This window comes from Metopolophium dirhodum, chromosome 1 (genome assembly GCF_019925205.1).
Source record: "Metopolophium dirhodum isolate CAU chromosome 1, ASM1992520v1, whole genome shotgun sequence".
In the NCBI taxonomy this organism is placed as follows: Eukaryota; Metazoa; Arthropoda; class Insecta; order Hemiptera; family Aphididae; genus Metopolophium; species Metopolophium dirhodum.
Genome location: NC_083560.1, coordinates 118,090,601 through 118,162,689, shown reverse-complemented (window position 1 = coordinate 118,162,689; position 72,089 = coordinate 118,090,601). Strand labels below are relative to the sequence as shown.

At 31.4% G+C, this 72,089-nt stretch overlaps 2 protein-coding genes and 1 long non-coding RNA gene across 13 annotated transcripts; 2 read left to right on the top strand and 1 right to left on the bottom strand.

The window, feature by feature from the left end:
* Positions 1–1,473: 1,473 nt before the first annotated feature.
* LOC132934817 (uncharacterized) lies at positions 1,474–32,617 on the top strand. Of its 11 annotated transcripts, none has more exons than XM_061001194.1 (13): positions 14,795–15,106; positions 18,221–18,752; positions 19,462–19,691; positions 20,535–20,840; positions 20,943–21,047; positions 21,594–21,866; positions 22,414–22,822; positions 27,715–28,124; positions 28,957–29,821; positions 29,913–30,173; positions 30,251–31,166; positions 31,254–31,355; positions 32,347–32,617. In XM_061001194.1, exons 2-11 carry the CDS (start codon positions 18,527–18,529, stop codon positions 30,337–30,339), a joined length of 3,174 nt encoding a protein of 1,057 aa, XP_060857177.1. In that variant the 5' UTR covers positions 14,795–15,106; positions 18,221–18,526; the 3' UTR covers positions 30,340–31,166; positions 31,254–31,355; positions 32,347–32,617. The 11 variants fall into 11 exon arrangements, with proteins under 11 accessions (XP_060857170.1, XP_060857177.1, XP_060857176.1 ...); XM_061001193.1 differs by having other exon boundaries at positions 30,251–31,185; positions 31,257–31,355; XM_061001188.1 differs by having other exon boundaries at positions 30,251–31,185.
* Positions 32,618–34,376: 1,759 nt separating this feature from the next.
* On the top strand, positions 34,377–40,985 carry LOC132934013 (uncharacterized). The gene is made up of 3 exons (XR_009662971.1): positions 34,377–36,292; positions 36,670–37,662; positions 37,740–40,985. It is a non-coding gene; the product is annotated as an uncharacterized LOC132934013 (long non-coding RNA).
* A 753-nt stretch (positions 40,986–41,738) lies between these two features.
* Positions 41,739–71,498, bottom strand: LOC132934012 (uncharacterized). Its single transcript, XM_061000306.1, is given in 8 exon segments — positions 41,739–42,329; positions 43,021–43,378; positions 44,137–44,772; positions 49,827–50,330; positions 50,332–50,376; positions 54,043–54,282; positions 56,848–57,043; positions 71,151–71,498. Coding segments are annotated over 6 exon segments (1,815 nt in total). The 5' UTR covers positions 56,917–57,043; positions 71,151–71,498; the 3' UTR covers positions 41,739–42,329; positions 43,021–43,057.
* Between the last annotated feature and the right edge of the window lie 591 nt (positions 71,499–72,089).

Below are 72,089 nucleotides of genomic sequence, written 5' to 3'. Positions count from 1 at the left end.
GGCTAAAATATTATTTTCATCTGAAAATAATTATTAAAAACTGTTGATCAGTTTTCGTACGTATCATTCTTCAACCTCGTATCATTTTTAATGATTTTGTTTCTACAAATGAATCTGAAGTTATTTCATTATTATTTCAGATATAGTACTAGAGCTTAAATTATGTTAATATATCATAATAATATGCCAACAGTCAGTTAATTCTGTTGATATAACTGAAGTTTCTTGAAAAAACATAATTGTTTCTATTATATATAACCTATACTTTATAGTCTATAGTGATATAGTAGGTATTATTATATTTAATCAATTTAAATGTCAGTTCTATAGTTTTAATAGTAAATTATATTATTATAATATTCTGTATAATAATTTGATCAATTTAATCGGAAAATGCGTGTGTTACCTATATTATACAAAATAGCAGTATAATAATATAACGCGTATTGTTACAATCTTCTTTGAAAATGTTGCTGCATATTGTACCTATAATAAATAATATTATATATTTATATACATAAAGTAGGTATACCAACATGACGTATTATGTTAAGATTTACGCTTGTGTTGGATCACAGTGCATTCCATCAATGTCGAAGAACAAACTGTCGAACAAACATGATCGAAAGTCATTCGTACTTTCGTATATTATAGCGTACTGTATAGCTGTGGCAATATCCCAATATTGCCCATCACATTGATGTATTATAAATTGTATTATCATGCCGTACCATATAACCGGGTTTAACCGGGCTTAACCGTATATATTGGCAATGTGTCAGCACAACATTATTGATGGGTGTTTTGTCTGTACTTATATTATACTATTACGTGTTGAACACGAATTTTCGGAACGAAAAGGATGGAAAGGACGAAAGGGACTTATGCTCAGCGGTGCGGGATGAGTAGACGGTGGCACGTGGCCGACCGCTCGACCGTTCGCCAGGCCGCGGCTCGTGTAAGTGTGGGGCGGCTTCACGCTAGGTGGGCGGAGATGGTGGGCGTCGCGCTCGGGAGCCAATCGTGACCTCAGCGTAGCGCAAGGGGGACGTCTGCGAGCTTTTGCCCGGGTCACGCGCTTGCGCACTGTGGTAAAACATCGCCTCTTATTCGCTACAGGCCCGTTTTATTATTATTACTCAGGGGGTGAACATTGCACGCATGCGTATTGAAAGTCATAGGTATTCGTCCTGCAGAGGGTTTGGGGTGGTGTGAGCGCTGGTTGGTTTGTGGACCCTAAAATTTGTCAAACGGCCGTCGGGCAGAGGTGTGTGGAGGTGTGCGCGGTAATTTGTCGCAGGCGGCCGGCGGGTAGCTCAGAGTGCGGTTGGAGGGTGTGGGGTACGTGCAGCGCGTCTTCGGCGGTGGATGACGGTGGCGAGGGCGGTCTTTTTCGGAGTTGCCCGGGCCTGCAGAAACGGTATTTAAAGAGCTCGCTCGCCCGGCTAACGTCAGTCCGTCGCCGTCGTTTCTTACTCGCTGTAGTTCTCTGCACTGTTTCTCATCGGCGGCGGCGGCACAACTTTCGATTGCAACACTTACACCTACGATTCGGTACCGGCGGTTAGCCGCCTACTGACGATCAATTCGAGGACGACAACGACTACAGCCAAAGGTCGTGGGCAACTTCCGCTGGTCCTAGTGGGCAACTTCCGCTGGTCCTAGTGGGCAACTTCCGCTGGTCCAAGTGGGCAACTTCCGCTGGTCCTAGTGGGCAACTTCCGCAGGTCCTAGGACCGCTTCTGCTACGCCGTCTGCCTGCCGTCAACCAGTCGCCTATTGGTAATATTATATTTTTATTTTATATTATATTATAACATGTTGTCCCTTATTGCAATATACTATATAGATATCATTAATCTTAAATATAATATGATGTCGTTAATTTAATTCCGGATGTTATTTATAGGTATTTTTATAATTTACATTTGAATACTTGTTTGTTATTTGGTACTTTTCAATAATATTATAAACTTCTGACATTTTGGTAATAATTATATTTTCTTATTTTATTTAAAATTCTTCAAATTTTAACTAAGTAGGTATATTTAATGATTTATAATAATAAAAATAAATATATTGTTTATGTGCTACTAATATTTTTTTCCTTTATTAAATTTTAATAATACATTATATTTTATTTTTTACTTAGAACTTTTTTCAATTTTTACATATTCAGGGTTCTTTTTATCATTGTTTGTTCTAATTTCAATATTTATATAGTATATTGCATTTTGACTTTAGGCACCTATAGTATAATACTTAGATTAAGATTAGATATAATATTAGCTATTAAATAGTACCTAAGTATATTTTTTAGTGTAGGTACCTGAAGAATGATATTTTTACTTTTTAGTTGGTAATAAAATTGGTATAACTAATAAAAATTCCTTTGACAAGAATTTGTATAAAGCAAAAATAATAGTAAAGAATATGAAATTATTAACTGTATGACATTATGTACCGGTAGTTATATTTAAAAAAAAATATTACATTTATATATTATATATTGTTTTGATCAAAATATAAAAATAGTTTAGTTACTCCGCTAATTAATTATGAATTCATATATAGGTAATTAATTTTAAAAAAAAAACTAAATACATTTTTAATAAATTTATCGGCTGTAAATGTGTTTAAGTAATAAAATATAATAAATTAACTAACTGGGATTTTTCTTAAATTTTAGTAATTTCACTTTTATTCACCTATAATCTATATTATTTCAGCATCTGAAATGCTTCAAATTTATTATCACACTAATAGTAGGGTAACCTATCACATAATATACAATTTCTCACCGTATATTTAATTGTATACAATAATATATTATGTACCTAAATATAATTATACTTACTTATCCATATATTTTCTCCGCAGTAATTAGGTACATATTTTCGTATACTAAATACAATTTTCGATAATTCCCTACCTACTTATTTAGTTATCTGAAATCTGCGCCTATTTTACTTCACAAAACTAGAGTTACAGTTACCCGAACTTATTAATTTTAATAATAATATATTAATATAACGTCCGTGAGTATTATATGATATAATAAAAATAGTTGGTCATAGCAGGACATTGAATTAACTGTAAATTGTAATAATTGTACAATAATGCCTACCTTATTGAAATATAATTACTATAAGCGTTAATAATTATTAAATAATCTGGAATACCTATAGTATATAATAAATTATTAATGCGTTGTAATATTTTATCATAACATAATATTGTACCATTATGTCGTTACCCATTATCGTGAATCGATGTAGTCAAGCGCGTTTCTTTGTTTGATTATATTTTAATTGTCATAATATATATAGGGGTCTATAATATATAGGTAGGTACTTAATACTTTCACTTTTCCTAGTGACAAAGGGGGGAAGCATGTGCTTGGTACACACAACTGTTGAAACAAATGATTATATTTACCCGTAGTAGTGCGGAGAGGGTTGGGAGAGAGGGGAGTACGTGGAATTGGTGTAAGATCAGGCATTACACAGAATGGAGGGCGTGGCGGTGGAGCTTAGTGTGAAGGGGTGGAAAGTTGAAAGGGATTGACTGAGTGGAGAGTGGAGAGCTTGAGGCTTGGGTGGGCCGCCACCGTGGGAGTTCACGTCTCGCACCCTACAGACTTACCCCTCCACTCCCACCTTCGAATTATCAAGCCTTTATCTACAATAGTGTATTTTGCGATTACGTTGTGCCCACTTTTTACCCAGTTTCGGTATGGATCTCTTCCAGTACAGTCTCGCGATATTACTTCTTAATTTCTATACCATGACATTAATATTATTATATTAAGATATCACACCCGAATGTGTATAGTCTCCGTCATACAAATATATAACATAGCAAAAACTGTTTTTCGCTGGACATCTTTACTCTCTCTGTATTCATAGTAGAATTATCAATTTCACAACGCATAGGGAAAAACTTTATCCGTTTCGTGGATTTTTATTTTAAAGATCGAGAACATTATGTTATTTTTCATTTAATTATTAAAAATCAAAGCTATAAATAAAACATGAAAACACTACGAGACAGATAAAGTACCACCCTATGCGTTGTGAAATGTTGGTAATTCAACTATAAATACAGAAGGAGTACAGCGTTGTTCCGCGCAAAACAGTTTTTGTTATGTTGTACATCTGTAAGATGGTGACAACACATGCGGGTGCTTAATCACCTTTAATAGTTTCATATTTTCTATATGATTAACTGCTTCCGTCGTTTGGATTTATAATAATATTAATACTATAATATTACTATCACAGCCGGTCTACTCTATATACGACTACAATATGGTGGACTGGGTCAATATCGTGTTCATCTTCATGTCATGTGTTAGCTGTATCTATAACTTCGACTCCTACTACGACAACGCCTTTGACATTTCAACTAATGGGGTATCAAATGAGGAATCGCAAATGCCACTTGGCCCACTTATGCCATACCTATATTGGTGTTGGGAAAACAGTTTTTTCTCTAAGGTTTTAATGGCGGGGGTGAAGATTTTCGAAATTGTGTTCCTCTTGTACGTTTTTCGAGGGGTTTTGATGGTGATATTCGACGTTTTGGAACAACCACTCCACCAGTTACAACAACAGCAATGACAAGGCTGGTAAACACTTTTAGTCCACCGTCGTCATACAGCTGGTAAAATTATTTATATTTATTATAATAAGTTTTAACATTTTTAATATTACTTATACGGACTGTTATGATTACCAAACAGGTTGTAGGCATACATCTATCGTCTATCGTCTATTGAAATTGAAAACATATACATCGACATCACTAAATTATTTATTTTGACACTAAAAAGTTTAAAAAATCGTTTTTCGTTATTATGCTTTATCGCGCGTACCTATTATATTACTGATAAAATTGTCATAATTGTTTTTCCTCATACTAATATGTTTTATTACTGCATCGTTAACCTATGTTTAATTCTCATACTGAATTTAATTCAAACATTTTAATTTTGAACCTCTATGTTACAAAAGTACAATACTGTTATATTAATATATATTTATATATTATATTATAGGCACAATAATTATAGTATTATCCTATAGCCTATTGGCATTTATAATTGTTTTACATGCATTATATATTTATAAGCTTGCACGATAAACCAATATGGATTTTACGATATACATATGTATAATAATATAATTTAATATATTGTTGTATCGTCTTTCATTTATAATCGGTTGTATTAAAAGAGTTACCTTACTCACTCGCGCCTACTTATATATAATATATTTTCTATGAATTATAATATATAATGGCTATCGACTTTATCGACTAGGTTAGTAGTGTATATAATGAAAGGTCTATAAAATCTGGTGGTGAATTCCGTAATATTAAAATGGTTCAACCATTATAGTTATGATTTTATACGTTGTCTTGAGTTAAAACTTGTATAAAACATATTCTTTGCTGTTATCGCAGATAATTTACTTAACGAATAAAATATGTTAATCCTATACAATCGATCTTCTAATTGTATGCGTGTGTCTGTTCATACATATTGCATATTATAATATATATATATAATATTATATACATCTTACAATGGTTTAATATGTTAGTTGTGTAATAATATTACCTACAAGTCAAATAAAAAATATTTTCTCTTTGGAAGCTTAATAAGCTGGTGTATATAAGCGATAAACTTATTATAGTACCTAAATATACCTGTTCTACCGTGTTCAATAATACTCCCAACCTAATCGATTTCCGCCCTACTCGGTTTCTCGTGGTGTATTATTCGGCGAGGTTACTGTTTATGTGGTAAGGTCGTCCGTGGACAGTAGAGTGGTGAAAGAAGAAGTGAAGGTCGTACAGCAGGTTGGGGGGAGGTCCCTGGGCAACTGTTGCGTTTTGTCACGACTCCGCTTTATTATAATAGTCGGAGCGATCGAGGGATCGTGACCGTGTTCGAAGGGGGGAATCGGGATGAATTCGAAAGGATAGTGGGGAAACGCGTAAAAACTAGAGGGGCGGGCGTGACCGCTAGAGGGCGTTCGCGGTGAGTCTTCAATATCGATCGAGCACCGGCGCCACAGTGCCACACAGTCGCGCCGTTTCACTTTCATTCGTATTGTCGTCTCTGTCATTCAAGCGCCTTCTGCACGAACGTTCCACCACTAAACCCCTTGCTCACTTGTCGCTCACACGTACACGGCACACACCTTGTTCGACCTTTCGTCACCGACGCCACGCGTTAACCGGTCCCACCACCGACAGAAGCGCCACGGCCGCACCGAAGCCACTGTATTCACTCAGGTACTGATTCAACATCACACAGTCGTATAATATATTAATATAGTCACGTCCACGAGGGCACCGTAGATATTTGTGTAGATTCGCTCCAGTTTGATTTATTTTACCGTCCATACAATTTGTGTTAGAGGTAGGTGTGTGGTATAGTTATTGTCAATTGCCAGTCGATTAGGAATCAAAGTTATCAACTGTGATATCTTAACCCAAGAACCATGGATAACCGTCGAACGATCATTATTCGTCCATCCGTCTTGACAATAATCTGGTATCACTTTCCATACGCGCTGCCGACCTTAACGTTATTTGCATATATCGAACTACAACTCTACCTTAACGACGAATTCTGGAAGCTATTGAGTCAGTCAAATCACACGAGCACTTTTCCATTGATCAACAGAAGTCAGGCCCACGATATCCAACTGACGCCAGTGATTCAAAACGTTTTGTTCATAATTTCACTGCTAATCACAGTTGCCGTATTGCATACGGTCTTGTTCTGCTTATCGATCTTCGAAATTCATCGCACTGATATCTTTGAAACGGATTCAGAATCTGACTCTGACGAAATATATCATAGTGACAGTTATCACTCCGAAGATGAAGAAGAATATGACGGGGATGACGAATCGAATTACTTTCTAGCCTTTTTCTTTGATGGCATATTCAATGTCTTATTCCGTGATGACGATTACAACTACAGCGATGAAGAAGACAGCCACAGTGATGAAGAAGACGGCCATATAAATGAAGACTTCTACCGCCACAGCCACGACGTACTCGGTGTCGGTGTCATTAACCAAAGGTTGGCAAGTTAATGAAAGTAATATTATCTAATCAACTAAAATATACCTATTCATTCAAAATTATTATATCAAGAAAATAACAGAAATGTTTATATTATTATAGTATTAGGTTGTTTTTATTTGTATTTTATATTAATATTTACGTACAAATTACGAAAAAGAACAATTTCAAAAAATGATTAACTTGTTGGATTATTTTTAAATCAACTGAGAAAAGCTAAGTTACTAAGCTAGCAACTGTAAATTAACCTAGTTAAGTTCATAAGTTTAGAAAATTAAGTAACCTATTAAGTTAAAACATTAGGAAAACATATTCGATGTACTATTATATGTTTATTTTCAATACTAAAGACTTGTATAGGTATACGTTATTAACACTGCTCGTTTCATAACAAAATCTATGGTAATATATGTCGAGAAACGGCTTTTGTTTTTTTGTTCAAAAACGCGTTTATTGCATAGTCAATAACTTTTGTCATATTATTCTGTCACAAAGGTATAATAATATGCAAAATCATTAGATTTTCATACTGTATCATGCGTTCGTCTGACTGGTGAAATGGTTTCAAAATATTCAATTTTCATAGTATGAATATATATTATAGTTTCAATAATAACCGTACGCATATTATACGCATAACTGGTGAAATGTCGAAATCCAAACAATACCTAGGCATTTTTATAATAATAGTTATCATAATCACTAAACATTGAATAGGTATACAGTTACATAGTTACCGCAGTGGTAATAATTTGTATACGTTAGGTTTTATTGTAGATGAGATGTGTATTTTTGAATAAACATTCTATGATTTAGGTAGGCATGTACATTTGATAATATTTGTAATTGTTTGTAGCGGAGTGTATAATTATTAACATTAATCAATAATCATTAATCATTATTAATAAAATATAATTAATAACTATGTGTTATAAATACACTATTAGTACTAAACGTGTATGATATTGACTAGTTAATAGAGATTATTGGCAATACGAGGTTTCATAACTGTTATAATAACATTTATTATTTCATAATTGTTCATAACCTTACTCCGGGTACCCAGTCATCAACTTCACGAAGGTATAAATTACCATAAATTATTATGGTAACCTCTCCGCTCGAGTTCCAATTTTGAGATCAATATGATTTAATAATTTATTTATTATTAAGTAGGTACATAATATAATATATACTATATATAGCATTCATAAATTACCTACATAATTACTTTATTTCGTACAGCTAGATACTATAAATACACTATATTAATTATCACTGTGATGTACAAAGAACTTCTAAAATGTTTCGAATTTACCGTTGTTAGTATGTTACCAACCAAAAAAATACCTAGCAAAAACTTTAATATGAATAAATAATAAATATATTTTCTTTAAATAGGTATAACCAACTTGAAAAATATAAACATAAGTAGGTACGAACAATTTAACATTTAATAAAAAAAAAATTTTTAATTATATAGCTCAATCCAATTTAAATAGTTGTTCCTAATATATGACTAATATAATATATATTATGAATCGTATGAATCATAATATATAATATGTCAAACTAAATAATTTCGATACAAAATATCTTAAACATTTTAAAGCTGAAATTCAAAAATAAACTCGTATGTGTAGAAATATATTATACACTAATATTATAGCTAGGTGATATTACATTTATTATACACAATATTTAATGATTGATGACGATCATCGTCACATACCAGCTATAATCTCGACGCTCGTTTTATATTCGTACTCTTAATAATTTGTTTCAATAAAGAAAGCCGGTTAACCACTATTTAAAGAAAACAAACTGATTCGGTTAAGTTGCCATTCAACTAATAATCATTGGTGTCATTCGTGGTTTTGTTAATCGTAAAAACTACTCATCAACCGGGTTAGGTAATCCGTAGTTTCCGTCCCTATTTCAAATTTTATTTGTACGTCTATTAACATATTAATAACTATTTAAAAGTGAACATAATAATAATCGTTTATTCTGATTCGAGTACAGTGCTATAGTACTGCTATAGCCTATATTCTAACGTCATCGTGACCCAGATGTTAACATTTCCACTTACATACTATACCTATTAGGTATTATGAGTATTGTGCGTAGTATAAAATGTATACTACACAATACCCACAAATTTAATGTATAATATATTAATATATACCGATTTTATATTTTCGATTACAATACAAACAGTGACAATATTTCCGGTCGTCGTCCTCACTATTGGTAGCTGTGCTGTTGCCATTGTTTTTTTCTTGAGCATTCAAAAACCGTACCAAAAATGTCACATTCACCCGACCCCCGCAAGATAAACATCTCCTTGCATAATAAAGTAAAAAACAAATCATTTTATGTCGTTTTCTTACGTTTGTATCATTTTTACTTTCCATTGTCGTTCACTGTATTTATCACTTAACAATTTTTACCTGGAACGCAGACCATAATGTTATATCTAGTGAATGAAGTGTCTGCCACCAAAACCTAAACGATAATATACCTACAATAGTTTATAATAGTAATTCAACGTTAAAAATATAAAAAGCTATAAAATAAACCCATAACAAAATGTCATTTTTACCAATGAAATAAAATACTTTAACATATTAGTTCATTCGACCCTAAACTCACTGATATTTAAAAATTATAAAAATATAAAAAACTTAACATCTTTAGGTAACTGTGAACGAAAGTACAATATTAATTTTACACTACGCACAATTATTTAAGCACAATATAATATGTATTATTATGAATGATTAATGTCATCTTTATATATTATGGAGCGTAATATAATAGAACACTGTTTAGTTAGGTTCGATTAAAAACGCCTACGATGGCGTATAATATTATCGTTTCATGACCTTTCTGTACGGGCGTTGAAATTTAATTTTATTACCACATTGTGCCACAGTCCAGAGTCCTATTTGTCTAGATCCAACCAATTATACGTTATCAACATTTATTAATGAATATATACTACAATCATGTCATTCGCGTCATGTAAAGTGTAAACACCTAAAGAAGTATTCTTAAATTTAATTCATGTTTAATAATATGTATGAATTTAGAATTGTAATAAAAAATAATAAAAAAAATTGATATGACTTCACAACAAACTTAGTTTCTTTTCTGTATTTACTCTGAATTAATTTACAATGAATTAAAAGACTATGTGTACTAATATTAACATCCTATTTAAATGTTTTTAAATTTTAATTTACACTGCAGTGTTTAAAATGTCTCAAATGCCATTCTCCACTAATAATTAATATAAAATATTGCTAGGTAATTATATTTAATTCATTGAAATTAATCTAAATATGTTTTGATGTTCTGATTAAGACGGTCAATTAATTTTACAACATAATAATTATTAGTAACTACCATACTTTGAAACAATTAAACAAAACAGTAAATACACACTTATATAACTATATTCATATATTGTTTAACGCTTCCTACCTATACACATTATAGGTGTGAATTTGTGATCATAGCCCATAGGTATTCTATAATCGCTGATACATAAATAATATAAGATTCATTATATTTTTAATAAGTTATTATTTTTGAATGTGGTTTTTACTTTGATGCATCATTTTAAATTTCCTCAGTCATTTTCTTGAACATAAACAATAATTATCTAATAAACCATATTATGTGTCTGGAATTTTTTATTTTTGCACTAAGTTAAGTTAGTTTTTTTAAATGTTTTTTCCTAACTTAACGAGTGAACAATAAAATACTAGTAACTTTTAACTTAACTTAACTTTAATATTTTCAAATAATTCAACTAAACGAGCTAATTAACTTGTTACTTTTTTTTCAAATTAATTTTTACTTAATAAGTTTTTAATTTTTTTTTTTTAAGATAACCGTGTTAACTTCAAATTAATTTTATTTCAAAAGTATATAAATTAAGTTAATTTTCATCAGAAGAATAATGTAAATTTTTGAATGAGGTTTTTTACTTTGATGTATCATTTTAAATTTCCTCAGTAATTTTCTTGAGCATAAAGAAAAACTATCTAATGAACCATATTATTATGTATCTGGAATTTTTATTTTTGCAAATACATAATAACATGGTTTATCGTTTATTAGATAGTTTTTTTTTCAAAGTTATTTTTCAACTTAACGAGTTAACATACGAGTAACTTTTAACTTAACATGTTCAGTGTAAACACCTAAAGAAGTATTCTTTAATTTACTTGCTGTTTAAAAATATGCATGAATTTAGAATAAATAATTGTAATTAATAACTATATCAAATAAAAAAAAATAAAAAATTGTTATGACTTCACAACAAACTTAAAGTTTCTTTTCTGGATTTACTCTGAGATAATTTAAAATTAATTAAAAAATATGTGCACTAATATTAACATCCTATTTAAATGTTTTTAAATTTAAATTTACACTGCAGTGTTCAAAATATCTTAAATGCCATTCTCCACTAATAATTAATATAAAATATTGCTAGGTAATTATATTTAATTCATTGAAATTAATCTAAATCTGGTTTGATGTTCTGATTAAGACAGTCAACTAATTTTACCACATAATTACCATACTTTGAAACAAAACGGTAAATACACATTAATTCTATAACTATATTCATATATATTTTTGATTATTCAAAAATATTTTCAACTATTTCGTTTTACAATTCCTACCTATACACATATAAGTATTCTATAATCGCTGATACATAAATAATATAAAGCCTACCTATACATAATTTATAGTTTGTATACCTACATATTTTTAAATGTCTGTTTAGTATGCAGAAAACATATATCTTTTTAAGCTTATATTATCATATTTATATTGGTGCTTATATTACCTTATATTATCTCAATTCGCCATACTAATTTTCGTTATGTAAATAAATATTCTGTTTAAAATATTCAACAAACATTATTTCTATATTTTTAAGTATATAATTTTCGTATAGTATCACACAGGCAGAATAATTAATACATTTATTATAAAAAGTCAGCTCCAAAAATTGAATATGAATAAATAGGAATATAAGTATAATATTAGCACTATCAAATATATTTGAAAACTCACATAAATGCATAAATAAACTACGTATAAAATGAATTCAAAATTTAAAAAAAAACTCAAGTGTGTCGAATATCAATATAATGCCTTCATTGAGAAGGAGTTTACTGTATTAAGTACATTGTACGTGTTAAATTTGAAATCAATAATGAATTATTGTAGGTATTAGAAAAAAAAACTGAGAAAAGACGGTCTAGTATGATATTTTTAAAGATATAATTTTACTAAAAATATATATTTTGCAATTATTAGTAGGAACCTAATTAATTTTTTTATTAGTATACGGTGAACTAAGTGTTGCCAAATTAATTTGCATTAATTATAACATGATAATTATTATAATATCAATAACTCTTATTAACTATTATTACCTTCAATTCGTTACCTAATTCAATAAATTACTGTTGAACAGTGTAAATAGATTCGTATCGTATAAATGGCTTGAAATTTATCTAAATGTTTTGAAAAGTTCATTGTGTTTATTACCTAATATATGTATAGTGGCTAAAACTTTCAAGTACTTATGGACAAGGCTGGGCATTAATAAGTTAAATGTTAAAATTAAGTTAAAACATTAAATTGATTTTAATTAAGTTAATTACCTCAAATTAACTCATTATTTTTTTCAAATTAACTTAATAAATTACTTTTTTTTTCAAGATTAACGTGTGAACTTCAAGTTCATTTTATTTAAAAAGTTTCTAAATTCAGTTAGTTTTCATCAGCAAAATAATGCAAATTTTTGAATGAGGTTTTTACTTTGATGCATCATTTTAAATTTCCCCAGTAGTTTTCTTGAGCATAAAGAATAATTATCTAATAAATCATATTATGTGTCTGGAAAATTTTATTTTTGCACTAAGTTAAGTTAGTTTTTTTAAATGTTTTTTCCTAACTTAACGAGTGAACAATAAAATACCAGTAACTTTTAACTTAACTTAACTTTATTATTTTAAAATAACTTAACTTAACGAGTTAAAAGTTAAAATTAAGTTAAATCGTTAAATCAATTTAAATTAAGTTAATTAACTCGTTACTTTAATAAATTACTTTTTTTCAAGATTAACATGTTAACATCAAGTTAATTTTATTTCAAAAGTTTCTAAATTAAGTTAATTTTTGTCAGAAGAATAATACAAATTTTTGAATGAGGTTTTTACTTTGATGCATCATTTTAAATTTCCCCAGTAATTTTCTTGAGCATTAAGAATAATTATCTAATAAACCATATTATGTGTCTGGAATTTTTATTTTTACACTAAGTTAAGTTAGCTTTTTTTAAACGGTTTCCCTAACTTAACGAGTGAACGATAAAATACCAGGAACTTTTAACTTAACTTAACTTTATTTTGAATTTGTAATATTTATAAAAAAAGGTTTATTAGGTTTCTGTAAAACGACTTATTATGAACTTTATAATCAATTTTCAAGCCTTGCCCGTAAAAATTGAAAATGTAATTTTTAACTACAAAATAATTTGCACACTTATGTAATTATTGATGTATTTCCTTGAAATTTGCACTTTAAACACTATTAGGTATGAAATAAAATTGTAAGTTTATATTTTTAGTATTTTTAAATTGCACTTTCAGGGATTATGTAAAAACATTTTGTTGAGATAAAAGTTCATTACATATTTATATAAAGATATCAACACACATGTAAACAAAAAATTCAAAATGTCTAATACTTATTAATTAATACAAACTAGTCCAATGTTTAGTCCATGGAGTAGGGAAAATAATAATTTAAGTATTTTTCAAGTTTCTACGAATAATATTTTTTGAATTACAACAATCTACCTAACAAAAATTGCTGTGAAATCTTTATTTTACGTGTGACTATTCAATTACGTACGTTATAATATTTTGAACTTCAAATGCTCATAAAAAATTAATATAATGGCTCAACGTTAATTTTTTTTTAAATTCCAGTACGAATAACTTATAAGTCATTGTAACTCTCATTCTACAGTTTCTTTATCTCGTTGCCGTTAGATCCATCGATCTCGTGGCTTCCAACCACGGATTTTGAGTACATTTGGATATTAAATATTTCAAATTAATATACATTATTAACATGTACAACTTTTATAAAATGTACTAGTGCACTGCGTAATAAAAATGTCAGGTTTTTCATACTATTCGGGATACAAATAAAATAATAATTTTAAATTTTCAACAATACCTCTCATCGCAAGATTTTTTAGAAACCTCGTATTGCCATAAATCATAATAACCCGGACAGCAATTTTTTGATTAATAATATTATTATAACATTGTAATAACGAATAATATTAGTATAACGTTATTATAATACTATTATAATATTATCATTACAAAATGCTGTCTGGGAACATAATAATAATATAATATTATGATTCCCATAACGGTCGCGCCATCTGTGGAACATCCAAGGCGGTCAAAGACAGCTAGTCGACGGCACATAACAACGATGATAATAATAATAAAATAAATAGTATTATTATTATTATTTGTTATCATGAAATGTCGCGTAACTCGTAAGCTGCACCACCCTCGCGCAGCGGCGGCGGCAGCCCGCCCGATCGATATTTCGCCGCCGCCGCCGCCGTTCGTTTACTCGTTTCTGTTATCATACTATTATTATTTACTGTCTAGCGTCCGTTCGGCGGCAGTTGTAGACGACGTGTCTACTCGACGGTTGTCGGGCGTTGTTTAGCGTTGTACTTGCAAAAATCACGCGATTTACGTAAATAATAATTGAGTTATTGTAATATACGCGTGACTGGTGTAGTGATGATGTTTGTATGTGCGTCGGAAGATAATATCGATATTATTTATTATTTACAAATCACAATATAATAATATAATAATCTTCATTTCTTATTGGCACACACCACGCGGACACCGTACTATCACAACTTTAGGTATGTACCTACGCGAACCGTGTGATGGTCGTTAATCATAATAATTTATATTATGATAATGATAATTATTATAGCTGTCACCCGCGACTGTTTTGTTTTATAATAATAATTCGTTGTAATAAAATATTATTCTATCGATCGGGGGTGTGTTTGTGTGTACGTATAATATTATGTGTATGTGTGCGTGCATGCGTATGTGTGTGACCGGAAGACGGCGGTGAAAATTGAAAGTAAACATCACTCGGCGTACGTTTTTATTCATCACAATAATATTATTCGCGTACATTTTATCTAACAACAATTTTCACCAATTTGATTGCCACATTTAATACTATTATTTCTTCGGTCGTCCGATCGGTATATTCAAAGATATAATATTATTATTATCCGTCTTGTCGTCTGCAGTTTATCGTCCGATACCTGTTCAAAATAATAGACACATTGATGAATATTTTATATTACTTGTTAGGCCTGTGTAAAAAAATCCATTATCTAATTGGCCTATTATATTTTTGCACTAATATCGTATGATGTATCAGGTCACCAAATTGGCAATAAGTATAACAAATGTTATTTTAATCTTATTCCTATACGAGTTTAAATCAAACACTTTATTCAATATAATAGACAAATTGATGAATATTTTATATTACTTGTTAGGCCTATGTAAAAAACCATTATCTAGTTGGCCTATTATATTGTTGCACTAATATCGTATGATGTATCAGGTTACCAAATTGGCAGTAAGTTTAAATAATGTTATTTTAATCTTATTCCTATACGAGTTTAAGTCAAACACTTTGTTTCACATATATTTAAATATTATTTGAACGATAGTCGTTACCTATATACAATGTTTTGCGTCGTTATGCTAATTTATATGATTATGTAACATTTGGCGATTACATTTGTTGAATTTGAACAAATTTTAACTACAATTGTTGGAAATTGTTTATTAATTTTCGTTATCCAATTTCGTCAAATGTTTAACTTCAGATGTGAATACAAATTGTTATTATTTGTTAAAATCTTGGATTTACATTTTTTCATAGGTATATTATATTTGTGTTTTTACTTACTTTGTATCTATATACATTTAAATATTTTTAAGCTTTAGCTATAACATAATAAACTGTATATACGATATTTTAGAAATTATTTAAAATAAATTATTTTAGGCACATTAGTATAAATTGTAATAATTTATACAAATGCGTTAAAAATGACATCGTAAACTACCTTGTTAAGTTTAGATTACTAAAAAAATATGTAAACCAAAAACATTTACTTTTAACATTATTTCTAAACCCATTTTTAATATAATATGTAAAACCCAATACCTAGTACTTAATAATAAAATTATTATTACTATAGGTACCTATAATATGTATAAATAAAAAATAACATATTTGAATAAACTTAATGTAATACTTGCACATTATTTGTATAAAAACATGTTTTCACTCTATTTGTTTAAAACAATGAAAATTTGAAATCATATTTGTTTTGATGATTAGTACGCTGTACGTACGATCTTATTCTATTGAATAAATATTTTTTGGAATTAAAATATACCATTGGTTAAATAGGTATTAAGTTGTTTATTGTGCTAAAATTAAGGCATTGAATATAGTCTGTTAATAGTAAATACAATACAGCAAACAAAACGTCAGTAGGCTATTACAATACTTAGTAATTATACTTGTATATAATACTACTGTAATAACTAATATTATCGACTATCGTATATTCGTATCCATAAACTGGTCTTGTGCATTTCTTATATAGTTTTTTACACTATTATCTAGTATCGGATTTCCAATAGAAATATCATAATTATTGTGCTTATAAATAATTAAATAAAACTATTTACAATATCAATAATTTTTTCTATTAAAATAAAGCATAATTATACATTTTGTAGGATTTTTCAAAATAAATCTTTTCTTAAATAAATTAAATCTGAAAAAAATCGATTATCCACAATCTACAGTTCAGTTTATTTGGAAAAGATGAAAGATAATTCAAAAGGTATATCCACATGAATTCCGACACAGATGATAGTAGGTGCGTATCAATTAACACTTCATATATTTTAAGTAATATTTTCAGTGTTCAATGACGTTATTACATGCACGTTAATAATAATTGTTAATAATATAATATATACTAAATATATGACTCATTATGTAAAGTTATGCCTACATAATCACGATCATTAGATTTAAACTATTGATACCTAAATACAAGACACTGTCAGAATCATTTATATAATCTAACGATTTTTACGCACATGCCATTTGCGTTTTTCAGCACACATGACCTATAATACTATTACTATACTGCACACAAACATAATTTTATAACAATATTATACTTGATTTTTATTTTTTAAGCTTAGACTGCTATGTTATTATTTTGTATCATAAATTGTTTTATGTGTTACAAGTGCTCGTTTTTGAGTAGGTAGCTGTGTTTTTAACAATTATTATTTGGGCTAGGACGTATATATGACATTACCTTCAAATAGATGCATGGAATTTTTAATAGAGTAGGTATTACTTTCAACTAAATGCATATAATTTTTATTCGATTTTTAAATTGTATCACTGATCTAATGACATTTTAAATAATTATCAGAATAATATGACGTGGTATCTAGTGTTTACATTATAATTTATACATTCGTTCAAATATTGTATAAAAATGCCACAAAATATGCAATTTTCATATTTACATGTCGAGTTAAGACAATGCAATAAAATATCCATTATGAATTTATTCTGAATCTATCAAGAAATAACTGACCGAATTTTTAAAAGAACGCTTCAAACAAGAAAAACATATACCTTTAATGCATGTAAATCCTAGCCTTATGTAAAATATTTTATTTTTTTCATCGTTTATCGTGTTTTTTACATTATTATTTTTGTTATTTCAAAGCGAAAGAATGAACCTATTGTACCGAGTTTGGTGGACAAATATTATTACACATTTGTGGTTTATTTTATATTGCATTATGTTTGCATGGTTTACTGGAACTTCGGCTTGGTCGGAGTATCAACCACGAAAATATGAATATTAAATAATCAAAACGTTTTTCCGTAAGCATAGATATTACGGCGACGGAGACGGCGGCGGCGGCAGTAGCAGCAGTGGTAGCGACAACTCGACGCCACAGCCACCACTACCAAGATCCGAGCACGCGACATCCAGACGCCGCCACATCACTGTCCGGGACGACCAACAACAATATCGTCACCATCCGTAATTGCCAATAACAATACCACCACCAATATCACCACCACAACCAACCCCACCACAATCACAACCACTACACTACCACAAATCACCATCACCAACACTAACACCAACACCACCACCATCACCACCTACTGACAAAAAAACACAGACATCGCAATGCAGGCGTCCACGTCGCCAGCATTCGCCCGTCGGCGGCCGTCCGCCTTGCACGTGGATGGCGTTGGCGGTCAGCGTACCACAACCGCTTTTTCGTCCGTTGACCGTTTGCTGGCGGACATCGCGTTCCAGCGGCAGAGGGAACGCCAACGCGTGGCCGCGGGCGGTCGGCAGAGCCGACGACGCCGTGAAGACGGCCAACGTCCAGCTGCAACTTCGGCCACGGGTAAATGTCTTACATATTATATGTATTTTACTAGGTCAGTGGTGGGTTTTCCATAATTCTTTTACTGGTTAACCGTTTTGGTGGGTTCGGTCACGAAACGTGTTCTGAGTGTACTCACCTGACGGTGTCACTATAGTTCCCGGATGGGTGACCACCCGGGTTTTTAGTGACAAATCCTTGCCACACATACGCGTGTCCAAACCAACTACACCCTCCCCCACAGTAACAGGCTAATGACCTGAAGTGTTGAAGTCTTAATTCAGAAAAAAAAAATCGTTATACATAGGTACATGGAAAGTACGAAATGCTGTCGTTATATTGTAGTGTCCTCATCAATTTTAACTTAAAAACAATACAACTAAGTTCTCTTTTTTTCTTTTTTACATTTGATTATCGGTATCAGGGTGTGTGAGCAGACATGCCAAATTGATAATGCAAACATGCATCGATTATCGTTCGTATAATATTCTAGTTACGAGTTACGGTTGTTTGTATTCTTATATAATATTATATTTATTATACAATTATGTGTTGAGGCCTTAAGGAATATAAAAAAATAATAATAATACAAAATTGCAACATTTATACTTTATACACAGTTCGCCACATTTATTTTTACGGGCGCCGCCGGTTCACACGTTTTTAAGTTAATATTTTTGTTTACGTTCATTTATACGTTTTGTAATGCTTCTCATGTTCATTATTTTAGAAGGAGCAGCGACTAAAACTGGAGTAACATCCACCGGATCTGAGCTCGACGACGAGGCGGCCTCGGCGTACTGGTGGACCGACGTATTCCTCCGATACTTTGTGTTCGACGAGGACTGCACGAGGACCGCCACCACAGCCGACTCAGATGATTTGTTGTTTTTCGTGCGGCGCCGGCGAAATAAGCGCAAGTGCATTAAGCGCCGACTGTCCTCACAACGTCGGCGACGGGTAAGGATGCAACGATGCATATTATACATGTACTTAATATCCATAACCTATTAGGGACGTCTTCAGGTCAATTCCATAGGAGAGGGGGGGACATTTTAGTTTTGAATACCGCTTTGATAAACAAAAACTTAACTTTTATATCCTTATAATATAATCTATAGCCTATAGGTTTAATGTTTGTTTCAACGATTTGTATAATCAATGTACAGACAGTTAAGTTGAAATAACAAAACTTATAAAATGTATTTATCTATTAGCAAAAACAGAAAATCTCACGACTTAAGGGGGTGTTCGCCCCCTTTGCCTCCACCCTCAGGGACGCCACTGTAATCCATCCATATCTGTTTTATTATTTCGAATTCCAAAGCAAAATTGTGAAGGTTATAGTTTAGAGACCTTAATATTACCACATTAATATTGGTAAAGTTGTAAATGTGTCGGGATTTATTATGCTCAGTGATAAAATGTTATCTTATCAGACTAAAATAATCACAAGTTCCATAATATTCATTAATCAATCTGTCCTTTAGGTACGTTTTTGATGCTCTGTTTACTCCATCAATTTGATTTTTGAAGTAGGTAGGTACCAATCTCTTGTATCATAGATAGGTTCAGAATTATTGTCATCGAAAAACGACTTTGTGTTCCGTCCAACTCGTTAACTTGATAACGTTTTGTAGTGCTATACGTCTTACACGGCTTTACCACTATATGTATAATAATGGGATCATGGGAATAATACGCTACTTGGTGCGATATCGCCGTTTAATAGAGATCGCCCGCAGTTAGATATATGATGGTAAAATTTTCGATTTTTCTTTACCCACGCACCTTGGCGTATAGGTCACTTACGACACCCGCGCTTACCGAAAACAACAGCACAACCAACAGCAGCAGCAACAACAGCAGCAAAAGCCGACCATGTTGCCGATCGGCGATCCGGCCGTCCTGTGGCGGCACACAGTGTGCCTGAACGCCATCGTCCATCGGCTGCGGTACACGCTCACGGTGGCCGTGTGTGCGCGTGTACCCAGGAAGGCAGCTGCCTCTGCCTGTTTCAGCGGCTTCGACGGATCACGAGAATTCGCATCAGCCGACGGGCAAGAAGACTGCGAATACGACCTGCAGCTGCTGTCGCGCCACGTACACGTGAGTGTTAACTGTCTCTCGGACTTAATGCGTTGTTCTGACGTGGTTCTTATATTTCATAATTAATTTTTGTAATTGTTGTTTTTTTTTCGGCACGAGCAGACAGTGTACGCATCGACTAGTGGTCGGCGTATGGACGCGGCAAAGGGACCTAGAGAGCGGCCGGTGTACCCCGCCTTGTGTTGGGCCGTCGACGATTTCGCAGAGGTAGGTGGTACTATATTATATTATGTTATCCCCATCGAACACTTTAGTGTTATATATCAATGGTTATCACTTATCATGTTAAGTAATATTTTGAAGAGTTTAATTTTGTCACTGATACTAGTGATACCAGATGTCCAGATGTGTATGGTGACGCACAATTGTAAACGTTTAATACTTTATAACTTGCTCATATTTCTGTCTTGAACATAAACTCAGTACTATGTAGAATAGTTAGTACGTATTTCCTAGTTAACTCGGTCGATATGTTTTTGAGATTTTTATATAAATGTTCGATTTATTTCGTTCAAACATTTTTAGAAATATGATACTCTAATAGTATAATAATAGTCTAGTAAAATTTGATTAAATTTATATTAGAAAAAATATATTTAAAATAATTTGAAATTAAAAAAAAACACTAATTAATAATTATGGTGATCTCGTATCTTGTTAATTGCATTTTTTTGCCAATTGCCTAGTAAATTGTACATACTTTTTTAATTGTCACTAACAATATTTAATAATCTCACATCGTCCTTAACGCAGGCTTTCCGCACGGTGGTTGTACGTCCTGGACAGACAGTTTGCGCCGAGCTGGTGGCCGCTTGGCCGGGTCCGGAAACCATCGTCGAGGAATACCTCAATAACGACATCGAAGACGGCAACGAGAACGATGAGTACGATTTGGATGGCAGCGATTGCAATCTGTTCGGTCGTAACAAATCCGGTCCCGTCAAAGTACAACAGAATCTAAACAGAGCGGTTCTGTTTACCGGCGCCGTCCCTTACGCTGCGGTGCGCGCAGCATACGAGTGCAAGGTAATTAGATTATGTCTTACCATTACACCCTATTTTTTGGTGTAAAAACGCCTCTACGTAGTTAGATTTTCGTTGTTCTTAAAATGTCGTTAAAATTGTCTATAAAAACCCTCAAAAACGCCGGTGAAACATTTTCCCAAGTCTTAAACGTGGGATTTATAGTCTCATATCTCATACAGAAGGTGTACCTATCTATATTATCATCACATAATACGTAATGTATGTATTTCAGTATATTTTAAGACTGAACCTCTGTACGATTCGTTGTCATCGCTAAATAATTTACAATACTCGTTGAAAATTCTGAACCTGTTTGAAATACTTTTAGATCGATTAGACTTAACTCATTTCGATATGCAAAATTTAAAATCTTTCTTTCAAATATAAAAACACGTTTCTATCATTGCTTTAAAATTTTTTTCAACACCAGTTTTGCTTATCGATAATTTATGATTTTGATATTGTCTTCAAAATTACTATTGAGTTCAATACTTTGTGATGTAACAACACTCACGTTTGAGACTTAGTGGCCATGTCCTGTTTACAGATGAGCTTGTACCGCGATGCGGAACGTCAACGAAGGAAACGACGGCGGCAACAGCAACGGAAACGGGGCGGCAAGAAATCGTCTCTGGGCGCCGCCCTGTCCGCATCGCTGACGGCTCTGTTCGTCAGTGGCAAAGACTCTGCCCCGTCGTCAGACTGCGGAGACAACGATTATTATTACGGTTCTGCCTCTTCCACCAACGCCACCGTCGCCGATGCCGATCGCGTCGAGTACGTGACGGTGCGTGGTTGTCGGCCGAGTTGTGACAACGACGACAGCGGCGGTGGCGAATTGTCATCGGACGACGAAAATCACGACGGTGACGACTTGGACTTTGGTGACGTCAGCGTCGGCGATGATGACCCCTACGACTACACGAAGGGCCTGGCCCAGATGGCTGTCACGCTCGGTAAGTACAAACGCTTTTTTTTACAAAAAGCTATCAGCGTGTTACGTCAGTGTTTGTGATTATAATTATCATTGTTATCATTATTGTTATCTTGATTGTTTTTTACGTGAACGTCAAAAAAATATGAAAACGAGAATTCGTCCGATACTATTTTAACCCAAAATTCCAGATTCGTAAAGATGGAATCTGATTAAATAATACCAAATACTACCTATTCTAAATCATTTTTTTTTTTGTTCTTTCTAACGTGTCATTCATACTATGGACAGAATACCATATGAACACTAAACACTGTCTTTAGATAATATAATTCTCGTACAGTTACATTTAAATTATAAGAATAGTTTTATAACAATTTTACTGAAAAATAACGTTATGTAAAATATGAACTTTTACTCATAATATTATATAGATACTTTTATTACATATAATATGGTGGATGGTTCATTTTAAATTATTTTTAAAGGGATTCGAATCGGTCTGTTTTTTATACTAAAAAGGCCGGATTTTATTCCATCATACTAAATCGATCTTAATATGGAATATGGATTTTTAAAACCTGTTTGGATTATTTGTCTTAAATGTTTTAGATCCTATGGCCATAGTAGGTAAGGTCATAAAGATTGTGATATTCTCGAACCCAATTATACCCAATTTCTCACTCCACATTTTTTTTAAGGCGCTTTTTGGATTTGTAGTATTTTAGATACATTTTTTTTTTGCATCTCATTTAGTAATTTTTCCAGGCAAATTTTTGTGTATGCCTCTATTTATGCATGACGTTTTCCAGGTTAATATTATACTAGGTACTGTAATGTCATAAAGTAGTTTTCAAGTGGAAGGTTTTTATCCCAATACATACAATGTAATATTTTGCACTCTCTTCAGTAAAAAAAAAAACTTCTATATATACATATTAAACAACACATCAAAATTACAGCACAATACAATGTATGAAATGCGCACGATTGATTTAATCTGGCTAGAATACTTTGTAGTTTTTATATTATTATTTATATACACTTGGAGAATGCAATTCAGTATTTATTATTATAAATATTATTAAATTTAGTGTCTTAACTAACTCAATAGTACTAAATAATAATAAATATTTAAATGGGATTCGTACATACTAACTAGATAGGTAGGTAGCATGCTGTATTTAATAATTGCTAGGTATCTAAAGTACTATACACAGGTACTTTAGATATTTAAAATTATATTTGCATCACTATACACGGTGATTTGTGAAAATTACAAACCACATATTTTGTAAAAGGATTTTGCAACAAAAATAAATCCCAATCCATATCCCAGCTCTAATTATTATGATTAAACTCAAGTCACGCAACTACATACAACACACATACTATTTGCTTGTATTTGTTTATATTATAAATTTACAGTACAAGCCCTTTGTATACATTATAAAACACACAACATACAATATATATTACTTAAAAATATAATACTATATTATACAAGTATATAGGTTGGCACATATAAAATTATGTGATAGACCTGCTGAAATGTAATTTTTATTATTTGTAGGTACCCAAAATATAATTAGATTAATATATCAATATATTTCGTCATTAATTATTATACCATTCACAGCATTTTCATAAATGTTTGGAACAATCGTGGAGCTAATTATTTTCGAGGCCAGCAAAATCACGTTGAAAGATTTGTTTTAGATAATGTAGAAACATTGCTCTAAACTTAGTTCAATATTTGTTTTTTTCATTGTTTGCATAAAAACGATATTTTATAGTTTGTCTTGTGAAGTGGTATGACCGTTTTTGGCATAAGCTTAGGAACTTTACGATACCTCACATGTCGATGTTTGGACTCGTCCTGCTAATCATGTTATTTCTATTAAGGTCATAGTTATGATTCACACTATGATCATGATTTAAATAACGGGAATGGCGGGGTGTACATGCATCCGGACAGCTGTTCTGGTGGCGAGCTTACCATCTTAAACGCACGCATCGACACCGTCATCCCTCTACCATGTGCATGACTCATGATATAAATTTTAAATTATTTACTGTGGAAACTCTTAAAATGTTTGTTTAGGATTTTCCATTTCGACAAGGACTTGTAAAAAGTATTTTTGAAATTAAAAACAGTAATAATATAGTGTATTATGTATTACCCTCTAGAACTGCCACATTATAAGCTTATATTAGTACTGACTTCCAACCACTATACCTATAAAATTATTCCCGTCGGTTGTATTTTACACGATATTATATCTGGACAGTAAAATATTATATTATCTCTGTTAAAGAAGCAATATCTTGTCAGTAAAAAAAACTATTTCGAGATTTGTATTTCAAAATTGACAGAAAAACATGTGTAATATTTTATTAATAATATCACGTGAAACTCATTATTTCCAACGATAGGTAATACATACTTAAAAGTAATTTCTTTTTAATCAGTTTGCACATTTTAACATTTTACATGACGTACCTACCTATTGCCACAATATATAACACTGCGTAAATCAATGTTTTGATAGAAATATCACGTGTTTCCATATTGAATATAAATAATATCATCTTGTATTGTTTTAATAATATTTTATCCTATATTTACATTTATGTAAAAATTGACTTTATTTACTTATGAAGTATTGTCTGTTTACTTAACGGTATAACGGAATCTAGGGGAAAAAAATCCCCAAAGCTCTACCTAACTATTGGATACTGCTGTCAAAAATAATAATTAATAATAAAAAAAATATATAAAACTTGAATGATAATTACTATATTATTATAATATTATACGATATTTATTTATAAACGGGTAGATTATACCCTTTAGTAATAACAGTACAGTAAGTAGAATCTCAATCTGACAAATATAACAGTGAAATTAAATAAGTAATAAAATGTTTTAAATGAGTTAATATTATTAAAACTAATCGTATTCCTGTTTATGAATCAGAGCATCTTAAATGATTTTTTAACTAAATTATTAATATTTAATATACTACAATATTATCAATTTTATAATAATAATGTATAAATAATAACATAATCTAGACGAGAAAAAGTAATACCACTAAAAATTATTTATATTTAGTGGGATGTAATATTAACGACTCCAAGTAACAAGTTAGGCAGATTTAACTATAGAATTAAAGTATCAGTTGAATACCTTTAACAGTCAAACATATTTAATGTTTATTTATTATAATATAATACATTTTGATGTCTGATCGGAAACAGTATAACTACCTACTCGTATAATCGTGCACGAAATCGATCTGCTTATGAAAAGTTAACATTAAGTGGAAACGGTAAATAATATATTGCGTGTCCTCAAAAACACTTACACAGTAATATAATATATAAATATTTAAGTAATTTTAAATAAAAAATAAAAATAAAAATACTTATTTAAAAAAAATGAAAAATGTAACGCTCTTCAGAGTACGTTAGTATTGACCTCTTATAAAACTTAAAGGCAAGATTATTATCTAGGCAATATCATATAGGCTTTTTATTATATTTTAATTTTAAAGTGAGTTAGGTATGAGTATTTTAAGATGTACAGTTATACATAAGTATTTGCTTTGGGGATTTTTTTCGAGGGTGTTTAGGTCCGGGGACGAACGATGACTTCGGGACATATCGAAACTTTCAACCGCCACTGGGTTTGTTTTTAAATGAAATAGACTATAGAGTATAAATGTTTTCCCACGAGGTACCAGACCTTAAAATTAAACCGTATGTAGATTGTAGGTATATCGAGTTTATTAATATGATTTTAGGATATGTACGATAATGTATTTGGTTAATATTCTATACGGGTTTTACCACTCAAAGTCCCACGTGTATATTTTTATAGTAATTTGCGCTGTATTGGTATTTAACATCAGAGTATAGTAACCATAGTAAGGTTTCAAGTACGTGTATATATACTAGGAGCAGTCACTACTGATAGATCACAGTCTATGGAAATAGTGTTCGGTCAAGTCAAAACCTGCACTCCTTACAGAAGACGACACTATGTTTTGTGATCTGACGGTGGCGCTAGGACGACCAGCCGCTATCAGCGGAGCTATAATCCATAGCCCAAAATCCAAATATGTATACCTTAGTAAGTATCTATGTGTAATTTATATTGTAGTTGTAGACTTAGTGTTTCGCCAATGCATGTGTATGTAGGTAAAAGTGTCGTAGCGTATTACAGTAAGTAATAGTGTAATAGTGAAACAAATACAGAAGTGTCACATGATTTAGAGTTGCCTTTGATTATCGTCGTTACTGCTTCTTCTCATAAAAAATGCAGGATTTTATCTTTAATAACAAAATGTTATCCCATACAATACTTTGTCTGTACATAATGTGCACTGTGAACTTCTTCCGCCGTTGCAAATGTTTGACCTAAAAAATTAGTCAAATATTTGATAATATAGAATAGCCACTATGCTCAAAGCAACGGTGCTATAATTTCATGAAATATTTTTGAATTGGTATGAATAGATTATTAGTTGTTTTTATGTTTTAGTCACAAATACGGTTTTAGCAGTTCTTACTCCGTATTTTGATTAGAAACATTTATTTTTAAATTATAACAAACTTATTTGGAAATATTTTAGGACATACCTACCTAATATTTATTTTGTGTGATTATTAAAAGTATTAATATTATATAAATAAATATTTTAGCCTCGTCATAACGCATCGTGTTGAATAAACCGAGCGCAAGCGTTTTGGGTTATATAAAATAGTAAAGTTCCATCAAAAGCTTATTAATACAATAATTATTATGATAATAATAATAATTACATTACATAACTCTTACGAACGGTAGCATTAATACACAACTCTGCTTATCACGTGAATATTTGTATTAAATTAATTATTTAACAGCACCAATACAGCGAATGGAAACGGTCGCCTCGGGTGTGGATGGTAATTCTGAATACCACGTGCACCACCACCATCATCACCATCACAATCTCTATCACCAACAGTACTGTGGTGGTGGAGAAGACGATTACGGTGACACTAGATACGATCAAGACCCTGATTTTACCGCCAGTTCGTGTTATGACCACGCTAATGATAGTTACACCCCAGTGATTGGTTACCAACAACAGCAGCTCGAGTCCTATACTGGAACGGCCACAGCTTCTGAACCTGGAGACTACTATGATTACGGGTGGGACTATGAAACGGCGGCTAGCAGCGAGCAGCAGACACCTCAGACTCCATCCTATTATTATCAACAGCAACAGCAGCAACAACTTGAACGTCAACGACGTCGGGACGGAAGACCGGTAATACATTCTTCGTTGTTCAATAATACATTAAAACTTTTTAAATGGAATCTATTAGGAGGGAGAAACATATTTCATTTTCATAAGTTCCGTTACTTGTTAGTATTGAAAATTCAAAATGATTTATAATTGTATACCGGATTTACTGGGAATATTAAGTATTATCTCTCCATTATAATTAGAGGTCATCTTGGCCAAGTAGTTCCAGTACGATGGTAATAATAAAAATAATAATATTGATACAATATAATCGTTCTTAAAACAGATAGCACTATAAAAACACTTATATTGGTGATATGATTTTGGGACGTGATATATTTACAAGACAATTTATAAAATCATAACCACATATTATAATTAATGATCTATAAAAGCATGAGCCAATATAATATTATCAAAATTGTACAAATATATATTAATTCTTAATTAAGTTCGAGCCTAAACTTGTTTATTTAACCTGCAATGCTATGTGACTAGGCTATACATTTTAAAATAAATCCAATTACTTATTATAGTATAGGTGTTGATTTATTTTAATCATTTTACTAATTCTAAACAATTTTAGTTTTATTTTTCATATTCAAGCGTACATTCATTAACTTATGTGGGTTAGGCTAGCATATTATTTAAAACATTATTGTTGATAAACATTTAAAATATTTAACACCAATTTAGAAATGATAGTTCTTATACTCCAAAATTCTTGTGAAGTGAGAATTAAATTAGGTAATTTTCTATTAAACACTTTTATAATACAGATAATTGACATTAGTTACTGATACTGGAATAGTCTTTTTTCTAAATTTATCTGTTTTAATTATGGAAATAATAGAGACGACTCAGTGACCCATGCTCGACATCTGTTTTCGATCAACTGGATGACGATGACCGCGGTACAGATCAACATCACCAGAACTATCAACAACAGCATGATATCAATAATTATAACAGCATGTATGGAAAGAAAAATAGTCGAAAACAACAGCATGACTACAAAAACCGATTACAACAGCAACCAAATCGCTATGGAAGTATAAGAGGATTATCGTCGGTAGCATTAACGCCAGGAAGATCTGGAAAAATGCAACAGCCACATCGGGCCTGGTCTGAGAGCGATGGGTTGGATCAGTGTGGTGGTAGCCTTGTTAAACAAAATCAAAATCAGCAAAAACCTCAATTGCTACCACCTCCACCTATACCTTATTATTGTGCGGCCGAAGCGGCTGTATCGGGTTTTGTGCAGTACGTGCACAAGAGTCCGGGTGGCTGGTGGACACGAACTAAAAACAAGCGGCGTAGAAGACGTCATAGGAATATGAAACGAAAGCCAAATGGAAAGATCATCACAACCATTGATCGCCGTCGAAGTTCCAGTGCCGGTGGAAATGGCTGCACCATCACCGATGACGAGAATAGTGACGGTTCAGGTTCGGGATCAAACTCTGACCATGGTGAATCAAACTCTGATGAACAAGACAGTGATGGCGAATTTATTGGCGTGCTTGCTGCTGCCGCGGCATTCGGCCAAGACCCTGACCGAGAATGGTCGCAACGGGGTAACGCCGGTGATCCAGTAGCTGATTGGGACAGGTATGACTGTGAAAGTGACTCATCGGCAGAACACGAAGACGATGATATGGTTGAATGGACGACCGAGATTATGGCCACTGATATAAGGCGTAAACCACATCAAAACTGTAAGTATAAAATTATCACTATAAATTACAATAAGAAATTTAAATGATATATACATCGTTAGTTAAAAATGTGTATACTCATATGTTACAGGTTCAATAATATCTACACCAGCGAGGATAGTACACGATAATTACTTACATTTTTGTGATACACAGTCATTGACACCTGTCTTTATGAACCGTCAACTGCATCATCAATCAAAACAGCAACCCGTTGGTCACCAACAGCAATTCCATCGGCAACTACCACTACCGCAATTCCGACCTCAACCACTCGAACCCCCACCACCACCACCTGCATTGAGCGTCGCATTTACTGCGGTGGCCTGTCCATGGTGGACGGTTCTAGAAGGTTAGCTAATTTACATTTGTTAAATACATTTTGTACAGAAAGTAAATTAATTTTTGTTTGTTTGTTTGGTTGAATAGACGTGCTGCACGTGAATGCCAAAACTTCTGGAGAGCCATCGTCATCAAATAAAACAGGCACGACGTTACCTCTCCTCACGTTTGATTAACAACTATAAGCCATATTAAACTATCTTGTATCAAAACTGGATTCGTCGATAAAATAATCAATAAAAAAAATATATTAATTTGGTGAATTCGTTGAAAATTACCAATTGTGCCCTGGTGATGGCGTTAAACTCACTACTTTCTCGACGACCATATATATACATTAAATATGTTTCCATGATGGAAGACAAATGTTGTCCAACTTCTGAAGCAAGCAGAACTTGTGAATAAACATGGACGGCGAGTAATTGGGTATCAATTAAACTTTTACAAAATGTATATAAGTAATATGTATATTATACCGTGTTGATTAAATAATATAATGGACACTCAATGTATCAAATACAAAATAATTAATTAAGAATGATATATATTAGAATTTAAGAAGATATTATTGTGTCAAAATGGATTTCGGCTGCAGTTAAAAAAAAAGTTCACCAAGACTATGATTTCAAAATTATATATCCCAGGCGACTAGACTTGATAAACACACTATATTGATAATGAAAAATATTTTATTGACTCGTGGTTGAAGACTAGTTTCATCCGACTGCCTTAGTGTGACCTACCAAGATGAATAAACATGCATCATTAAATTCATATGCTGATTAGTAACAGTAACTAATCCTCAGCCATCGTTTAAAAATAATAACTTCCATCCCAGTGATCCTTACAATGATTTATTTCATGGTTACAAAAAGTAACATATGACTCCCTGACGAACACCAACTGCATTACCGTCTGAAGACCACTGTTGTTGAAATCACTTGACCAATCATTTCTAGAGGGATGGAGATGAAAACGTTTTCGCGGCTATCCGAAGAATTTTGTGAGCTTACTTAATTTAGGTATTAATAACAATTTATTTTATAATATAATATATACTAATAAATAAATTTATTTTTGGTTTTTTCAGTAGACGGACACTCTAACAGTTTTGAAACCCATTATCTACGAACATGTGTGTAAAACGCTGCTCAAGTTCTGGAATCCACAGACACATAATTTACATTTTAACGTAAATAATTCTACACTCAATACGCATTTCTTCTATTAACTACATCACCAGTCACCACACCACCCATCAACATACACACTGACATATTAAAGACCCTTGCATTACAGCTTAGATCACTTGTTTATTACTACACCGCAGTTACTCGGAAGAACCTTTCATCTACAGCTTGGTTCTGACGTTGGCTATGAAAATGCAAACTGTGCCGAGTATTAAGAGGTTGTGATGCTAATGGTGGCAGAATACATATTGTAGATGACTGATAGGTAAGATTATTACACAAATAGTATAATCCTGTAGAATCTTGAAGATTGTAAATAAGTTAAAATAAAATTTGTCATGATGTTCAAGAGAATGCTACACATTGGTTTTTGACCAAAAATAAAAACCCGTAAAAAAACATTTTTCTTTAATAATATTTCTTGGCAATTTTTCTTTAAGCCTGCCACATTAATTGATTTTTTTGAATTTAAGCTACATTTTTTGACAAAAATTATTGAACTCTTACTAGACACATATTTCCCATAATCACAATCGTATTCATACCATGTGTGTTTATTTGAAATTAACGTATCTTTTTTAAATTTTATCTACACCCTTATATTCACTACTGATCGGTGGTGTAGGTGTTGGTGTTGGTGTTGGTACTCTATATAATCCATGAAAAAACCCCAAGGTTTGTTATCTCAGTAACAAAAAGAAACATGGTAGAAAATGGCTATAAAAAACTTGTGAAACTATCCCAATTTTCAGATACTCAAATTACTATAAGTAAAAAAATATATAAATGCACCATTAAAAAAAAATATTGTTATATAATTTTTAAAATAGGTACCTATGTGGATTAGCTTTAAAATCAGGTCCTCATTATTTAAAATTATTCTTGAATAATTTGTTTTAATATCTGTGATACTTCACTGAGATAACAAACCTTGGACTTTGTTCCTTTAATAATCAGACTAATTTAGTTATTTTCTAAAATGTTGTACTCTAGCTATGCAAACTAGAAATATGAGGACCATCTCTGTACTCGAAAAACATTTAACATTTTTATACAATTATAAATTGTTATATTAGACTAAGTTTTATATGAATAACTACTAATATTGTTTAAAATTGTTTTACTTATACCACAATGGTTTTGTATTTTTATTCGATTTTAGTTTAAAACGTGTTTCTGTAAGTGCTTGCTTACTCATTGATATTGTTAAAAGATGTACTATTTTATTATTATTATTCATTACAATATACTTTATTTGTATTTTATCGTATATACAATTGAGTTTTTTGTTTTTATAAATATTTCTGTCCTATTTAACTTATACAATAGTTCAGAAAAATAAGGTTAATTACATATTAGGTATGTTAAATTGACCAAAGTGTTAATTGGTTTTCCATGTTATTGACATGTGAAGTAAGTATTACAATTGTTTGTGGTATTGAAAATAATAAAATAGTATTGTGAAATGAATTATAGGTACTCGTTTTCTCTCTAAGTACGTTGAATAAATACCTTTTTTTTTAAAATCCTGACAATCTTTAAAAAGTAGTAAAATGTTTAGTACCTATGTTTATTCATTTGCAATAATATTTTTAGTATGATATTAATATCTCAAAAATTATCTAATGTTTAACTTATGATGTTTTTTTTTTTACCAAAAGTAATTATATTGAATGATTTTAGTGAGAATACGAGTATAATTAAGTTTAATGGATGATATTTTCTAGTTTGACAAAATATGTAGATGCAAATCATTGAACAAAAGTAATTTTGGAAAGATACCGTGAGGATGACACACAAGGTACATATTTAATTGACTTAGATAATATTACTACTTCTTAGTTGCTAATATTCATTATTTACTGTTGTTATTTTCGGTTACTTGCACATATATGATCTCGGAGTTCACTGAAAGAAAACTGCAATTGAGCATAGCTGTAATTGAGTAGCTAGTATCAACTACAGATGATGGAAAAGGGTGGTAGCTAAACAACGATACATTCAATATGATAACAAAGGTTCTTAATGATCTTTTTTATGATAATAAGGTAAATTTATAGTAGGTACATAATATATTCAACTGCTACTTATTGACTTTGTTTGTTAACATATTCTATAATTCAATTCATGGAAAGATGACCTTTATCAAACAAATAGACTAGAGAGTGGCGCAGCTTCTTAAGTTGGATTAACTACCGCTGACCATCACTTAACCAAGATTCTTAATGATCTTTTTTATGATAATAAGGTAAATTTATAGTAGTTACATAATATATTTAACCACCACTAATTAAATTTGTTTGTTGACATATTCTACAATTAAATTCATGGAAAGACGACCTTCATCAAACAAATAAACTGAAGAAAGGGGCAGTTTCTTAAGTTGGAGTAACTGTCGCTGACCATCACTTAACCAAGTTTTAGGCTCAATTACAACAACAGAGACTGCTGAGACAAGAAATATGTTTTGATAGTATGTTTATCTACTATTTATACTTTGCCAACAGTAATTTCAATTTGACATTATATAATTAAGTGCACATTAATTTTCATTTAAATAGGTATTTGGTGTATCTCAATAAGACAAACCAAACTACTAATGATGCTAAAACCATTACTAAATATTAATTGTCAATTGCTATGGTAGATCAACAATCAACCTGTTTTCATATTGCAGTCTATGCATAGTTTAAAGCTGTTCAATTAGGTGAGTTATAATAATATTACCATACAGTCTCATTCAATATTATATATTTATATACAAGGCTCACTATGCCACTATATAATTAATTCATTATTTGTTTATGTGTTTGCTTATGTAAGTACACCAATGCCACCGTGGGACGATCATTATAGATGTGTAAATGATGGCCAATAAGAACTCATTTTGAATATCTTCAACCAAAGTTCCACCAGCCACCATAAAGTTATCATCGTCGCTATAATGAGCATCAATGGTAACAATGTTATTACATACTACCTAGTGAAGGTTTTAATAAGTTATACTCGGAAGTTTCCAGATTAGCAAGTATGCCATGACAACGCTTTGGCGGTGAAGGCGTTCAATAAAGTTTCCCATACGACACAATTACGTGTATTTGTTTGAAAAATTATGGTTGTGAGTCTTTAGGATAACTTATTATTTTACATTTCATCAAACCTGCTAAGAATCAGCACTGGTGGATTATGGTATTAATACAAGAGTATTGATGTAATATCATAATCATTATTTTTATTAAAATATACTTTTTGTGTGTTTTTTCCAGCTACTTGAACATCGAGATCTATAAACTTCATATACAATATATTTATATAGGTGCATAGTTACATAAACCATGTGTGTAAATTCACTGCGTACTGTTATTTTATTATACTGGTACCAATATTGCATAGTAAACGTGTATTGTAGCTATTATCACCTCATTATAGGTTTAATATTAAGGGTTCTTCACAAACAAATCATTATTTTGTATTTAATTCCCATATAAAATAATAGTACTAGGTGCTAATTTTTAATACTAACAATTATTTTTTATTTTTTCATTTACAGATACATACATACATTTTGATCCTAATTAACATTCATCGATGAGTGACGGCGACAGCAATAGCATAAGTGTAGTGACATCGAGGATAGTTTAGAACGCTGTGAGGGTGGCAGTGATGGACCCGGCGGCGCGAAGGTCCTGTGGTTGGTGATTGATTTCGTTTGGCCACAGCCCTCGCATCACCGTCGGTAGTACCTATACGATATAGTGTAGGTTTCTAAACATCGCTGTCGCGCGAACGGCATTGGCGAAGACAATGGTTTGACGCGTCTAAGGTCAGTGGCGATTCATTTCGTCACTCGCGCCTTTGCCCATGGCGCGTCTACTAGCGTCCGTATGTGCATTGGTGGTTGAATATCTACCGTCCCCTTGACTGGCCCGTGCTGGTCATGGACGACGGTAGACTTACGTGGCCGAAGAAACTGTTGAAGTCGAATTTCGACCGCTTTAGCTTTATTGCCCGTAAGCGGCATCACGTTAACGAGCTGTCGAATGACCGTGGAACTCTGACCGATATCGGCTTTATGGCTGGTATTGCGACGGCTGCGCGCCGGTGGCAGATAACCGCGTACCTTTGCACTGTTGGCGGCAGCCTAGACGTCCAATGTCGGTTGTAAAACTGTCGTCACCACGGTTAGCGTTTCGCTGATTGAGGATGACGCCGGTCCAGTGTTTCAAAAGCCCAAGGTGAAGATGAATTTCATCCACTTGAGCCTATGATAATGCACTGGCGCCGTCGGACGTCGTTCAAATAGGTTGTTGTAAAAACCGTTGTTGTAGTTGGAGCAAAGCTAGCTGTATGCTGGTGGAGTGATGACCAATGATGGACCAATTGCGTAGAGGGCCGCAAACCTTCGGCCATCGGGGGGCTCGAACGTAGCTATGCACGCGTCAATCAATAGCGCTGCACTCCGACTAGGTGGTTCACCAGCGGTTGTGGGCGCTGAGCCAGGGGTAGAACTTAATTGAGTTGAGAAATTTACTCCCCCCCCCCAATAGAGAAGATGGATATCGTCTTCTCGCTCATCGCGACATATTCGTATCGGTTTCCCTGGTAGTGAGGCGGAATAATTTAACAACCGAGCACACATAAAACCGTATATAAATAAACACTTTTCACAAGCATTTCGACAAATTATTTAAGAATCAAAGTATTTTACTTGGTATTGAGAATAGGATATCCCTCTTCCTAATACTCTCTAAAATACAAAAAGTTAGCATGTAACTTGGCCGAAAAAATAAACAAATATAATTACATCGGGTTCTAAAAATGATAGTGTGTATTTTACCGTTCAGTTCTCGAGGTTCTAGAACAATACAAAACGTTCAAACGGTTCGCGATTATTTTATTATAAAATCCCAGAAGCAATTTCCACACTACTTTTATCAAGGTAAGCTATTATTTTTATTTAATTTTAATATTGCATTATAAAATTATGTGATCTACAGTTAAAAATATTTTGGGTGAAAATTAAACATTATTGCCAATTTATTTATTTATTTAAAGTCTACCTAATCGTATTAAACACGTCTATTAACATTTAATTTAAAAGTTCAAATGTAAACGATTTCAAAATAAAAAAGTGGTCAATATTCTTAAATTATTTTAAATAATATAAATTTATTCACAACAATAATATATATTTTCACGTCTTGGTCATTTTAAATTGTACTTCTATCATTCCATTTTACAATTATTATTATAAATTTTACATTTTTTAAAAACTTACTTTTACTAAGCTAAATGTAATATTTTTTTTTTATATAGAACATGTGCAGAACACACCTGCATTTTTTGGATTTCACATAGGATATGCCTATTGCTGTCTTTTATTTTTCAAATATTCAATCCATAATACAATAAATTAAGTGAGTACTTTTATGGTTTCAAATACTTAGTACTAAGTTAGACTGTCTAAAAAATGAAATAGATTTTTAGATACTTATTATATATTTATAATAAATATATAATATTAACTTAATAGGTTTTTAATAGCTATCAATACACGAACATTAATTTTATACTTAGCAACTTTTATTCTGTAACAGTGTTAATGAACCTAGGGACCTATATAGTTATATTGTATATGGAATTTGGTAGTATTTTTAAGTTAAAGCTAAAATTACTAAGATAGGTAATAATTTTGATAAATATGTATGCGAATCATGATTAATTTTGAGAGAACCTTTGAGGTGACAACTGACATCATCGTTAAAATATATTTTGCTTCAATTTATCAGGATAAATACAAATATAGGTGCGGGAAAAAAATGTATATGATACAATGAGGTAGAAAATATTATATTGGTTGAAATTGAATTATGGCCATCATTTAAACCTAAATACATATAGATTTATCTATATTATATCAATATAATCGCCCTGGTGATTGGCGTTAAACTCACCACTCACTCAAACACATCTGTTAAGTTTAATACAAATTTGTCAGACTTCCGAATGAGGAGAGAGAGTGAATACATAAGACGGTGACTGTCGAATATGATTTATAGCGCTTTAATAGAGGATAATATGTATAATGTATTGAATGGGTAATGTGGATGTATTATTAGAATATAATAATTGTTTTGTGGAAATATCACCATAACCTTCAGTCATTACAAATCGACAACAACATCGACGGCTTGAACATCGACTAATCAGTTTCTATCGACATCAAACACTACAACCACCTGCGCCTATTTACTTCAGTAACCTTTTCATAGTGGTGATGGCACAGATATCCATAAATGGCATAGAAAGGTGTGATTTACTTAAATTTTATAAAGTCGTTTTTGTGTAAACAATATGTTGTAAAAAGTTAAATAATTTGTTGATAGAGTCTGTTTGGTTTTGGAGAAGTCGTGCAGCCAATGTACACCAAGACTTTTGGAGGAAGATCCATCGTCATCGAATTAAAGATTCAACAGTTACAGTATTAGAACAACTACAACTCAAGTTGGACCAACTACAAACAACATTCAACCACTACAATTATATATAGATCATTAACAAAAACAACGTTGACTCGGGTGAGGCGTCAAGAGTCACAGTTTTCGCCCTGGTGATGGCGTTAAACTCACCATATACTCGCCGTCCACAAAAATACATTTAACAACTGCAGCTGAAGACAAATGTTGTCCAGCATCTAGACTGGAAAAGACCAAGTGAAGAAATATGGGCGGCGAGTATCCCGGAGACGGGAAAGTGGATTGATATTGGATATGTAAGGTATATGAATATAATATGTTTACTTAATAAGTCTACTTGAATGATCGACCTTTCAACTATCTATGTATCCAATATCAACCATTAATTAGAATTATTTATAAAATTAGAATTTAATAAGGAACATTAAGTCATGATGGATTTTGCTAAAAGAAAGCAAAAATTCGTCCAGACTAAAACTCAAAAAATGATGTCTCTATTTTCGAGACATTAAACCTAGGATGCCTACCTCAAACATGATATTTCTTTTACTAAACCGTGGTTGATAACAAATGTTGTACAGCTGCTGGTGCAAGAAAAATAATTGAAATATCATGGACATCGTATAATTAGTGTATTAGTTAAGCCATGTAATAGATGGGAATTAAATAAGAATTGTGTCAAATTGAGCACTCAAAAAATCAAGCTCTTTGCAATTCCGTGCGGATAATTGAATGCGGAGAAAATTAAGAGCAACATTTATTATTACATATAAGAATAAGTTATAAGATTACTTATGCATTTATGTATAATATATTATATGGAGTGATAAATTTAAAGTGAAACACTAATGATTTTGAAAATATTTTTTTTACATTGTTGTAACTTTTAAGACGTAACAAAACAGCATTTTAAGGGGATTCGATACGTGTCGTTTTTAAGGAGTTCAATATAGGCAATTTTCTGTGTGCGTGTGTATAAAATATATAGCGGAGCGCTCCCGCACGTGAACAAACATGTCAACAACGCATGAAAAAATTGTTTTGTATTTTTTTGGTCAAAAGTATCAATCTTTTGCCAATCATATTAAATAGCCTACTATCCGATAACATTTTTGAAAACCTATTTAAATTTGTCATGCAATTTACTTGAAAACGACTTCCTTACATTTTTTATTAATTTTTCAATTTCAGTATTATTAAAATTTAAAAATTTCTAATATTCAAAATTTGAAAATCTAATGTTGTAGGGTTAAGGAGATTAATTAAAAAATGTGGCAATCGTTTTCTAGAGAACTTCATGACAAATTCAAATATGTTTTCAAAAGTTTCATTCGAGTAGTAGAATAAACGGTCAGTTGGAAAAAGATAGATTTATTTTGGAAGAAAACAGAGATGGGATCGAATCCCCTTAAGATGATGTCACAACCGCAAGTGTTGTCACTTGTCACCGTCTAACAATTGTACTACATAGCAAAAACTATTTTGCACGGGACAATTTTACTCCCTCTGTATTTATAGTAGAATTACCAAAATACCACAACGCATAGGGAAGAACTCTATCTGTGTCGTAGTGTTTTCATTTTTTTGGTAGCACTAACCAATAATTTTTAATAATTAAATGAAACAAAAAAACCTAATGATCTCATACTGATAACTTTAAATGTATAAATGTTATCTAAATAATAAAAACACAACGACACAAATAAAGTTCTTCCCTGGGTATGTGGAATTTCGGTAATTCTACTATATAAATACAGAGTAAGTAAAATATTGTGCCATGCAAAACAGTTTTTCCTATGTGGTAGGTACATTTGTAAGACAGAGATAACACATACGGGTGTGACGTGCTCTTAAAAAAAATTAATTGTTTAGTATTTTTATTGTTATTATTTTTGAAATTTCTTACACTTTTTAGAAAAAACGTACCTACATTTTTGAATTTATATTCCCAAGCAGAAGATTATTTTGAATTATAATTTCGGTCTATAAGAATCTAATTTTGGACAAGTACTTTATTACCTATATTTTTTAAGTACCTATTCAAAGTTTATCTCCACAGAATCTGTGGTTAGCTAACTCACTAACATTGCTATAAGAGCGGCAACTGTCCACTCGAAGAGTATAATATGTGTGTTAGTTACCCAGAGCGTTAGGAGGATCTTAAATGGCCGGTGATATATGAGGTACTCAGGAAAATATCGTACACCAAGTTTACCACCCTATTACTCCTACCAAATAGCTCAGGGTGTCATCTTGGTCTTCGGTCTGTCTTCGGAAGACACGTGGCCAAGAAGACTTCCACTCTGATATTTCTTTGGAAAAGTTGACATCAAACATCAAAGGTCCCTGTAATAATGTTGGTCCACTACACCGCTCATCTAAACTTTAAATAATTAAAAAATGTATGAAATAAACTACCAATTCAAAATATGATTTTTATAGATGGAAATACTCCAAATAATATTCTGCTTAGGAATATGAAATTAAAAATGGTATACGTTGTTTCTTAAAAAAATAAAAATTTTAAAACTATAACAATAAAAATAGTAAATACATAACTTTTTTCTTAAAATGTTGTTTTGTAACGACTTAAGACAATGTATAAGAAATATTTTCAAAATCGTTAGTGTTTCACATTAAATTGATCAACATGTATTTATAAATATATTATATATAAACACACACATGACTGTCTTTTTTGTACGCAAATAAACAATAATACAATTTTAACTTTGTAATTTCTAAGAATTAAAAAAAGTTATGTGAGTTATAATTCTGGTTTATCCATTGTACATTTTTTATTTAATATTTATTGTTTTGACATCATTAACACATACAAAATTACTATTGTTTTAAAATCCATAATTTTTTATGTTTTTCAAACTTAATTTGATTAAAAAAACTTTTATTTATGATGTATAAAATTAATTTCATAACTATATGAGTGTAACCTTGAGTGATGGTCTATCACGCATAACCTCTTAATTATACAACAATTTAACATAAGTAATTTAAGCTATTGATATTTAAGCTAATGATATTCTATAAATTACATTTTGCATTATTATTCGTTTAATGGTATTCTAAAAATTACATTTTGCATTATGTTTTGTTTAATGATATATTTATTTATAATAATATATTTTTTTTGCGGTATTTAATTATTTTTGATTATCGCATTCCGTTATAATTACGTTTACAAACTTCAATCAATTTTTGTCAATTATAACGTTATAGGTAATCATAACGTTTGCAGGCCTTGATTTAAATTGCCTAAATCAAACCCCTTAAAAATCTTGTGTGTGGTATCCTTGCAGGAAGTAATTTTGTTTTGTATACTACCTACCGATTACAGCGTAATTCTAGTGTTTAGAGTGGTTCTAAACCATATTTGCAAGACGACACTCTAATTATTTAGATCCATGAAAATAGCGACTTTGTTGCCTTTGATGCTACTTTATGCTGCTATAAAACTGGTCTCATATTAGTACGTCACCTGAAATCCTCATCAGTGGTCGTCACTTATCACGTCTTAATGTATAAACGTGTTACTTCTTCTTTCGTGATTATATTTTAATTGTAATTTCAAACATCGGATGAGAGATTTAAGGCCTCAGAGAATCCAATACATTTTTTATCGGGTTTTTTATGCAAAAATACCTAAATGATGGTAGTCTCCAAACATTAAAAACTAGTTCACAAAATAAAGTATATGAGAAAATTCAAAAAACCCACAAATGTATATGCTGGCGAAATACACCTCAAATTATGTTAACTTATCAATTTTCCTAATATTGTATTAAATTTAAATTAAAAAATATTAATAAGTATTAATTCGTTGTTGACAAGTGGTGAAACATCAGAACCAATTTTTAAAAATGTAAAACTGTATAAAGTACATCATCATAATTTAAAAATAAAAATAAAATGTTTTATTACAAATTAATTGATTAATTGATAAATGGATGAAACAACCTCAAAATTACAACAATATTACAGTTACAATGGATCAATTAGAAATAACATTAATTATAAAATAATAAAAAAAAAATCAATAATAGGTACATAATTATTAAATACTACTATGGTAGGCAATATTATACAATATATAGATTCTATCATGAAGACAGTTTTCCATTTCGATTACATAATACATTTTAATTTGTCATTATAATTTATAATCTTCACAGTTCGAGGTACACTCAGACTCGGTATATTGTTATTTTAACTTACAGCCATTGAACAGCTGACTGAAAAAAGTTGATACGTTGTGTACTGTTTGTATACCTGACGTATAATATAATAATTCGATTTCTAGACAGCTTATATACTATAAAATCATAAAATATGAAACGCGATAATGTAAGTACTCAATATACCATTGAGTCTATAGACTATGGGTTGATTCAAGTTGGACGGAAATGATCAAGTTGACAATAGGTAGCGATTGAGTTCATCACTGAATTTCTTGTCAGTAATATTGTTGTTTAGTAGACTTGTCTGAAAATTATAAAAAAATATATTAAATTTTTAAATATAGATAACCGTAGTGGATACACTCATTTTTTTTTTAAATTAAAAACAATAATAACTAATTATATAATTAAAGTAGAGTAGCATTGTAAGTTTACTAACGCGATAAAAATATGAAACACCTAAAGTTTAATATAATATTATACACGTCAAAGTTGTTGTACGAAAAATTACGTGACGATCGACGGTAAGTATTTAGAAATTGGAACACTCGAATTTCTAATTTTATATTCTGAGCGAATTTTAAACTAAATACGTAATGGAATTATAGGAATATTTATACTATTTGGACCATTGTAAAAATATCCATACAGTGTTTATATTGTATTGTCCATTTCTTTCCTCTTTCCATGACCCAAGCACAACGTTGAAGAAACGCATTCACGTAAAATCGATTTTTTTCTTATAGCTTTCCAGTTATCTTAATTAGGTATAGAAAATAACATTTTTGAGGGTTTTATTATTTAGCTCATAAAATTGTTGATTTTAAATATTTTAATTGATATTAAATTATTTAAAGATAATGAATGTGTTTTGTCTATGTTGTGCGTGGGCCAGAGAGCAAAACAAAAATAGTGTGCTTGACATCTTATACGGAACACGACACAATGTGGTGTAGTAAGTACCTAAATAATAATAATAATAATAATAACTGTACGGTTGTTGCGGTGGCGACGATGGTGGAAACGGGAGATTCACCGTTTCTTGTTGTTTTGCATCCGGGCGGCCGCGTTCCGCTGTCGGTCCGCGCACAAAGGCATATGCCTCTCCGCGGACGCCTCGTTGAACGTCCGACCACAGTGAGGGCACTTGACCAGGTCCGAGTCGACCTCGTCATCCTGGTCCGCCACGTTCTCCAGCTCTGGCGGCAAGTCCTTCACCGTGCCGCCCGCTGCCAGGTGCCGCTGCACGGCCCTCGCGGCCCGCACGTTGCGCAACAGCTGGTCGTGTTTCCTGCGCCACGCGTCCTTTTTCTTCTGGAGCTTCTCGGCAACCCGCTGATCCTCTTTTTGGCTCTGCACAGTAAACGAAACGTTAAGGACAGCTCTTGTGGGCTACGGTGAGTGGCGGGAGAATGGGTATGGGAAACGCTCAATTTGGGTGGGAAAGAAGTGCACACTACACCGCCGGTCGCAAAGCGCAACAAAGCGGGCGTCGGGTAAATTGTGTTAGTAAAAACGCTAAATTTCTTACTTTCTTATTTTATTCTATTTTATTCAATTTAAAGTATTTTCGTCTAATTTAGTGGTTATGGCAGAGGCGAGAAAATGATCACGAGCACACAAATGTCCAGGGCGTTAACTTATAGCTAAACTATTAAAGCTAAGTTAAAAAGTTGATGTTTCTTAACTTAACTAGTTAGTTAAATAATAAAGTTAATTTTCAAAATAAATACCCTAGCCCCTAGGGTGTCAGAGCTAACGCACCTTTAGTACTGAAACTTGCCTTATAGGAATAGTTATTCAAGTAATATTTTTTTAATTTACTCGCCTCCGATTTTACGATCGCTTCGCATATATACGATATTTGTTTTGGTTGGTCAATAATTGTTTGTAAAAACGCTACGGCCTACAACATGTTATGTATTGTCTTCAAAATGGTGGACAAATTTGGTTTCAAACAACCTGTGTGACAACAAAGTGGATTTTTTCGCGCGAAATGGTTTTACAAACAATTTAAAAGTGTATGAAGTCTTCTTAAGCACGTCACGTTTACGCTATACAATCGACGTGCATCGGTAAACTCACACATAGTCGTTAAATAGGTTACCAACCTTTTTCTTGAACGACGTAACGTCCACGCCAGCCTCAGCGGCCACAGCTTCAAGCCGCTTTTTGCTCGTGTCGAACACCTTGCGCTTGCGGTCACGGTCACGCGTCCGCCGGCACACCTGCTCGTGCTTGGGCAGCCTGTCAGCCGCAAAGTCTCTGGCGCACAGCGGGCAGCGGGCCATGCCCTTGGCCGGTGGGCCCCTGTCGGCGGACAGTTGCGGTTTCAGGGGTTGTGGCCGTGGTGATGACCCCTTGGCCGGCGTGGCGCGCTTAACGACCGGTGGCGGTCGGGGGGTGGTTTGGGCCGGCAGTGGTGATACACGCCGCGCGGCGGCAGGCTTTTGAGGTACCTTGGCCGCCCTGACCAATGGTTTCTGGATGCCGGCCACCGTGGCCGCGTTCACGCTGGCCACTGCCGCGGCCGCACCAGCACCCGCCGCTAACGCGTTAATCACCGTCGGCTGCACGACCGGTGGCAATAGCAATCTGTTGGAGTCGTTGGACGCGACCATTGGCTTTTTAGCAATGCGGCCCACGTTGCCCACGCCACCGCCGCCAACGTTACCGTTGACTGTGGCCAGTGGTTTTTTCACGACCGTCGCGGTCTTGCTGTTTATTCGCGCCGCCGGTCGCTGCAACTGTTGCTGCGGACAAAAGAACACTAATTATTACACAATTTTATCTGCGTCATTATAATACTATCGTTATGTATAGTATAATTCAATAATTTTATACATTTGAACTTTTAAACTTCAATACAAAATTATTTTTGAATTTTTTTTTATTTATACTCTTTGTACGATTTATATTCAATAATAAGCCTATTTACATACAAACAAATTTGATAATAATTTATCACGGAACTAGTAAAATACTTGTAAGATTCTTCAGGCGTGCAATTATAGCCTTTAGAGAGTGATACGATGTATAGGTACTAGTGATTGGCCGGCTTAGAATAAATGATCAGCCGCGGCCAATACTACGCCTATCGAATGGAGGCTATAACCTATAAAATTGAATGTGTTCAGAATTCATTAAATAAAAATCAAGACGATCCAGCAACTTTTTCCAAGGCAGTTGAACAGTGCTTAGTATTTTTACTACACAACTTGAAAAACTTAAATTAATTATTAAACATGGTTGCTGAATCAATATGTTTGATCATGAATAATATATAATAGTATTAATTAGGTATTACCTAATCTCGATTAACTAAACATTACTTTGTGTAAATATTATTATGAATGCCATTCAGATAAATTAAATAAATATGTAATTAATTTCAACAGTTTTATATTATTATCCCAGACTATTACTATTCATATTTGCTAACCACTTTAACAGAGAAATATCAAAATATAAAACGTATCATCCGATTCATCTTGATCTTAATTCATATCATTATCATTAATTTGTTTTTATTGAAATAAATAAAAATCACAATCTACAATCTCTAAAATTAAAAACAATAAATAAATTTAATGCGTGCACTGAGATATAGATAAGAATATATAGGACATAGGTACATCAGAATAAACTAAGTATATTCTTATTTGTCTCAGTGAGTAAGAGAACATATTATATTATCATTATAATATAATAATGTTTGTGTTTTCAGTATAGGTATTTACAAACGTTGATTTGATGCAATTTTCTGCGTTTATCATATCACACGATAATATGAAACACGCACATGCATTACACACTGTGCAGCTATTTTTGATACTATTTAACATTCCGACTATATTATATTACTTATAATAAATAAATAATAATAATACTCTACTAGGTGCATAATATCATGCTATCTACTTTTAAAATATTTAATTACGGTAAAAAGTAAAAATACAAGCCCTATAAAAAAAATGTAATGTAAACTACGACAAAATCGATAACTCTTTCATTACATGCTATTTGGTCAAAACGTATTTTATTTTTTTACGGAAATCCGTAAACACACGAACGATGCAACATTAAACTTTTTAAATTCATATTTCATGTATTTAATTTTAATATGACCACTGTGCACAAAATAATACATGTACATAATTTAAACTCCGACAGTTAATATATTATTAGGGTTTTAAAATTTCATGAATTTTTCATGAAATATATCATTTTGATGAAAAATAATAATAAAATGTTTATTATACCTAAAAGGTTATAGTCGTCAACTTCTAAGTGAATATTTTTAAAAGTTAGTTTATTGTATGAAACAAAAAAAATATGTAACATATTTATATATAATTTATAAGTTGTTTAACAAATTTTTAATAGTCATTACAAACTATATGATCTAAGTATTAAATAATGAGCCCAGAGCACCTTCACGTCACCCAGCCACATATTATACGACTTTTGTACACTTTATAATACTACTGAAAATACACTATTATTTTATTCATTGTTGGAATTGACTTCAACTTTATAAGAAACTATTATCTTTGGGATCGCTGATATTATACAACAATATTTTAAAACTCGTGTAAAATTATGTTTTTATTCTCAAAATAATGCCAGGAATATTTTTCAGCACTTATTAATATAATATACAAATATGAAATAATAAATCAACAAAAATAATATGTTTTTTTTTAAATTCTAAGTGTGTAATCAATTTATTGTTTCTAATCATCTATAACCGAACACGTTTAAAAGAAGAAAAAATATTTTTCATAATTTCATTGAAATATTTCAAATTTAGAACCCTATATATTATAAACGCATCACAAAATTAATTTTATGTCTAATTAAAATATAATTACACATCCATGGTTATATAAATATAAGCTATTCCGATAAATTATACTTAAATATTAATTCTATATTATAAATAGTCACATTTGACTATATGAGAAGAATACGAGCAGTGCACTTATTGATATCAATAAAATACTTAGCATACTGTCTTGATAACAATAATTATAGGTAGCAGAGCAATTATTGCACTAAAAATATTCAACATTTCCCCAGTAATTCGATAAGTTGCGTAAAATAATATAATGAAATGTTATATATGCTTAACTAATACACAATACATTTTTGAATAATTACAAATACTGTTTTATGAAATCACAATTTAAAACGCATACATAAATGATTAATCTATATACAAAAAAAAATAGTTTCGATTATATGGTACAGTTTATACCATAAAAAAATTAATATAAAATACTCACAAATAAAAGTGTAAAAACAACAGAGAATAAATAAATATTATACTAAAATATTGCATAAACACTCAAATCAAAACTACAAAAACATCAAACATTTAATATTTTATAAGATTAAAATGTATTGAATTGCGCTGCAAGCTTAACGAAACATTTAGCTATAATTGAACAACAAATATTAGTAACAAAAATAAATTGGCCAAGTGTAGTGCAAACTTTACTGCCAAATAACCGGAAATAATATTTTAAAACGATATAATATAATAGTAGCCAATATAGGAGGCAATATTATACCTGTTAGAGATATTATCGTTGTTGCCCGTTGGTATAAGGTGCAATTTCATTGGCATTCGAGTGTTTAACTTTCCGTATGCCGTTTTTTTAAATAACCATTAAATTAAAAAAAAAAAACTGTTTAATAATTTCACATACACCCATAAAATAACTAAATAGGTACGTACCTATCCTATAGTGGCGTGACGTCACCGATATATTATATTTAAAAATGTTTATATACAGGATATTGTTTTTATCATGGAACACTCACATTATTTTGAAAACTATTGACGTTTAAGAAAATAATTTTTTTACATGATTTTAAATAAAATTATTGGTCCACTACTCTGCTAATGTAAAGTATATGATCTTTTTTATACTTTTTGAACCGACGGCGCCGCGGGAATTCTTTTGCAGTACTTCCACGGCACCGTCAGACTATACACTTTTAGGTCTATATTATTTTATATACTTATAAGTTATAACTCATAAACTACTCATCCGAAATTCAAATTTTACGAATCGAAAAATTCTGAAAAATATTCTATTTTGGAATATGAAATTAAAAATGTATATTAAAGTACCAAAAAGTAAAATAATTATAAGTATGAAAAACAGTACAAAATGTAATTAAAAAAAAAAAAAAAAACATTTTAATAGGTACTTCAAATGAAATTATGTAAAAACATATTTTCAAAAACGTAAATATAGTTTTTGAAATAATGAGTGGTAAAATAAAATGAAATAAAATAATCACCTGGTAGATTATGTTTCATTGATTTTTAGGTATACATTCGTGAAGTATAAATCAAAATATACTCTAAGGCTGTTGAAAGCGAACCATTTTTAAGGGGTCGTATTTAGGCAATATTCTATATTCATCGTGAGTTATGTGTGTAGTGACTGATCACTAGTGTGCGTCATTTCCCCGAACTCTTTATGTAATTAAAGATAAACTACAGCTAAAGTTTTTGGAAATCAGTAACGTACATACGCGCCGTCACACGTCACTAAATTTTCCGATCAAAAAAGTTTCAACATGAAAGTCCGAAAAAGAGGGAAAAAATTCACCCATTACCAAAAGCCCGATTTTCATTTTTAAAACATTTTTGAATTCATTATTTTCTAGGTAATGAAGGACATGGATTTTCTATATTTTATATTATAGTATAGTACCAAATTAATTATATATATATATTTTTTTTTAAATTTATTTTTACTTTAATGTTACTAAAAAAAAAATCAAAAATCCATTTCTTACTTAACTTGGAAAAAACAATAAGGAATTCAAATATTTTTTCAAGATTAAAATCGGACTTTTGGTACGGGGTGAATTTTTCTTCCGCTTACTAGTCTAAGTGCACGAAAAAAACGACCCGCTTCAACAGCCTTAACACTTAAATACGTATATAGGTATAAAATCGTACACCAAAATACTTGAGATGAGTGTATGATTAAAAATTTAAACTTTATTATTAGTAAAAAATAACGACTATAGAAAACTATCAAACAGGCAACGGTGAATAATGTAACTAACCATCACGCTGGTTTAAAGATAATTTTTTTTTTAGTAGAAGGGATGTGCTCTAGTTTATCGAGATATACGATATATATTTGGATTTGGTGGATCAAATTTAAAATGAAAAATTAACATTATATAGGTTATAACTTAACGTTCTTAACGTTGACTTAACTGAACTAGCGTCTAACACAAGTTAATCATTTGCCCACTTTTTAGCTTAAAAATTATGTGTTTTTTTGTTGTTTATACTTGTCATGACGTTCATTCAATAAAAATGTTTATCACTTTTACTATGAAAATATTCTATAAGTATAATATGATAGTAGGTATACTTAGTTATGGACATTTTGTACAATATATCCATACTTAAAGAAAACCTTACAATTTTATTTTTTTCATTGGATTGGAATATTGGATGAATTTTGGTAAGGGTAAGATCTATGGCTGCCGATTTCTGCCGATAGAGTAATTATAATGTAGTATATGCTTATGATCCGCGACTCGACAAATTTGTGCCACCACACTTACTATATAGGTTACTACTTCACCGTGTCACGACTCACAATAATGTACATAATATCGTACAACTACTCTATTAAATAATCATTACGTGTTGGACGTAAAATACTATTACGATGACATGCCAACATAATATTTTATAACAACAGTATGCGCATGCAGCATGCCCAACATCAGCGGACGCCAGTGCGACGATAATGACCTGTTGCCGTTGATCGTAGTCGCCGTCGTCATCACCACTACCGTCACCACCATCACCGTCGCCGTAATCACCGGCGTCACCTGCACCCGCCGCCGCCCGTTTCGGACCACCGCCGCCTTTATCCGGTCCAGCCGCGGGTGGCTGTGGTGGCCGGTGTGCGCCGCCAGCCCTGCCGGGTCCGGTGCCGCCGTCCAGTAACCACTTGAGCTCGGGCGCCGACTGGGCAGTCTTCATTTTTCCGGCTCCCCCGCGGAACGATTCCGACAGCAGCTGTCCGCCCAGGTTGGGCAGCCGGCCGAACAGCGCGAGAAGTTCGCCGCGCACGTCACCGCCGTCCGCGGTGCTGATGCCCACCAGGTCGGCGCCGCCACCCGCAGTAAAGCAGACCGTCTTGCACAGAGGATCGTCGTCCGCACCGGACAGCGGTCTCAGGGGCCGCGACCGGTCGCGACCCGTCAGACTACGCCGCCGCTGCCTTTTCTGTTGCTGGTGGTGCTGGTACCCCCGGCCCCTGCTGCTGTTGGCTCCGCTCGGCAAACAGCTGTCGTACCTTCGCGCCGGGTCAAGTTAATTAGACAATACTGCAATAACGCACAGCGGTACGTAGTTTGGTTGGTGACCAAATTATAAAACATAGACGTGAACACGGTACGATTAATCGTACCTACGGCAGAGTATACGTAATTTGGTTTAATACCTACGATTTATTAAAAGATTTTTTTTTATTAAAGAAATAACCCTCGGCCATTGGGATAAGATACATTTTTTTTTTTTACAAATAGGTGTTACAGTAAATATAAATAACAACAAATGTCTAGACTAGGTTATATGGGCATAATTATAAGGTTGCGTATTCAGCTGGTTAAATAAGTTTGTCCAATCCTGTCTCCTGGAGGAACACGAATATGTCAGGTGATGGCAAGACCGATCCAAGTATTTCGTATAAATCGCTGGAAAGATGATTGCGGTTCCTTGCATCGAGGTGAGCAAAACATTCCATGAGAATGTGTTTTACTGTTAGTGCGACTCCGCACGTCATACACGAGGGAGGCTCATCTCGGGACATTAAGTAACCATGGGTTATTCTGGTGTGACCTATTCTTAGCCTGTTGATGATGGTTTCTTTTTTGCTATCAGGATGGTAATTAGATTGTCGATTGTCGTAACGTGTATATAGCTATGCGCATTGTACAACGCGTTTAGTACGACGATATTTGGTTCGAGCGAGCAAAACACCTATCGTATTTGTATAATGGTGTTCGTAATATAAAAAATATTGAAGTATCTTACATTCATCCCCAAACAACAAAGACACATAAATAATTTATATACACACTATAATACCTATAATACCTATACCTACTCATGGGTGATTTGCAAGGATTTTTTTTAACTCAGTTAAGTTAAGTTAATATGCACCAATAACAAAAAGTTAAAAGTTAAAAGTTAATTTAACTATAGGTTAACTCAGTTAAGTTAAAAGTTAATACTCACTTTTTGTTAACTTTTTATTAAGTTAATGAAAAGTTAATAATTTGTTTATAAAACGCTAGCGTACTTAATTTTTTCCAACCCAAAACTAAATTATAGGATATAGTGTTTATACTTCATACAGTATTTCCATATAAGTTAGATTCGAATGATTTAAATTTTTAACTTTAAACAATTTACGATACATTTTTTTGACATGAAAACGAAATAGACTGAAATAGTGAAATATAATAAAATTCAAATCAAAATAAATTAACTTAACTTACTTCTTAAAATGAAAAATTAACTCGTAATTTCACGTTAATTAGGAAAGAAATTTAGTAAGTTAACGGTTAAGTTAATGAAAAGCCAAAAGTAACTATTTAAGTTAAAAAGTTAAAATTAAATTAACTTTTTAACTTAACTTTAACTTTTTAACTCGTTAATGCCCAGCCTTGGTGATTTGATAGGTTTTTGGAGCTATGGGCCATACCTACACATGCAATATTATTATACTTTTTTTTTTTTTTATTGAACTTAAGCCCGGCGACTATGGCCATTAGCTGTTTTAGGAGTTATGAACAGTGATAGGGGTAAGGTTGGTATGGTAGGTTGGTTTTACGATTGTTTTTTTTTTTTTTACCGGTTGTTATGGTAGGTAGCAAACACGTGTATGTGTGGCAAGGTTTTTAACTACTATGAACCCGGGTGGTCACCCATCCGGGAGCTAGTAGCTGTGGCCGTTACTTACTCCCAGTCGCAATCCGCGACTGGTAGCAGCCAACGCGCCACGCCAAGCCACAGATATTATACTTTTATTATAGTATTATAGTGAAATGTGTAAAATAAGATACATAATATTATAATTTGATAATTAAGTAAAAACTAAATAAGTAAACGATTCCGAGAGAACAATCGAATCGTTCCGATGCGTCGACGATGACGCCGCCGTCGTCACTCCGTGCTAGACATATATTATGTATACGGTTATTATTCGTACGGCGACATCGATATAATATATAATATTAAGCTATTAATAAAACATTGAGGAGACCACGCAACGGATGTTATAGTGTACCTAACATAAAGGTTCATTCATCGATACGTGGTAGTCAAGACGATGGTCGTATGCAGAAAGATGTATAACAAAAAATACAGTTAGAATTTATACATTTTTTTTAGTCAGTCTTGGTTTTGGAGTCATTGATCAACTATAATATAATATGATATTATGGTCTAAGTCACTGTGACAAAATATGAAATAGGTACCTACCTAATTCAGTGCGAGGACGGTAATAGTGGCGCCGATCACCTAATTTATCTACGACATTTGTAATTTTTTAGATGGGGGGACCCACTATGCAGGGGATCCCGCTGAGGATCCAGAATTTGCGTTAAATCGTACAAACAAATTATTAAACATTGCATTATGTAGGTGCTTTGATCGCAACTGATTGTTTAATTTAAAAAAGGAGGGGGGTGGGGGGACCCTTGATCTACGATGTCATAGTATATTTTAGACTCTTCAGCGCCACAGGACAGCTGAATGGTTCCTAGCTACATATGTCAAATTATAATGTAATTTAAAGTATTATTATATGATCTAATATTTTTAACCATAAAATATTTCATCAATGTTATATAATAGCATATAGGTATATTTTTATAAAGAATGAAATTGGCATAATATATTGTAATTTGTATTTCAGATGGATATTAGCGCCTGTGGTATTACTGTATATTTGCTACCAATATAGTAGACATCGTAATAAGTATAATTGAACGATATATAATATTTAAACGATATTGAGCGCATTGCATAACAGCAATCTATTTCGTTCGATGATAGCGTGTGAACACAAAATATATTTTTATATACGCCTATTACAGAATTACACTATAATGACTTGTACCTACAGTTTCTGCACTGAACCAAAATAAATCCTAACATGATACAAAACATAAAATATGTCAAAAAACTTTCATTGTTAATTCAAAACTTAAAATTAAATAGATAACCAAAATAAACCTTAATAATCACTAGGTAATGAGTTTTTCGGTTATCAAAAATCTTAACTTATAAAGTTATAACTTTTTGTAGTCGTAAAAAATATGTAAAATTGAACTTAATACATAATAATTTTTATTAATGTTACTATATACTCGCAAATTTACCAATACGGAGAATACAAAGTAAAAACTTTACTAGGGTAAATTAATTTACCTTACATGGGTTGTGACACTACTAGCAACAACCAACAAAATAATAACGAACAGCAGCTTATTACAGGTGTCAAATATGTGAAATACATACTAAACCATTATCATAGTTGTCAATATTGACTTCAGTAGGTTAGGTATCAGTTACTATAATTCTATGACAAAATATGCGTGAAAAAGGTCTGTTTATATAATGTCCAATTACTAAATGTCCCGTCAAAAAAAAAATAGCCTGTAATTTAAACTAAGTATTTTTTTTTCATACCTAATTACCGTAAACTCTACCTACGACCTACGTATACGACGTGATGGCATGTCTGATATCTCTATACAACGGGACAACTTGATTTTTACCGAATGAATAAAAACCCTAACCGTAGTACCAATAGTCTGTAAACGAGTCACCTTCATCTCTGCGTTCGCTATTTTTATCTTCAACACGCGTAGTACTGAAGTAGGGACATCATTTATTTTTATTTTTTATTATAATATACGCAAAAAACAGACTATTACGTTTGTAACGTACCTTTCCCTTTACGTCGACCTGTACGACAGAATCGCCGCCACTTCCGGATCCTGCTGGCCTGCGCTGAGGCGGCTGCGGCTGCACAGGGGCGATTGCACCGACAATCCGCCGGACAGGTGGCACCGGAAGATCACCGCTTCCGGTGGTCTTGGTCGATGAGGTAGTTGACGACGTCGTGGACCCAGCGACGGTGCCTTTGACAGCCGCCACGGTGGCCAAATGCCTCTGCTGGAACTTTTTCTGCACAACATCGTATAATATGATTGTAGTAAAATATATATCATTGCAATACTCTGCAGTACACTACGGTCTTAGAAGGTCGCCATGGCATTGATTCGATCATAATGTATACACCTGCTTATATAATATACGGAAGAATTTTTAATAAATATTTATACTCTATCTGTAGATACATAAATATACTTATATAGTTATATGTGACTGACTATTGCCAATTAAACGTTCAGAAGGTCTAATTATAATTATAATTATAATTATCGTTATGTTAGTATTACTAACTTTGTACGTACTATAATAAAAATGAACTGTTATAACAAACGATAGGAGGTATTTAATATTTTAACATTTATTATAATATACAGGATGTAACAGAAAGAAATGACAAAAAAAAATTATGCTACTTAAACGTATGACAAAAATTATGACAATTATTTGGTTAATAAATAGTTTAAAAAATATATTCATGTCAAGAAATTCCCCAAAATAATATTTTAGATTCTGAGTGAAACGATGAATGTATTGATTTTACAATGATGTGTGTTTTTTTTTTTATTTTTTTTTTATTTTTTTTTTATTTTTGTGTCTGTGTACACGATAAGTAGTCGAAATAATGCTTCGATTTTCGACTTCAGTATCTTGTTCGATGGGAAAGTGAGTATCGTTGGTGCATTGGGGAGGTCAAAATTTTAATTTCCCAGTAGTTTTCAAAAGCGATGTGAAAAACAAAAGAAAAATTAAGGAAAAACGGGAATTTTTACGCAAAATCGATTTTTAACAAAATCGATTTTGGTTATTGGTGTAACTCTAAAACAAATGACCGTAGATGCATGAAATTTTCACTGGTTGTTTATATTTGCATTTTCTATACACAATACAATTTTGAAAATAATTTGACTTTTTTTGAACTGTTTACGGACATTGTCAGTTTTCAGTTTTTTTAAATTTTTTTTCTATAAATATCAATAAAATTTTATTTGTTGGGTAAAAAAGCTTGAAAATTTAATAGAAGGCTCCTAGGTTATTTTTTCAAAGGCAGATGAAAAAAATTAAAAATCCTTAGTCACAGTTTTTTTTTATACACGTTTAAAGTTCAAATCTTGAAAAAATACGGAAAAATCACGAAAATTTGCAAATTATTTTGAGTTAGAAATTCATAAAAAATTTTCTTTTTAAATCTAAGATTTTAAAATCTAATACAAGATTCCTCATAAGTTTGTCTAACTTTATCAAAAAAAAAATTTCTACAAGAAAGTCAAATTAAATTTTTATGAGCGTTTTAAATTCATATTTTTACAACATTAGATATTCACTCGATTTCTCATGTACCGATTTCCTTATTTTCTTGTAATTCAAAAACGAATAACTGTAGATACATGAAAATTTCACTGAATGTTTATATTAGCATTTCCTATACACCATACAATTTTGAAAATATTTTGACACTTTTTGAGCTGTTTACGGGCATTTTCAGTTTTCAATTTTTTTAGTTTTTTTTTCTATAAATATCAATAAAGTTTTATCTGTTGGGCCAAAAAGTGTAAAAATTTAATACAAGACTCCTGATATATTTTTACAATAGCAGTTGAAAAATATTGAAAATACATAGGCACAGTTTTTTTTTATAAGCATTTAAAGATCAAATTTGGACAGAATTTATCAAATTTATAATTTAATAATTATTTTGTAGTTAAAAATTTATAAAATTTTCAACTTTTATAGCTAAGGATTGAAAATTGAAAACAAGGCTCCACGTAAATAGGTTATTTATAAATTACTTTATTCACAATAATATCATCAAATATACTTGGTAATATCATAGGCTGACTGACCGTTTTCGCTCAGAATCGTTTTTCTTATACAATGATATTATATCATTGAATTCAAATTTAACACCATCCATTACAGTGACCCACTTGTAACCTACTGTACAGCAGAGCGACATCCACTTATCCACCTTTTTTAAAAATGTTATTACGTTCTAAATTAATTTACTCAAATAAATATTGATATTGTAAAAATTCTAAAAAATAAAGTACTTGACTTAGTTCAATTTGTTACCATCAATAGTACGTTTTTAGAATTTAAGCATAATTTATAAGTAATAAGTGATTAATGATTACTATATAGTAATCAAAAGTGATAATATGTTGGAGTTATATTGTAATATTTATTACACAATTAATAACAGCTGCTTTGTTTTTTTACACTATTTTTTAAAAACGGCACTTCATCAATTATGGTAACTAAAACGATGTCCCTTAAGAATGTTTTTTCCTCGAAAACCTATCAAACAACTGTACAATACTCTTCTCCGTATTGGTGTGTTTTAAACTAAAAATTTGAGAGCATTATAGAAGTGTAATATTAAATAGTATTATATTAGTGTTAAATGTAAAATATTCTTTCGAAACGACGGAATCACGCATAAAAAGAGGAGCCGTGTAATTTATATATTTTGAAGTGTCATGATTTATCTTCTAAGGCCGTGATATCTGCGTTATTCCGAAGAAAATTTACAATAAATCATATATAGGTAGACAATTTCCGGTTGTCACCGTCACTCACTTGCATGTCCATCAATCTCGATTGCTGTTGACCAGCCGCCGCCGGTGCCCGTAAAGGCGACGACGCCATGATCACGGTGATATACTTTTTCTACAGTGGTCGTGCCTTTCGTTGTCCTCGCCACCGTTTTGCGCAGGTGCTCGTACAATGAAAGCTGTTTGGATTGTCGCGGTTGCAGTCGTCGCCGTTTCGTACTCTACATAAATCATAACACACGTATAGAATTAAACACTAAATCATTGCTACCATAAAACAAAAAAAGTCGAGGTAACTCGAACCTTGATTTTATAAAAAGTTCAATAAATGCCTAAAGTCTAAAACCCTGTAAATTGTAAAAAATGTAAACACTGTAACCACGAAGAGTCTTACACTGCCTAGTATGTGTGTGTCTTTGTTAATTGTTTAATTATTAAATTTATAAAATATATTAGAACTACTATATATAGTTAATAGATAATTTAATACTAATACCTATGTTTTTATATCAATGGTACACATGGTAGATGTAATAAATAAGGTGTAATAAAATTATCTAGAGTACTGTTTTATTATTTTTCTTAGCTCTCTATAATTTTCTTATACATAATCATAATAATTACATGTATAATATTATATGATATTATATATTTATTTATTTAACATTATATATATGCATAATGTTTAATATATTCAAACATTTTCATGAATGCATTTGTTCATGTTTATTAATTGTAAATAAAAGTATATACAAAATAGAATCAGCAGTAGCAGACTTAGAAGTAGTTCAAGGGGGGAGAGAATTTTTACAAAAGAATACATTTAAAGTACATATCGAGGTACAAAATTAGTTATATGCTTATATTACATGGATTAAACAATGAAGTCTAGTAGAAGGGGACTTGGGGAAAGGGCCAGTAAAATTAATTTTTCTTTGCCGAAAATGTTTGCCAAAGAAAACAATCTACAAATAAATAATAGCAATTTAATGTAAATAATGTAACTCCGGCTAATAACCACGCAGTTAATGCCTTAAAATTAATAAAAAAAATATATATATATACGTTATATAGGCACTTTAGTAATAAAACAAATTGTTTAGTATAGGGGTAGGTACTATAGTGATATTTAACAATAAACATGTCTTAAAAAAGTTTGATTCCCGGGGCTGCCAGTTTAATCATTAACGAAAAATATTCACTGAACTCTTTACGATTTCCCCTCGAATAAAATAATTTAAAAAGCTTCTTCTCATTTATTATAATTATATGTATGAATAATTTTAATCAATCCAATTGCATTACATAATTTATATATAGTTTCTCCTAACCTCCGACATCTGTAGCATTCAGAAAAGATACTATATGATGTTAGAGTTTTAATTAAAATAATTATTGAGAGTTTTCAAATAATAAATAATAACTGAGATTAAATAGTGATACCTATCAATAACCATAGATTCTAGGTCTATCGGATATACAGCTACTTTGGTCTGATCGGTCAATAATTCTGCCCAGTTTGGAATAGAAAAGCAGAACATTCCCTTTCCTACTAAACTATGTTCAATTAAATATTGAATATAAATACTATAATATATTATTTAGCCACAACGATTTATATTCAAGACATAATAATAACTATAATATAACGGAGATTCGTCGAGTTTATATGGTGGTGGTGCTGGTAGTAGTGTTCAGTTATATTATACGGTTAATTAGTCAAGTAATTAATACAGTTTTTTCGTGATGACGATTATTATCGTGGTGAACGAAATAAATATCATGCAACTCTTTTTTTATTATTATTACCACCAACGTCGTATTATTTTAATTTATAGGGAGTTATATTATATAGGTATATACAGGTACCTACGTACGCTACGTTGGCGGCCGTTTCCAATGGAATGGAATATTTTAATAATTGTTGTCCTACTATTATAATGGTACATAATATATTCATGACAAGTAAGAATGAGCCCGGAAAAAAGAAGCCACGGAACAACCCATTAAAATTAACATGCCAAACTTTTGGAAAGAAGTATACCAAGTAGGTAGTTGGTTAAAAAAAATAATATAATAAATAAATATAATATTGTTTTGCAACATAGTTTTCTTTTAAATAAAAAAGTTAAAATCGATAGCATTGCACATTAGTTATATAATCTAAAATTTGCAAACAACAATTATTCAAAATTTAAAAATAAAACTATGACTTATTAATTATCCGAGTATAATAGGTACTAAGATAATAGTATTATACTACTATAATATAAGTACCTATACCTATATTATAAAATATACATTTTTTTTTATCAACTACTATACTACTATACTATGAATGGAATACAATAAAAAACAAGTTGAACAAAAATAATAATACGTCATCTTACCGTATACTAGGATGTAGGTAACAAAAACAAAGTATTATCATAAATACCTACCCATTGGAAAAATGGAAAAAAGTGCAACTTTTCACAAATCTTTATAATAAGAAAATATATTTTATTTTAAATATTTGAGTATAAAATGGATATAAGATGATAAAATACATGTTTTTTTAGAAAATTTTAAGTATACTCAAAAAATAAGGAATAATTATGCACCTTTATTTCTAAAATTAAACGAAATATATTATGTAAAATTATGCATTTTATCTCGTCATTACATATAATTGGTTTCTAGCTTGGTCTGCTATACAAATCGAAAGCATATAGAAAAATGCAATAATATTATGCAATTCTTAAAATTTCTCAGTCCTATATACTATACCTAGTATACTTACCTATATGACGCACTCGGTATAATATAGGTTTAATTTGGTATAGTTTGATAATTAAAAATAAAAAAATAAAACATGTTTATTACATAAGCTATAAGCAATATACCAATATATAATTATTGTTTTTTATTATTATTGTAATAATGTTTTATCATTTTCTTCACAAGACTTAATATAAATAATACAGGGCTTGCATTTGAAAAAAAATTCCGTTTTATGTTATTTACAATAAAAACATTATATAAGTTTTGCGTTTAAGGTTATTTAGAATAGTTTCAATATTTATTAAATTTATTAACAATACACTAATCTAGTAGGTAATGGCCCGGATCCGGAATATAATATATTAATATAATATCATTTCTAATGTCCGTATGCATGAAATAAATATTTTTACGAAACCAATATAACTTTTAAATAAATGGATTTTAAATTATTTCGTTTTGCGTTATTTTTCGTTTAACGAAATTCTATAGAATTTATGTATAAATTACGTTTTGCATTATGTTTTGTTTAATGATATATAATATATTTTGTTAATCATGATGTTTAGTTTTACGGTAGGTACCTATTTAATTATTCCTTTCCGTTATAATTACGTTTACAAATTTCCATCGTTTTTTGTCAAGTATAATGTTATATAATCATTACGTTGTTATAATGTTTGCAAGCCCTGACAAAATATCAAAATAGGAAATATTCTAGTTTGCGAACAATTTATTGGTACAGATTGCTTAAATATTATTAATCAGTTTACCGTACAAGAATAATGACACGATGAGACCCATGAGTGAGTTTTGACGATTAATGCCGTGCACGAGTTATTTGTCGAGTGTGCCTATATAATATTATAGTCGCAGGATTCCGGTGCGTAACGCTCGCGCGATTTTAACTGAACGTCACGCATCGTTGTCGTAGTACGTCATATTATTATTATTGTTTTCGACGGCTCCGCATCGGAGAAAACAATACGATAATAATAACAAAGTATAAAAGGGCGTGCAAATACCATATCAATACCGCCACGGCGCCACGGTTAGTTTGATCGGATGACTGTGTAATATATTATAATTAAACTACAATTGTAATGTAATAAACTATAAACCATATAATATACTATATAGGTACCATACTTGTATAAATTCGGTTAAAATAAGTTTGTAAAAAATTAATAATAAGGATGATATCGATAGCCAATATAAATAATGTATACATTTTCGTATCTTGGTAAACTATTATATCTCGTGTTATAATCTAAAATGTATTTATATCATCTGTATTCTGTTAAATTAGTTTTAATAGTATAAATAGGTACCTAGTTATCTAATGTATAACTTATTACTTAATGAGTCATCATAATATTTGTTAACCTAGTTTTAATTGTTCAGAGGACGTCGCACCCGCAAGTGTTGTCTCCGTCTTATACACACGTATACGACATACCACATTTTCGTTTGGTAGTTTCAATAGGGTGCTGTCAATTTTAATATTAGAGTGAAGTGACTTATAATAAACTTTTAGGTAACAACATTATCTGTGTTCTCTCGTTGGTTTTTTACAATATTTTAATTTTTAAGTGAGTTATGAATATTATATAAAACATAATTATTTGAAAATGCTTATAATTCACTTAAAAATTAAAATGTTGTAAAAAATCAACGAGAGAACACAGATAATGTTGTTACCTAAAAGTTTGATAATAGGTAAATTCACTCTATTATTAAAACTAATAGCACACTATTGAAACTGGCGACCAAAAATTTTATGTCGTCGGTATGTAAGACGAAGACAACGAGTGCGACGTCCTCTTAATATTTTATAAAATATTTTCAAAAGCCGCATGGCATTAATTCAAATGAATAAATACTACAATGTATAGTACCTATACTATATAGCTGCTTACGGTGCTTTTATATTATATAGTCGACGGGGCACACATAATATTTATAAGCTATAAAAAAGCCACCGACCGAAAGCGATTTCTGATTGAGTTGTTACGATTTACGACTACATTGAAATTAGCAAATTATTTATTTGATCGATTTTTCTACACTTTTTTATTTTAAAACGATATAATCAAGCAAATCTATCGGTACGCCACTGTCTTATCAACAACTCTAAGCTGAAACGCACCCAAATGCTAATCAATACAAATTATAATAATACATTAATACCTATATCATTGTTACCTTTCATGTGAAGCAGTTTCAGGAGCGTATAAGATCGTATAAGGAGGTTACGTGAATTACGTAGTACCATTATTATATGATCACAATTTCTATACTTGCTTATTGTTATTTGATTTTTTTTTTAATTTCACGTCATAAATGTGTAATATCAATAGGTGAATACTCAGAATAACTGTTTAAATGGTGAAAATTCATATTTAAACAATATAAAATCACATAACAAGTTTAGTAGGTATACAATATAACGAGTGTATGGGCAATTTTTTTTTGGTAAAAATGGCAACGATAAGGCAAATTAAGAATATTAAGAAAAATTTTATAGAAATCGTTAAAAATTAAGCAAAAATCAAAATTCATTTGATAGAAAAGTATCTTTAGAAAAAGTTTGGGAAGTTTAAAATTTTTTTAAACTTAGTCAAGTTAATATGCATTAATAAAAAAAAAGTTAAAAGTTAATTTAATTTTTGATTACCTTAGTTAATAGACAATTTTTTTTTTATTTTTTAATTAAGTAAATTAACTTTTTAAACATATATATATTCGTATGTATTTACGAAATACAAAATGTATGTATTGCTTTTGTTATAAAAATAAAATTGAGTCATCAACTACAGTACTATACTGGACCTTTCAACCTTTGTAATTTACATTTTTAAGATAATATTATACATAATACATATCTTCTATAATAAAACATAGGTGACAGATTTTTGGTGCAAAAATAGTTGTACGGTGGTGTATATAGAATCGATTGGTTGTTAAGCAATAATAACCTACTAGCCCTTTATAATGTGTGACAGAGTCTATAATAATATATTACTGACTGCATTAATAGGTTATTTCATAACTACCTGTATATGCGCATTCAAATAATATATCAATATGGAAAACGCTTTCGAATGTACCTTGATGATATAGATATGCGACAAGACCGTAAAGCCGATCGTATAACGTTATAACACTTGAAATAACGTTATAATATGCATTGCAATATATTACCACTCGGTATAATAATATGTAACCTATACCTACGCTTTATTCCTATTAGGTACAGCAGATGCAAACATCATTTTGCCTGTGTCGTCGCACGGCAGATGTCTTATAGGTATATTATTATCCATTCGGCTGAACTCACCTCCATCGATCGTGTATATCATAAATACCATGCCTCGGCGAGAACGGTTTTCGATTCGCCTCCGACGCCGCCACCCACGCACAACTGTATTATTATTAAATATTACTATCGTACCTACGACCGATCGAGTCGGAGGTAGGTGTACACGTTCCGATGATTTTATGTGAGCGCTTATATTATTATACTTTTGCTGATTTTTCGCGGAGGCGGCGGCGATAGCGCCCTAACTACGGATGGCCGAGGACGACTTCGCCCACGCCGTCACCTCCACCGCCCGCCGCCGATGCCGAGTCATTGCCACTCGCGCACAAGCACAACAACACACTCACTTATAGTCACTTCGTTCGCGCGTAAGTTGTGACGGCCGATGGTGGCGTTATAGTAACGACGACGATGTAACACACACTCACACGATATGCGAATATTTCATAAAACATTGAATAATGACACACTCGCGAGAATCGATCAGGCTTCCAACCCCGCCAAAACGACCTTATATTATAATATCGTATATCTTGTGACCATCACCCCCTGCAGCCGACCGAGTCATCGATCGTGCGTGCCCGGGTGTGCTCTGATTTTTAAAGGGTATACGATATAATAAATACATGACGTATATATTTTGATAACGCAGACATGCCCTAACATAACCAGATACGTCTTGGTATTTCAATATAGCCATGGCCTTGTGTTTTGTAATAGAGAACTAAACATTTTTGTAGCTTTATAATAATTTTATGTCCTTTACGCATAACAATGCGACATAGTACCGTAGACATATAATACCCCTCTCTAAATATATTTTTCTAATTGAATTTCATTGAACTGTTTGTGGTCCTAACTTATTTGTCAGAAATAAGATTAAAAAGATACGTAACTCGATACGTAGTATGATGAGATAGACTAGGTAGCAACATTTAAAATTGTTTTTCAAAAAAATCAATACCAAATGATATTAGTGAGGGTACTAATGATAATCGGCCATAAAATCATACCAATTTGGTTAGTTTTTAAAGTAATAGGTATATATAGCATATTATAATTTATTAAGATAACGCAATAACGTTAATCATAACTTTAATTGTGTTATTTGCGTTTAAACTAATAGTATGATTTTCGATACATTTTTATTTATTAAATACCTAGTATTACTCTACTCGTGTTTATGGTGGCGTGGGGAGGTTAAAAAGTGTAACTTGATACATAGCAGCCTAACCTAAACAACTGGTATATGAGGCCCCAAAATTTGTCATATTTCTGTAATCCCAAAAATAAGGTGTCGCCGTGTCAGGTTATGTGTTTGAAAAGAAATTTGTTCGAATGAAAAGGGATCGAAAAAGCAAATTTTCGAATGAATTTTTGTTTAAATAAATTTGTGTTCGAAAACTTTGCAAATATTATATTGATATAGATATTAACATATCTATAGTATATTCTCTCGTATATTCCGACTATTATAACAAAATCCAAAAGTAAGACCCCCACCCCCGTTAAATCCACCAGAATTATAGTCAGTAGCTCAACGGCTTGAATATGAGCTAATTGCCACACACTACTAATATCATTGAATAGTAATAATACTAATAATACTACTTGGCAATATTTTATAAAATAATATTGTTGGTATAGGTTGATATCAAAACATCCAGGTGCACATAAATTCATAACACTTCTTCAAAAAATTCAGAACGAGAACAAAAACCTAATTGAACAATTTACTCAAGGCAGAATTGCAAAAAAATTAAAGTACCCCTAAAACAACACGAAGAAAGAATTAAAAATTGTGATCAAATTAATTTAAAAATGTTTTATAAATATGTTTTTTTTGTACAATTAAGTATATTATTCAAAACAAAATTGAATTGAACAAAAATTTAATCGAACAATTTAAACAATTTAAACCTCTCGTTCAAATATAAAGCTCCAGACCTTTATAATTCAGCACCCCTTCACCACTTCCGAAATACATTTTTACATTTCTGCTATTAGTGCTTTAAGCTATGCTCATTATTTAAAATCTTAAAACATTCGCACTTATTTTGAAATTTTGAAATAAAATACCTACCTACACCTAACAACGTTTTCAGTTAGATAATTTGAATCTGTAATTGGAAAACTACACCGGAAAGTGGTCTGGTTTCTGGACACGCCTATTATGGCTATAAGGAATAATCATACTATATTGTTATTACTGCTGATTACGATGTTGCACGCGGCGTTAAAATAACTATAATAGCGACCACCATTACTGGATTAATAAATTATTATTTAAGGTGGCATCGACCGGCCGACAGCAGCGGTGGCAGCATGTTTGTGTGCAGGCGAACGGGTGGGTTGTGATGTGCGTGTACCCAAAATAGTAGTACCTATATATTTATTAAATTTATGTGAGTTTTATACTTTTATATACGTTTTATATTCCTACGTATATATCTTCATTATCGCATTATAAATACTAAAATACATGTTATTATGTGTAATGTATAGCTGTTATGTATATCGTATAGGTATGATACAAATTATAATATTACTTTAATAGGACACTGACCATGAATGATGTATTGTGTCTGTCTTATAAAATATGTAAGGCACACCAAATTTTTGTTAATCAGAATCGATTGTGTGTTGTTGGTTTTAATATTAGAGTGAATCGACCTATTATCAAATTAACTATTAACTAAATATATAAATAGTTATAAATAATTAACATTATCTGTGCTTTAAATTTTTAAACGATAAATGAGTGTGTAAAATATTACAAAGTAAAAATGCTTATATGTAGCTAAAAATATTAAAACATCGAAAAAACTGGTGCTTAAGCACAGATATAAATATATAATGTACTCATACCTTCAAATATGATAATAGATCAATTCACTGTTATATTAAAACTATAACAACACACAATCGATTCTGATGAACACCAATATTTTCTGTCCCATAAGTTGTATCCACAAGTCACAACACGAGCATAGGTGATAGGCAGCGTCCTCTTAAGACTCACGTAAAGATGAAATTAAACATTTTGGATTAGCATGGAATAACAGCTTTCTCACAAAAAAATAATAATAATAAAAGATAACAGTCAAATATATATTTTTTAAAACGTTTAATACATACCAAACAACGTAGACAGAAAAATAGCATCGATTACTTAATCGACATACTTATTATTTGAGTTAGTTTTCTCACAGTTACACAAACCAATTATATAGTTATAACATCCAAACACTATAATATTTGATCATAATAATTATGATTTGAGCGGAAAAACTAACTCAAATAATACATTTCGATTAAGAAATTAATTTCACATATATATAATATATATATTATAGTTAATCAAAATAAGGTTTTTTGTGAGTTCAGAAATATATTAAATTTACGATTTGTATTTCAATTGTTTAAATTGAATTCACTGTTATTAGTTTTCATTATTTTCAAAAAAACAATACCTTTAAAATATCTCAACTATAGTCTACAGTGATCAGTGAGAGGTCATTTTCAATCTCAAAAAGACTTAAGAAACCTTAAAAATACTAATGGAGAAAACCAATTCAAATTTTTATTCAATCACATTATGCAACACTACAAAGCCTAAATACATTTTAACATTTTTATCGTATACGTATTCTTATTATCTATTAACTATTACCAAACTAGTAACAGTAGTAATAAACCCATGAAGTGACTAAGGTAAGTACCTTAAAAAATATTTTCCATAGGTAGGTTACTTGATATTATTTATGTTATTCTTATAAGTACTATAAGGACTAAAATAGGTATTAATTTATAATTTATTATGATGAAACAATAGTTTAATAGTTATACATACATTCTAGTATATAGGTTAGCCGTTAAGTATTTGAGTTTATAAATAAATGTTTTTTATCCTTTCTAAATAAAAATTGCAATATGATTATATGCATGTGTTGTTCACTCAGAATATTACAAGCATACCAAGACGTGTAAATGTCTCGTCATTGGAGTGTTTTCATTACCTCCGGCGATATCTTTCACTCGATCACAGTGAGGCGAGAGGTAGAGGACATAAAAAATATTAACCAAGTAACCACATTTTACCATTATGTACCATATTAGGTACATTTACCTATACCTTTATGGCTGTGGAATGTGCATCGTTAGAGATGGTGTATGAGTGTATGACATGCCCCTTCATCTTGTTTATACTTTATATAGGTAATATCAAATTCTAAATTATGCATATTAAAAATTGTTTATTTTTGAAGTTATGACATTTAAATAACTTATGTTATTGTTATAAGTTGTAATACAAAATTAATAATATACAACTATGAAATAATTTATCAGCAAAGAGTAGATATTACGTACCTATATGATAAATGTTTTACTTTTCCTACCTTAAAGTTGTTTAATTAAATAAATCAGCTAAAATTAATCTAGTTGGAAAATTTGATAGTGTTGTTGATTATAAAAATTATACAATAATTTAACGAAAGATCCATTTTTATATATGCTGATTTTGAAAGTCTTTTAAAGAAGTGCCCATAAAATACGTTTTCTAGAGTCGTTAAAAAGATTCGAAACGCACTGTTTGTAAGAAGTTTTGTACAGCCAATAGTGTGTGGAGATATGGCTATAAGAGGGAGGTATAAGAGCCGATCAATGGAAAAAAATACAGTCCCGTTTTTATCCCTGTTTGAATGTTTTAGTGTTATATTGGTGATTGGTCTGCACATTGGCGAACATACAACTTTATAATGACATTAATCACTGTTTAATAATGGTGATAAAATACCACCGCATTAAAAATCATAATACCTACATATTATGTAAATTTACCAATGATAGAAATTAAGTATAATGACTCAAAAATAGTATTTGAAACATATTACATAGGTAGTAATTTATATATAATACTACCTAATATAGTAATATATACCTATCATATTATCATTTTCAATAAAATAATAAAACTTTAAAGTTAAATGTACGTGCAAAAATATAAATATAAACCTGCACATTAATTAATAGATTTATTTCTATAAACTAAACAACTGAATTAAAAAATAAATTCTTTAATTTTCAAATTACTAGAAATAATTATTGTACTATTTAAATACTAAATATTTTTCCCCATTTAATATTTTTCAGATACATAAGTAATAATAACAATAATATATAATTTTTTTCAAAAAAATCCCGTAATTTTGTAAACTTTAATTGTCATGTTTTCGTTTGTTCTATTCTCTGCTTCACTTTGGTGCTGTATTGTTTCAGATATTACTTCGGTAGGTAGGTAGTTCGGTATAAGTACATTTGTTTACAGTTTTTATAGTTGTTTGTTTTTAATCTTTAAATATTTAATAATCGTATACGAATTTATGGATATTATTGGTTTTAATTAATTTTGACCAAATGACCAACATGTTGCGATGACGATAAAAAATAAAAATATTAGATATGTACAATATCAATAAATTATTATTATTATCATTTATGTCGTAGTAAAGACACTCTTCAACTTCCAGGAAAAATAGTGTAACAGATAATATAGTGAAAAATACGATCTGGTCACGACACAGTAAAAGTTACTGGTATATAATATAGTTACCACATCCCAAATACTATTTGACACATATTATAGTTTTATAGTTATTTTTTGTCATAAAATGTAATGTTACATTATAAATCATGCATAATATATAATATTATAATAAACTTATTATACATTATAAAAATGAAAAAGTGAAAATAACCGCTTTATATGATTTTAAGCTAACATCACTATAGACCCTTTTCATACATGGGCCCAAGAGAGCTAGTCCCTTTAATATGGAGATTAGTCCTAAGGAAACACTATTTTCCGCAAAAACAAGCACATATTATGTCAAGATTTAAATATGTAAAGTATAATCACACATTATTTCACTGTTAAATTAATTAATAAGATAATATTCATTATTTCATTCCATGTCGGTACGATTTTGATATTGAGAATGAATTTGAACCCATGAACATATTTTTATATTTATTTATCTAAAAAATCGTAATTCAATGTTGAATATATAACATTTTTACATTTGTAAGTTAATTGTATAATATAATATGTTCATGTCCAAATTTGTCTGAAAGCCAATTATAGGACATAAAGAAGACAAGGAATCCAATTATATCAATCTAAATCCTTATCACTTATAAAATCAACTAGTATATGTTGGAATGAAAATAGGACTTTTAAGTATACCTAGTGAAATATTTAAACAAAACATTGCTAAATTGTTATATTTGCTCAAATTTTAATGTTTTGTATTTATAGATGTTATAAATGTACTGAGGTAATATATAAAAAAGTACCTAGTTGATATAAACTACAAACCAAACTTAATTTAACCTAGAAAATCTAAATATGATTTACTTATACTTTTTAAATGTTTAGGTAGTTATTATAAATTATATATTATAAATCATGAATTATTATGAGTATAAGTAAATCATAATTCATATGTATTAATTATTAATTCATAAAATAGATGTTTCTAATCATTAAAATGTATAAAACTATAACAATAGTAGGTATACGCCTGGCTTTTATAATTAAAACGTATATAGAATAATGTAGTTATTACTAATTAACTTATTACCCTATTATATTAATGATAATTATAGTATCGAAGAACCCAAAGACCTATGGCATTTTTATGAATACCGTATCAGGTAACGATAAAACGTACTAATTATGAATAACAAGTTAATTTAATTGAATTTCAATGCATGTGTTTTGTTTTGAATTTTGACCAAAATAATTTAATTTATTTCGTGTATATGGTTAATTGATAAGCAATCGTCATCAGAAAATAAACATCATTGAAGAAAGTCTTATGGAAAAGATCATTAATCATTTTGGGAAAGTACATCGAATAATAAATATTAATAATGCAATGTAATATCTAAATATCAGATGCACTACTTTCTAAAACATGCAACGTAGAATATCGTCGTTTTACTAAAAACTGTGAGTATGCTTATATTTTTTTATGTAAATGGTTAGAGGTGCAAAATCAATCGAGTATAATGTTATTGAACCGAGACAAAATTTAAAATCCTAGTTAAATTCTTGGTATTGAACTAATATTATAATATTATACTTATACCCGATACCCCCGCCAATCAAAGACCATCAACCACGGATTAAAACGATAATAATAAAAAATTATCGTCATGGTTTTATAAAATGCAAAATAAGATAATTTTATCGTGATAATTAGGTAGTAAATTTTGCTATAATATTACTTATCCTATGTTACACATGTGGGTATGGATTCGGTATCCTCTTAAGTGGTACTATACTTGAGAACCGATAGGACGCCATGTGTCTCCGGGTTATTCTATAGCTAGCTAATTTACGTTCAGCGAAACCAATTTTGTGTTGATAGCTTTAATATCAGAGTTATTGACCTATTGTAAAACTTGGAGGTAAGAAACTAAGAACATTATTTGTGTTTGAGTATTTTTGGATTGTAATATTTTACATACCTATAGGTCAACAGCTCGATTAAAAATTATGATAACGTGAAATACCAACGTAGAGGATAGAAACACACCGATAACGTTCTTAAGTTAAATGTACTATAATATCAGAGCGTATAGCACAAACTTTAATTTGATAAACGCAAATGTGTATGTTGACATGTTGTATGGAGAGTGGAGACAACATAATAATATGCGAATTCAGCTTTGTTATGGACGTGACACGAACGACAAACGAATACGTCATAGTCCATACAGTGATCGTAATTATACCTAACCAAAGGTCGGCAACGGTGGCCATTATCTTAATTAGTAGATTAATTTTCTAATTGAAATAAAATATTTTATCTAGATTAAATTACTGTTGAAATAGCTTATAGTTTTTTCAGTTAATTAAAAATAATCCATCAAGTAAATATTAAAAAATGTAGAGACATTTTTGGTTTTAATATGTTTTCATACATTAATAACTGTATGTAATTCAATACTAGGTACGATAATAATAAATTTAACTCAATACTTATTAGCACCTGATAATACTATAATACTATCACTATGTCGGTTACGTCTGTTGATAAAATAGTGTTATGTATAAATATAACTTAACTCCACTTAACTTGAGTTAATTATTTTCATTAATTGCCAACCCTTGATTATATAATATTCGTAGGTATGCCTAAAATATGGTATACAATATAGCTGGTAGGTGGTACCTCGTAGTCAGCGGAGGTTGGCGATACGAGTGCCAAAACAGTTCAGCCAAAGGGGAAGACTTTGCGGCGGTGGTAGGCTGGAATGCCTACTAAGTCTGCGAAACACGACAACGACAACGACAATGACAGTGATCGTTACCCACCGTCGGCAACACGTGTGCGCGAATCACAACTACTGCAGTATATCGTATTTCGCGTATACAACTTGCACCGTCGAGTGCGGTTCGAACACTGAATCGGCCCGGACATGCAAAAGAGGACGTGGTCGGGAGGCAAAGTCGTCGGCACGTGGGCCGCGGCGGTGGACAACGACGTTATAATATTATTATAATATTGTTGTTTGCTGAAATAACGGCGCTGATAACCGCCGGCGACGACCTAATATGTACAAAACGACGGCAAGGTCGGCGCGGCTCTGCCCCTTCACCGCCACCCGTCCTTCCACACGCCGTGACACGCCGTCGTCCTTTGTCAGGTGTTCGGCTCGTGCATGCGCGCGTTATCGCGGCGCGTGGCCGTTGCGGCGTTGCGCGACTTTCGCCGTCGCGATGCCTCCTCCGCGCGTACCGAGCGCGAGTGGCCGCCGTCGCCACCGAGTATACGGCTCGGCACACGCGCTCTCGGTAGTCGGCGTCCTGGAGTGATGACTCATCAGCCAGCCCGCTGCGCGCTGGCGGTCATCGAGCGAGCGCGCCCGATGACCGGCCATAAATGGGCATCGAGCAAACGCGCGGGTGCTGCACGCCGTAAATTGCCTATAATATTTTTTATGTACGCGTCACTATAATAATATCTTATATCATTGTTATTATTGTTATTGTTATTACAACATGCTGGGCTCCGGAAGTCGATGACTATTTCTTTTTATGTATTTTCCTTTCCTGCAGGATTCAACGTCTTGTGGGCGATAATAATATTTAGAGACCGGAATTATATTAT

Bases quoted from the DNA above. Each gene is read 5' to 3' on its own strand.
- LOC132934817 (XM_061001187.1), top strand. From the start codon at position 18,527: ATGCAGGCGTCCACGTCGCCAGCATTCGCCCGTCGGCGGCCGTCCGCC. The intron at 19,692-20,534 runs GTAAGGATGCAA...CTTGGCGTATAG, and splicing joins CCTCACAACGTCGGCGACGG to GTCACTTACGACACCCGCGC. The intron at 22,823-27,714 runs GTAAGTACAAAC...ATTATTTAACAG, and splicing joins CCAGATGGCTGTCACGCTCG to CACCAATACAGCGAATGGAA.